The sequence below is a fragment of the Zingiber officinale genome, chromosome 5A, assembly GCF_018446385.1.
Source record: "Zingiber officinale cultivar Zhangliang chromosome 5A, Zo_v1.1, whole genome shotgun sequence".
Classification (NCBI taxonomy): domain Eukaryota; kingdom Viridiplantae; phylum Streptophyta; class Magnoliopsida; order Zingiberales; family Zingiberaceae; genus Zingiber; species Zingiber officinale.
In genome coordinates this window covers 12,407,834-12,479,922 of record NC_055994.1, presented here as the reverse complement: position 1 = coordinate 12,479,922, position 72,089 = coordinate 12,407,834, and the positions used below count along the sequence as shown (strand labels likewise).

Genomic DNA, 72,089 nt, shown 5'->3' with positions numbered 1-72,089 from the left:
GATCAACTCTAGGGATTGCTTCCCTTGTGACCTTCTTAGTGACTTTCTTAGACTTCTTAGAAGTCTTAGTCACATTTGATGTTGCAAAGATACTTCTAGGGATAACTTCCCTTATATCCTTGACTTGACCCTTAGACCTAGAGTTGGTTCCATAGCTATATGGAACCCTATGGTAAGAAGTAGCATCCCTCTTAGTCTTAGGTTTGTATCTCAAACCTCTATGGCCATTGGATGACTTTTGTACTCCTAGACTTAACTTTTGCTCATTTTTTCTTTTTAGGATATTTTCCATCCTTTTTAGAGTCTTTTCTATTTTATTAAGTCTTGACCTCAAGACTTGATTTTCTTTCCAAAAATCCCTAGATTTTGGTTTTTCATTGTGTCCTTAAGTATTTTTATTTTTAGGCTTATAACTAAAATCCTTAGAGTTCTTGCCTAAATTTTATCTACCTTCCTAACCTTAGGTGTGGTAGTTTTAGCATGAAGGGCTACATGTTTTTCCTTAATGCTATCATGCTTTCTATTTTTATGGTAAATGACATTAAAATGATAAAAATTGGAACTAACATGCTTTTTACCATTTTTCAAAGGAATAGGTTCAATAAATGATACCTTGGGTTTTACCTTAGAAGCTCCCCCTTGACTTGTGCTTCCTCCTTTGACTTTGACCGCTTTTTTCCCCTTTAGACATTGACTTCGATAATGTCCTTTTTGATGACACGAGAAGCACACAATGTGCTCCTTGCTCTTCTATGTTGTTGGGACGGTCTCTTTGAGCTTCTTCTTGCCCTTAGGTGTCACTTGACCCTTCTTCTTGGCCAATTTAGGGCACTTACTCTTGTAGTACCCATGTTCCCTACACTCAAAATATATAATATGATTTTTATTTTTAATTGAAATATTTTTACCTTCGCATGTAGGGATGACACTTGATCCTCCATTTGATGCTCTTGATTTTTTGGAGGATGCATCATCTTCTTCTCCGTTTGACCCAGATGTAGAAGCTTCTCCTTCTTCTTGATCCGGTGTCAACGAAGGTCACTCCCTCTCAATCCTAGAGGTGGTGGCTTCTCCATTTTCACTTGTATATGGGACAAGAAGTATGTTCCCTCCTTGCCCTTTTCATTGCATTCCTTTGAAGATGAGGCTTCTCGGACTTCTTCTTTGGAAGTTGAGCATCTCTTAACTTCGGAGTCCTCTTGCTCTTGATCTTGATCCACTGAGTTGCCCTCTTTGGATTTTTATTGATTTGGTACAGTGGAGGGGATCTCATGAATCTTTGCCAATTTACTCCAAAGCTCCTTGGCATCCTTGAATTCTCCAACTTGAGCCAACATATTGCTTGGCAACAAATTGACCAATAGCTTAGTCACTTTGTCATTTGCCTCGCTCCTTTGAATTTGCTCTTGATTTCATTTGCTCTTCTTGAGAATTTTACCCTTTGAATTTGTTATAGCTTCAAAGCCTTCCATTAGAGCAAACCATTGCTCTATCTCCATCATAAGAAAATTTTCGATCCTTGATCTCCAAAGATCGAAGCTTGTGGATACAAATGGTGAAGGCACCCTCGTGTCGAATCCGAATCCATCTCCGAATTCCATTTGAAGTTGAGCTTGATGAAATCTTTGACTTGAAGAATTTTGCTCCAACTTCTTCACCCTCTAGCCTTGTTGCCCCTTTCAGTAATGATTCCGGTGAAGAGCGACCTTGCTTTGATACCACTTGTTAGGGTCTATTTGTAGCTAGAGGGGGGGGGGGTGAATAGCTCGTCACGCGCTTGTAGCTTGCTTCTTGGTGATGATATGCAACGGAAAATACAAGAAACAAAGTTATAATGCTAACACAAAGGATTTACTTGGTATCCACCTCAAGACGAGGTGACTAATCCAAGGATCCACACACACGAGCACTCTCCACTAATAAAAATACTCCTTTACGATAACTACCGAAGGCGGAGAAGCCTTGTACAAACCCACACAACAAATACAACTCACACAAGAAGAAAATACAAAAGATGCAAATAAAAACTCCTTCTTCTTGCTTACTTGTTGCTTGTTGTTGCCTCATGAACCTTGGAAGTGTACCTACACTTGTCTCCAAGAGCCTTCAAGATCTGGCAGTGAGAGTGGAAAAATCGTTGTGGAGCTTGCTGAAGTCGTGTGGAGAAGAAAACCAAAGAAGTGCGCAGAAAATCGCTCGCCAAATGCTATAACCTGTGCAACGGTCGAATCTCAATCGATTGAATGACTCTTAATTGATTGGGGAGGCTTTGAATCGATCGTTCGATCGATTCAGAGTGCTTCTGTGCTCTCTGGAAATCGTCTGAATTGATTGCCCCATTGATTCAACCTCTATCACGCGATTTCCAGCTTCCCAATCGATTGGTTGATCGATTATTGGTTTCAATCAATTCAGAAGCTCACTGTTCACTCAGAAACTCTCCCAATCAATTGACTAATTGATTAGGAAAGTTTTGATCGATTACCCAATCGATCTAGACCTTTTCTACATAAAATTATGTCAACCAATGGATTGACCAATCGATTGAATCCCCCAATCAATTGGCCAATTGATTGTATCCCCCAATTGATTGGTAAGTAGAAAACTGTGTAGAGCTTGAAATTAGCTTCGTTTCACATCTTAGATCACCTCATTCTGATATCTGAGTCAAAAGTTATGGCTTCGGAAGTTTACTACGTCCGAACTTCCTAGTTCCATGCCAACTCTCTGTTGGACTTACGACCGTTATGAGTTTAGACAACTTTTGACCCATCTGGACTTTCTCTTTGCCAACTTCTTATTGAACTTTTGATCACTAAGTGTAGTCCTCCTTGACCCACTTAGATATACCATCTCGTGTCAAGTGTCCGGTCCTCCATGACCCACTTGGACTTCCTTCCACCAGATGTCCAATCACCCTTAACCCATCTGGATTTCCTTGTGCCAAGTATCTGGTCAATCCTTTGACCTACTTGGACTTCTCAATACCAGGTGTCCGGTCAACCTTTGACCCATCTGGATTTCCACGTGCTTGGCTTCACTCACCAGGTCTTTCACCTAGATTCACTCACTAGGTATTCACTTAGATTTTCCCACTGCCCGACTTCACTCATCGGGACTTTCACCTGTCTGGCTTCATTCACCAGGACTTTCACCTAGCTTCACTCACTAGGATTTTCCAACTGCATAGCTTCACTCATTAGGTCTTTCACCTGGCTTCAATCACCAGGATTTTCCCACTGCCCGACTTCACTCACCGGGACTTTCACCTGCCTCGCTTCACTCACCGAGACTTTCACCTAGATTCACTCACTAGGATTTTTCAACTGCCTAGCTTCACTCACTAGATCTTTCACCTGGCTTCACTCACCAGGATTTTCACCTAGCTTCACTTACTAGGATTTTCTAACTACCTAGCTTCACTCACCTAGACTTTCAACTGCCTAACCTCCAGTTAGGACTTTCCCAGTCAAGTATTTGGTTAACCCTTTGACCTACTGATTCTTCATCACATCAACCTGGTCAACCTTGACCAGAGTCTGCAATCTCCATGTATTGTCAAATATCGAAACCCAAACATCGAGACTCAGGCTTAAGCCAACTCAAGCTTAGTCAACCTGGTCAACCTGACCCAGGGGACATTGCACCAACATTAGAGTCTATACATAACATCTACCTCAATATTCTTGAATGTACTTGATTTCCCTTTAAGCTCGGTCCTATCTCGTTTTCTAGTGGTTGGAGAACTTCCGAACTTATTGTTGGTTGCTACTCGGAATATTATACTGGTTCCCCTGTACAAAATTTTGTACAAGTCCTGAACCTTTCCTAACAACCTATTGTGTTCTTTAGAAATTAAATTTAGAATCACAAACAGAACTTAACATTATTGATTCCAAGTTCAACTTATATGTTCTTAGAGGTTTAGACTTGGATCGCAAATGATGCTTAACATTATTAATCCAAATCCACCCATTTTACAAAGTTGATTAAATATTTATTTCAAAGATCGGCTTCCAGGTTAAACATGGCGAGACACTAGGCCTTCTTGGGTATGAGATCATCCACCACTTCCTAGACAAAGTCTTTCAACGAAATTCAATATTTAATCTCCTTATAGTAACCCTAGGTTTAACCACTAAGAACAATCGAATCACAAGATTGAAAAACAAAAGAAACACAAAATCGAAACATAAATTCGATTACCTAGAATCGTTAGTCTCTTGTGTTTGGTATTTCAAAAATCCGAACAAAGAAAACTAGTATGATGCGGAATAAGACAACTAGTTATACCTTTCTTTGTTAACAAAAACCTCTTAATCTTCAATTGTATTCCTCTTCTTCTCTTGGATGTCGTGTGGGCGACGATCTACCAAGAAGAAATCCACCAAAGCCTTCTTCTCTTCCTCCCAGCTCCGGCCACCAAAGGGATCTAGACAAGAGGGTCTCCTTTCTCTTCTTCTTCTCCTCCTAGTAACCGGCCACCAAAGCTCCTAGTAGATATGATGCCGCCGACCATAATGTGGAAAACAAAAGGAGAAGAGAGAAAAGAAGAGGGTCGACCACCAAAGGAAAAGAGAGAGGAACAATAGAATAGAAGTTGTGTCCCATGAAGGCATCCTTTACCTCTCTTTTATAATCCTTGGTGAATCCAAAAAAGGAAAGTTTTATAACAAAAAATAAAACTTCCTTTTCTATTCATGACATGGTCGGTCACCTCTCATCAAACAAATAAGGAAAGATTTTAAACAAAAATTAAAATATCTCTTTTAAAATATCCCTTTTGTGGTTAGATATAAAAGGAATGTTTTATAAATTAAAATATCTCTCTTTTAAATCCTTTTATGGATATCTATAAAAGATAAGATTTTAAAAATAAAACTCCTTTTATATCATAGTTGCAAAAAAGAAAAGTTTTCTTAAAAATTAAAATATTTCTCTTATCATTATAGATATCTACAAATAAGGAAAGATATCTAATCTCTCTTTTAATCCTTTGTAGAAAATCTATAAAAGGAAATATCTTAAAATTAAAAATCATTTTATATCATGGTTACAAAAAAGAAAAATTTTCTTAAAAATTAAAATCTTTCTCTTAACATTATAGATATCTACAAATAAGGAAAGATATCTAATCTCTCTTTTAATCCTTTGTAGAAAATCTATAAAAAGAAAGATTTTAAAATTAAAACTCTTTTTTAAAACCATGTGGATAAAAACATAAAAGGAAAAATTTTATCAAAATTTTATTTTTAATAAAATTTCCTTTTCTTTCCTTGGTCGGCCACTTGCTTGGGCACCAAGCAAGGCTTGGTCGACCCTAGCTTGAGCTCCAAGCTTGGCTTGGCCGACCCCTTGCTTGGGCTCCAAGCAAGGATAGGGGTCGACCCCTAGCATAGGCTAAGAGGCTAAGCTTTGGGTGGATATAAGACTTTATATAAGAGGCTACAATAGGGATCGAGAGGAGGAATTAGTTTGGTCTCCCGATGAGCTTGAGCTTCCCGTGTTTGCGCCGAACACCCAACTCAAGTTCATCAGTAAATACTCATACCACTAAAGAGTTGCTATTGAACTACCGCACCAATCCCAACTTATATTATGGGCTCCTTCTTATTATGAGTGTGTTAATCTCCCTGTTTTAAGATATCGAATGCCCATTAATTAAATGAGTTACTAACACTCACTTAATTAAAATCTAGCTCCAAGAGTAGTACCACTCAACCATATTATCATGTCGGACTAAGTCCACCTACAGGGTTTACATGACAATCCTTATGAGCTCCTCAAGAGGACATCATCAACCTAGATTACTAGGACACAGTTTCCTTCTATAACCAACAACACACTGATAACGAGTCTGCCACACTCGTAAAAAAAATTAATAATGTATATTCCACTGAACCCCTTAACTACACAATTATGTTGTAATAATGAGTCCAGGATCGATCTCTCAAGGAACTAGCGGTCGGATGATAAACTAGGATTGTACATTATTCTCGTTTTTGGGGTTTTTAATATGAAAATGAGGGTTTTAAGCTTTGAATGTAAATCTAACAAATGAAAAGCACAACAATAAGAAATTAATCTATGCATAAATGAAACCTAACTAAGTGCCAACAATTAAACCATAACGCATTATCACTCTATGTTGTGATTAAATCATTAACATACTCAATCTAAAAATGAACAACAAGACATTAATGAATACGATCTAAAGCAAAATTTAAATCTTAACTACAGAAACTAAACTTCTTAACAGTGCTACAAATTAAGCTAAGAAAAATTAAGAACAATTTCAAACTCAATTGAAATTAATTATCCAAAACACTTGAATTAAAAAAATTAAGCTAAAAACTATGATTACTGAATTAAAATAACGTAACTGAAATCTAAATCTATCAACAATAAAGAAAATGCAAAATTAAAATCCTAAACCAATCTTCACACGACTGTTGGTGCAAACTGCACCAGAATCAAACTTGAGTTTTGATGTTGTCAAAGGTTCAAGTTAAGTCTTGTTATGGTCTAACAAGTTGACTGAGTGTGCAGGATATTTACTCAACCGGGAAAGCCCTAGCTGGAGGCTAGGCAGAAAAGTCTTAGCAGATTGTGGAACTCAGGTGCAAATCCAAGCTGGTCAAGGAGACCCAATGCTTGGTGGTATGATCGAGAGGTCTGGAGGGCCGAAGATCGAAGGAAAGTCCTAGGGAGTCAATCATGGATAAGTAAAAAGTCCAAACTAGATCTGGAGGATTAGAGTTTGGCAGGTGGGTTGAGGTAAACAAACTGGAGGAGCGACAGTGAGGTCAAGTTCCCGAAGGGAACAACCTTAGGTCGCTGATCCAACTGAAGAAACCGGGAAGGTTTCCAAGTTAAGATCAAGACAGTTCTACTGTCTATATTACTCATGCATTATATTATTGTGCTAACACTTGTTTTGCAGGAATATGGTTTAAACTCTGTTTTGCAGATTCGGCCTGATCGGTCGACTGAACAGTGTTGGTGCAATATCCTTTAGGTCAAGGTTGACTGAGTTGACCAAACTTGGGTCTTGGTCATAGTTTCGATGTTTGACAATACATGTAGACACATGGACAATGCAGGTGCAGTTGTTCATGTGGGGAGATTCTGATCAGGGATTGATCAGTGTGATTGAAGGAGAGTCAAGTAGGTCAAGAGTGACCGGATACCTGACTAGGAAGTCTTAACTGGTATGTTAGGCAGCAGGCTGAAAGTCCCGGTGAGTGAAGCGGTAGAAGGAAAGCCCTAGTGAGTGAAGCTAGGCATTGAAAACTGTGAAGTGAGGCGGTGAAAGTCCTAGTGAGTGAAGCTAGGAAGGAGAAAATCCAGTGAGTGAGCGGTGAAAGTCCTAGTGAGTGAAGCTAGGCGAAGGAAATCTGGTGAGTGAAGCCGGTGAAAGTCCTAGTGAGTGAAGCTAGGCGTATGGAAATCCTGGTGAGGCAGGTGAAAGTCCCGTGAGTGAAGCCGGGCAGGAAAATCCAGATGGATCAAGGATGATCAGACATCTGGTGGAAGTCCAAGTAGGACAAGAGAGTGACCGGATACTTGGCACGACGAGTAAAGTCCAAGTGGGTCAAAGGGATTGACCAGACACTTGGTGGGAAGTCCTAGCAGGTCAAAGGAGTGACCAGATGCTAGGCATGATGTATCAACAGGTCAAGGTTGACCGGATGTTGGTTTGAGAGGCTTGGGACTTGGTTTTGGGCAAAAACCAAGTGCTGGATCGATCAGTGGATCGATCCAGGAGCTGGATCGATTAGTGGATCGATCCAGGCCTTTCCTAGCGAACAGAGAGCCTCTGGATCGATTCGTGGATCGATCCAGATGTCCAAATCGATCAGTGGATCGATTGGGACGCGGCTGCTTTGCGCGATAAGCGCTGGATCAATCCGTGGATCGATCCAGGCGTTCTCCCAGAGCACAGAGGCGCTCTGGATCGATCCGTGGATCGATCCAAAGCCTCCCCGATCGATTGGGAATATTCGAATCGATCGGGATCCGACCGTTGCGTCGTATTTGAGCTGCAGGCGTGCGTTGGCTGCAGTATCTCTTCTCAGATTCAACTCAGATCTTCACTAGCTCCTCCACAGCTCTCTCCAAGCTTGAGATCACCAGTTCTTGAAGGATCTTGGAAGTTCTCCAAGTCAAGAGGCGGATCTATTGCAAGAGGAAGAAGTTAGGGTTAAGGTTTTTATTGCACATCTTGTAAGCTTTTGCTTATCTTGTATTTCCCTTTCTTCTTCTTGTATTGAGAGGGTTGTAGGGCTTCTCCGCCTTTGGTAGTTACCATAAAGGAGTGTTATTCATAGTGGAGGGTGTGTGTGTTGGTGTGGATCCTTGGATTAGTCACCTCTTGTGAGGTGGATACCAAGTAAACCAACCGTGTTAGCGTTGTGTGATTGTTTCTTTGTATTTCCGCTGCACATCTTTGAAGGAACAAGCACCGCCGAGCACCGAGCGAACGCGACGAGCTATTCACCCCCCCTCTAGCTACTTTTGGTCCTAACAAACAGGAGGATCGGTCGACCGAACCAGCTTAACTCAGACCAGAGATCAGTTCAGATCAAACTGAGTCCAAGTCATATCAAAGCTTTATCGGTCGACCGAACCGTAAGATCGGTCGACCGAACCATGATGACTCAGCCTAGCCACTTCATCAGCACCGATCAGCAGCAAAGGAAAGAAGGGCGGATCGGTCGACCGAAGTCAGGGATAGGTCGACCGATCTAATAAAAATTAATTGCACCATTAATGAAGATTTCTGCAGATTTTGACGAATAGGGAAATTGACTGTTCGGTCAACCGAAAAAGGGGTTCAGTCGACCGAACCATTAAAGATCAGTAAATGTAAAAGATCGAGCCAGCTTCGGATTTCAGCTAGAATGGAAGGGAGCAGGTTCGGTCGACCGAACAGAGGGATCAGTCGACCGAACGTCCAAAATTCTTATAAAACATGCTCGAAGCCAGAAGCGTAAAGTGTAACTTTCTGATAAAAAATTCCTGCTCTGTGAACAACTTGTCTTCATCAGCTCAGCAAGCTACTGTATCCTAAAGTGCCGATCAAAGCTCCATCTACAATTTTGTTATCGGTATATTTTAATTAAAGCTTGCATTGTAATTTCTTTTAAAGCAAGATAGTAGTATGTTACTATCTTGCTCCATTGTACGATTCACTTCTTTCCGAGGACTTCGGAAAGAAGGATTTTAGTGCTTTGCCCATCGATGCGGTCAAGGACCGCGGGCCTTCAAGAAGGAGTCGAGCTTGGCTCCGACCGAAGTAAAATGATAGTGTCTCCTTTCTTATTTTCCGCTGCACGATTCTGACTTAAAAAAGAAAAAGAATAGTTTTAAAATAACGCGATATTCACCCCCCCCCCTCTATCGCGCTACTCGATCCTATCAATTGGTATCAGAGCCAGGTTAGCTCTGAAATTTCTTAACTGATTTTCTAAGCATTTTTTTTAAAACATTTTCTTTTCTTCAATTTTTTTTATTATCTCTATTTGTCACGCCCCAGAGGAGCCCCTGTCCGAAGAAATTTCGGCAGCATCTCCCCTGTACGGTGGACAATCTGAAACTTCTACATAACACATATACCCAAGCTACAGGCGGCTGAAATAATAACAATAAATAAAAATAATCACCACGCAGTTTATATAGATATTCAGCCTCTGGCTGTCACAACCACGCAGTTAATAATAGTAATCACAAACAATAGTACTCTGACTCGAAATCCACCCTACTCAACTACACTCGTAAAGCTCAAATCCGACGAACTCACCTCTTCTGCCGTCCAGGCAGGCATGTAGTAGAAAAAAATCCAAATTATACCAAAAGTCCATCAAACGGAAGGATTCTATACAATATCCATATGTAAAATCCAAAACAAGACTAAAACAAAGTCTGATAGAGAAAAGCTAAAATAAAATATCCAAGTATCAAATCAACCAACTCTAAAACATAGTTAAATGAGAAGCATAAACAAAACCAAAGACAACTATAGCTGGTGACTGCAGGGGACTAGCAACTGGAACTCTCTCTCCTGACAGCATCAACCTGAAATATAACAACAATGGAGGCGGGGTGAGTCCAACACTCAGCAGGTACAATTGATATGCAAAGTAAAGGAATAACACCTAGCACTAATCATGCGTACAGTCTCCTGATAAAAATAAAGATAAATGCAAACTGAAGTAGACAGGAAAGAATCTGTACTAACCAGGACCCGGTATAAGGACAAACAGTCCGAAAGGTATAGAAGACCTGTATGCATGTCAAACATAGGTATCTAAACAATATGCAGCATATAAATGCAACAAACACAATCACAAACAATAAATGCATCATGCATATGATGCCAATGTCATGGTCACCCCTGACGCCAGTCAGCCAACTCATAACAAAAAGTGGGACTGAGTGGGTAGGGTTGTGACGACCGTGCACTCTGCATCACTACCCCTGATGAGTGACCGAGTGGACGGGATGCTGTCGGAGTACACACATACTCCTACCCCAAATCATAAATGGGGGAGCGCAATGCTCTCATCTCCCGGTACACTGTGACGGGGAGGGATCTCTAACATGCTACACGCTGCGTCACACTACCCATGAGCGGACCAACGGAGCACCGGAAGAGCCAAACTGACGTGCTACCACGCTGTGTCACGCTACCCATGAGCGTCACAATGGAGCACCGAACAGTGATGAAAACTGGCAAAGTGCTCGACAATAATGGAGTAATCTCTCACACAGCATGCAATCATGCGAATGGTGCTTGTCACTAAGCATGGTAATATGCTTAATCAATCTCTGGACATATAATAATATGCACCAAAGTAAATAAATCATATCAAGGTATACTGATCAAATAAGGTATCAAACCTAGGTCCTGACATGGTAAAACATGGTTATATCACTACCCATGAGCATGTGAAATCAGATAGGTATCAATACGAGATGCAAACAAACAATCAATCAAGCAGGTAACATGTATCGGGCAGTGATTAACCGAAACAAATAAGAAAACACAATTAATGCAAATTGTTAATTTCATTACTAAGCATATCAAAGACAATAAGTCAAAAGTACCCGCCTCCGAAAATAGAAAAGTCCAATCTGACTCCGAGATACTCGTCTCGCGTCAAAGTCCTGTGTTAAATCTCACAGTTTAGCTAATTTAATTATAAACAAATAGCTAAACTAATTTCCAATCCACTGACCAGTTAGGGTTAGTTTCATTAACCCCAACTACACCGTTATACAACTTCTAAACCTAAATCAATAATTATTGCTAACACAACTAGCAATAATCTAACACAAAGATCAAAACCATAAACCTTACCTCAATTCAACCACTACTGGAAGTCACAAAGTTGTTGCCCAATTAGGATTGTTTATAGCCAGCAAAGATAAATTACTGCTGGAACAAAACGAACAAACCAAAACAGTAATTAATCCACATTCTTAAACATACAGAATTTCCAACCAAACTACACCTCACCGTGGATTTGACCAAGGCAGAGAGCACTAGGGCAGTGGCGTCTGCTGGCACAGAAGTAGTGGCAACCGGAGCTAGGGCAGAAGCGGTCGGGAAACTAGGGCTTGGCTGTACTAGCTTCGTGCGGAAAGTAGGAACTCGGCCGGCGGCAGATTAGGGCAGAGCAGAGTACACTGAGTGAGAACCAAGGGAAGCAACAAACTCGCACTCGGAAGTGGCACACCAAGGAAGAACTCGGCACCTAGGTCTCGTCTAGGGCACAAGCGTTTGGGGGTGAGCTTGGCTCACGCGACGTCGGTGCTTGGAAGAGGAGAAGGGCCGGCGCTAGGGCACAGATGACGTCGGCCGGCGCTGGAGTTTGTCTAGGGCAGAGGAAGGGTGGCCGACACTCACCGTTCGACGGCGGAGAAGCTAGGGCAGAGGAGGAGAGGGGTTCGGCTCGGAAGAGAAGAGAAGGAAAAGATGAAGAAGTGGCCGAGGGGTTTAAGGCTTCGGCGAGGAAGAAACCGCCGGGTCGGCGGTTAGGGCACGCCGGCGGCTCGGGTGCGCGAGGGAAGGAACAGCGCACGGGGAGAAGAGGGCTCGGGCGCAAGGCTTCGACGAGGAGAATAAAAATAAAAGGTAAAGGAAAATAAAAGAAAAAGGAAATGTAATTATAAACATTTCCTCACTTAAATGGGGTAGCCTAAACAGGCTTTTCCGGGCCCCGTTTTTATCCCTGTTAACTTGTCCATACGAGCTCCGAAAAATTCCCGAAAAATTTCCAAAAATTCCGAAAAATTCCCTTATTAATATTCGCCTATTTTCGATATTTTATATTCTCCCCCACTAATAAAAATTTGGTCCCCAAATTTCATTATCTACCATCAGCAAGTACTAACAACAGATATAGAAAGTATAAATGCTGAACGGTAAACTGAATAACATACCTCACGTAAAAAGATGGGGGTATCGAGCTCGGATCGTATCCTCAAGCTCCCAAGTAGCCTCCTCGTCCATATGATGCTGCCATCCGACTTTAACCAGCCGGATAGTCTTGTTCCGCAACTTACGCTCTTTCCAATCCAAAATACGTATCGGAACCTCCTCATAAATAACGTCAGGCTGAACAGGAACTTAAATATCTGTCAGCACATGTGTCGAGTCAGGTATATACCTCCTCAGCATAAACCCATGGAATACGTCATGCACGCCTGACAGGAATGGTAGTAGTGCCAGATAGTAGGCTACCGCTCCAATCCACTCCAAGATCTGGAAATGTCCAACATATCACAGAGCTAGCTTGCATCTGAGGTCAAATATCTTCACCCCTTTCGTGGGTGAAACTCGCAGAAATACATGGTCGCCAACAGAGAACGCTAGGGGTTTACATCTCCGATCAACATAACACTTCTGGCGATCCTGCGCCTCTAACATTCTCCGTCTGATAATATAGACCAACTCTGCATCCTGCTGAGCTCTATGAGGTCCCAACATCTGGGCCTCTCCAACCTCATCCCAGAGGACGGGTGTCCGACAAGACCTACCATACAACGCCTCAACGGTGTCATCTGGATAGCCGAAAGAAAGCTGTTGTTGTAGGCAAACTCTACTAATGGCAAGTGGTCCTCCTAACTGCCTCCGAAATCCATAACATACGACCTCAGCAGGTCCTCTAAAGTCTGAATGGTCTGCTCTGACTGTCCATCTGTCTGCGGATGGAAAGCTGTACTAAATTAGAGCTGCGTGCCCAATGCCTGCTGCAGACTCTGTCAAAAACGAGACGTGAACCGGGGTCTCTATCCGAAATAATAGTCAATGGGACACCACGTGATCTGATGATCTCCCGACAAAACAAATCTACCAATCGATCCAGGAAATTAGTCTTCCGAATCGTGAACGAGTGCGTGGATTTGGTTAATCGATTAACGATTACCCAAATCGCGTCATGGCCTCGTCATGTCCTCGGCAAACCTACCACAAAGTCCATGGTAATATGTTCTCATTTCCACTCAAAAATAGGAATTTGCTGAAGTAAGCCGGCAGATCTCTGGTGCTCGGCCTTCACTTGCTAACAGACAAGACATCTAGCTACAAAATCCGCGATGTCTTCCTTCATGTCGTCCTTCATGTCGTTCCACCAATAGAAACACCTCAAATCTTGGTACATATGGGTACCGCCTAGGTGGACAGCAAATCGAGAGCGATGAGCTTCCTGAAGTAGCTCTTGTAAGACCGGATGAGACTGAGGTACGCACAATCTGCCTCGAAAGTATATAATACTCTCCTCATCTCATGCAAACTCGGTCTGATGCCAGAAGCTATTTGGCTGCAAATGGACCGTAAATACTGATCTCTAACCTAGGCCTTCTGAATCCTCATCCTGATCAAGGATTGAGCAACCATGGTATCCAGAATACCCTGCTCTGTCTATCCCTGCTTCGCAAGGCCTAACCCGGAGAAACCCTGAATCAAATCTGTGACCACAACTCGGTGGCAAGCTAAAGTCTCTCTAGACTTCTAGCTGAGTGCGTCGGTAACCGTATTAGTTTTCCCCGGGTGATAGTCAATCGTACAGTCATAATCCTTCAGGAACTCCATCCATCTCCTCTGTCGGAGATTAAATTCCTTCTGGGTAAAAATATATATTTGAGACTCTTATGATCAGTGAGAATCTCAAATGTAATACCGAACAGATGCTGCTGCCAAATCTTCAAGGAAAAATAATGGCAGCCAGCCACAAGTCATGTACTGAGTAGTTCTCCTCATGCTCCTTCAACTGCCGAGAAGTAGGAGACTACCCTGCCGTGCTGCATCAAAACAGCGCACAAACCCTGTAGAGATGCGTCGGTATAGAGCACGAATCCGTCCTCTTCAAAAGGTTAAAACCAAAATCAGAGTTGACACTAGTCTCCGCTTCAGCTCCTGAAAGCTGATCTCATAATCCTCGGTCCAAGTGAACTTCACGCCTTTCCTGGTCAAGCGTGTAAGTGACATAGCAAACCGAGAGAAACCCTCAACGTATCTCCGGAAATATCGAGCCAAACAAAGGAAATTGCGAGCCTCTTCTATAGACTCCGTCTACTCCCAACGGTAACAACCTCGTTCTCCTGTGGAACCACGGTATACTCCTACTGGTGACCGTGTGTCTCAAACATCTCACAGAAGACAACCAAAATACGCACTACTAATCTTCACATCTAGACGTTTCCACCGAAACATCTCTAGAACTATGCAAAGCTGATGTGCGTGACTCACCGTAAATCCGAAATAGATCACAACATCATCAACAAAGACAATGGAAACCGATCCAAACATCCTGGGATACCAAAATCATCAAGTCTCTGAAAACATCCAAAGCTTCCCAAACCCTAATGGTAAAATCATGACCCATAATGTCCGTATCACAGACATTTCTAACCATAAGATCCCTGACAATAAGTCTGAAATATAATCACCAACAATACAAATCACCAAGAATAGATCCACTCGTGTGAGAGCAACGCTCCATCACAGAAAACACCACATATGTGGGAGCAACGCTTTACCATAAGAAATCCTCAATATGTAGGAATAACACTCCACTACAAATAATCCATAACATGTATCTGCAATAGATATGGGAGCAATGCTCCGCTATAAGCAATCCGAAATATGTATATGTGGGAGCTCCGCTCCACCACAAACGATCCATAAGTGTCCAAGGCACCTAACTATCCAACTAGAGGCTGCACGAGACCACTCAACCACATATCACTGTGGGCAGCCAAAGGTATAAACAACCTAGTAAACAAATCAAATCCATAGTCAACTCTATCATCATCCTAGTGGGTTGGTCACCCACTAATAGGAGAATTAGTTGACAGGGTTATACAACCAATAACATAATGTAGACACTCAGCATTCTACATTCAACATAGGTAGAATCATCATGATACTACCAACAAGACACCTGGCATACGTGCACACACAACACAGGTATGATCGACATAATCATCTAATTAGTACATACCAAACACACTCATAGCACAGGTATAAATCAGTGTGATACTTCCAACAAGACCTACCGAACCCGTGTGCATATATCAACATAGGTATAATCGACAATACCCCTCAAACAACCTCACCTGGCATATATACACCTATGCCAAGAATATAATCAATGTAATACTTCCAACAAAGCCTAATAGACATAAGTGCATCCACAAATCAAATATAATAAACAAGATACCTCAAATATTACACCGAACGCATCTGCACATATCACAACTCAGATTAAATCGATAAAATACATCCAATGAAACACTCAAACATATGTGCACATTCCACAACATAGTTTTTAATTGACAAATACCTCCAATAAACAATCAGACATGTATGCCTATCCACTCGGGTATAATCTACTAAAAACCCACAATAATCATATGTATAATTGTGTACGACCCAAAAGACAAAGTCAGAATTCAAGAACATCAAGACACTCTCATTTTTTTTTCCAAAAATATCAGCCCACATAATATCAGATGAATAAGTTTCTACTCCCCATGAGGGCAAATTAGCATTCAAAACATCAAATCATTATTTATCCACATAGTCCAATATCAGATGAAGCAAATATCAATCAAAATTTTTTTTTTATATCATCCTGTTAACTAATCACAACTAACCAGATTTATTAAAATCTCATAAGCACACTCAACCGTAAACTCTCTAGCACCCAATTTATAATCTGATCACCAACTATAATCATCAAACCTGTGAATATCATACATGACACTTACTATGTCACCATCAAGGATAACTCAAATAATAGATCATCAAAATAGTTATCCACTAATAGGTCATCAAAACAAATATCTAGTAATAGATCATCAGACAACCACGTAACCTTTACTCTCACAATTATTAGAAATCAACACATCACAATATCTGATCTCACAATATTCCTCAACCTCAAATCATTCTCAACAATGATCAAACATGATAACTCCCCAAATGACCAATTTTCATCGAATCGGATACCCTAATATCCAAAAGATATGAGTATAAAAACTCTACTGGCTAAGTCAACAGGAATATGTAGGTATCATCCATTAGCCAGCTAACAATAGCAGAGGCTGGTATGTGCCTCCAACTCCTACTAGTAGTAACAGAAACTAAAACTACTGGTGGTATGATATGAAAAATCACCAGAGACTATAATCCTTGATCTCTATTAAGGTCAACCATGCTCAATGGTTAACCCATCACATGTAATATGTGTTACAACTGTTGATACAATCGACCTAGGAATTAAATAGGTGATCTTTGTTTTTGATGTGTGTGTCAAAAGGTTTAAGTTAGACTTTGCATTGGTTCTAATATGTACTTAAGATTGTGCAGGACTTAGTAGACTGCACAAGCTTGGAAAGTTTCATGGCTCATGTTCTTGAAGATTGGTGAAGGATGGTGCATCCGATGGACTACGGACAAAAAGCAAACGGAGTGAAGGGAAGTGAATCTCAAGGCAATGTGAAGGATGGCACGAAGATTAGCTGCAGGCTTGAGTGCATTTGAGGGACAAAGGCTGAGGAGAAAGACTTCAAGAGCAACTCCGGACACCAGTCGACTGATGCAGTCGACTGTGAGCGAACAGAGACATTCTGTTCGCTCAGTTCACAGTCACCAGTCGACTGATGAAACATGCAGTCGACTGGTGCAGTCGACTGCATGTTTCAGCAGTCGACTGGCAGAATGCCGTTGGAATGGTGACGCACTGGATCTCCGCAGATTTGATTAAAACAGTAGCTGTTGTGTGATACCAGTCGACTACATGTTTCATCAGTCGACTGATGTCGCGAATTTCAGCACGCTGTATATAAAGTTAAGAGCTTGGAAAGAAAAAGGCAACTGATTGAAATTACTGTAAAAAAAACTTTCCAAGTGCTCTCTTAGTCTTACTACTCTTATTCTCTCCTCCCAAAAGCTCATCAAAAATCTTGTAAAAGGAGGAGATCATCTTGTAAAGGTTTCTCCACCATCACTCTTGGATTGAAAAGGAGAAGATCTTAGTGGAGCTTGCTTGGGTGTGTGTGTGCCTTGGATTAGTCACCTCAAGGAGGTGGAGACCAAGTAAATCGAAGAGTTAGCCGTGTTCTCTTATTGTTTTTCATTTGTATGTTCTTTTTGTGCTTCCGCTAACAAAATTGTAGGTGAAAAATCAAGAAAGGCTATTCACCCCCCCTCTAGCCATACTCAAGGTTCTATCAATTGGTATCAGAGCAAGGTTCGCATCGGAAGATCTCACCGTCAACTGAAGCATCAAAATGGCATTTCAAGAGGGATATAGCACCGCAAGGCCACCCTTCTTCGATGGGAACGACTTTGCATATTGGAAAGGTAGAATGGAGTATTATTTAATGAATGACATTGAAAATTGGTTTAGTGTTGTAGATGGATTCGAGATGCCAAAGGATGGGTCGGGAGCTCCTCTTTCAACCAAGGATTGGACAAAGAGATGGCAAAGAAGGCTCAAGCAAATGCAAAGGCTACGACAACCCTACAATGTGGACTCTCAAAGGAGCAACTAAGCAAAGTAGGACCATTCAACTCCGCCAAAGAGCTTTGGGAAAAACTCATTGAGTTGAATGAAGGATCAAGCGAATCAAGGAGAGCCAAGAGAGATCTCTTGTTGGGGCAACTTCAAACTTTCACTATGAAGACAAATGAGACCGTGAGTCAAATGCATGGTAGATTCAAGGAGATAGTGAATGGTCTTCATGTAATAGGTGAGAAAATTGACAACCGAGACTTAGTAAGGTATGTTTTACAATCCTTTCCTAGAACTACCTTATGGGCATCAATGGTTGATGCATATAAGGTTTCTAGAGATCTTTCCTTAGTTAAGCTTGATGAATTATTTTGTGAATTCGAACTTCATGAACAAGCTAATATGGTTTCAAAAGAGAAAGGTATGGCTCTTATTGTAGAAAAGAAGGAAAAGAAAAAGAAGAAAGAAAAGAAGATAGAATCCTCATCATCCGAATCCGAACAAGAGTCATCGGATAGTGATGATGAAATGTCGGCGAGTGAAGTGGCTCACTATGTCAAAAAGATGATGGGAAGATCAAGAAAATTCACAAGAAAGGATGTGAAGAAAATGTTTCAACCCTCAAAAGGTAAAAGTAGTCAAAGTTCAAGTTTTAACACTAATGTGACTTGTTATGGATGTAACAAGAAAGGACACATTAAGCCAAATTGCCCGGAACTAAAGAAGAAAGAAGAAAAGGAGAAGAAGAAAAAGGAGAAAAAGAAGAAGGAAGCCATGGTGGCTCAAGCTACATGGGATACACCAAGCATTGACTCATCGGATGAAGATGAGCTATGCCATGTTACTCGACACATGGCATTTATGGCTTGTGAAGATGATAAAGAAGAGTCAAGTCAAGAAGAAGTGTCAAGTGAAGAGGATTCATCAAATGGAGAGTCATCAAGTGAGGAATCATCATCAAGTGATGATGATGAGGTAAAAGAATCTCCCAAAGTAGAATTTCTCTATAAAACTATTGCTCATCTCAAAAATGCTTTTGTTAAATCACAATCTAAGGTAAAAACCTTGAAGGGAAAGCTTAAGATTATTAAAATTGATGCATGTTCATCTAGTGAGTCAAGCATGCTCAAGGAAGAAAATGAAAAATTGAAGAATGATGTGATTGAGTTAAGAGCATGTCTAGAGAAGTTTACAAATGGATCCAAATACTTAGATATGATCATTAGAGACCAAAGAGCCGTTTACAACAAAGCCGGTATAGGATATAGACCTAAAGAAAAGGAAGTTGCATACATGTCTCTAATTAATGGCACTAGAAGTGATAGAAACAATGTTAAGAAGAATGCTAAAGGAAAGGCAAGACAAGCTTGGGTGCCTAAGAAATATTTGAATGATATTTCCGAATCAAGTGCATGGGTACCAAAGAATTGTGTGTTTTATGTTGTCTAGGTAGAAGAGAAAAAGGATGCAAGTATGTGGATTGTGGATAGCGGTTGCTCAAGACATATGACCGGTGATGTGAGCAAGTTCTCCACAATAAACTATATAAAGAAAGGAACGGTATCATTTGGGAATAGTGGGAAGCTCAAGATTATAGGTAAAGGTACAATTGAGGTATCACCCACAATTATCATTCATAAAGTCTTGTTGGTTAAAAATATGGGATTTAATTTGCTTAGTGTTAGCCAACTATGTGATGCCGGATATAATGTAGAGTTTCACCCAAATAAGTGTATAGTTAAACACAAGAATCTTGAGAATGTGATGCTAGAAGGATTTAGAAAGGCAAATCTCTATTATGTTGATCTTTCATATGCTTCTAACCCCTCTATTAAGTGTTTGATGTCAAAAGAAGAAGAAGGATGGCTATGGCATAGAAGACTTGGACACATCAACATGAAGAACATAGCCAAGGTAGCCAAGATGGAGCTAGTTAAGGGGCTACCAAAAATCAAGTACATCAAGGATAAACTATGTGATGCATGCCAAGAGGGTAGGCAATCAAGGTCATCACATAAAGGTAAAACCTTAACTAGCACTTCATTACCATTAGAATTATTGCATTTGGATCTTTTCGATTGTCATAGAACACCCTCTTTAACGGGTAACAAATATTGTTTGGTAATAGTAGATGACTACTCTAGATATACTTGGGTTCATTTCTTAAAACACAAAGGGGAAACTTTAGAAACTATTATAGGGTTTACCAAGAGGGTAGAAAATGAAAAGAACATCAAAATTGATAGAATTAAGAGTGATCATGGTGGAGAGTTCGAGAATTTGAACTTTTCTAAATTTTGTTTGGATAACGGTTATAAACATGAATTTTCTTGCCCAAGAACACCTCAACAAAATGGTGTAGTGGAGAGGAAAAATAGGGTCTTACAAGAAGCGGCTAGGACCATGCTCAATGCATACTCCCTACCTAGCTATTTGTGGGCCGAAGCGGTTAATACCGCATGTTATATCCAAAATCGTGTTTTGATTCATAAGTTTTTAGGGAAAACACCATTTGAATTATGGAATGGCACAATTCCTACAATTCACTATTTTAAGGTCTTTGGTTGTAAGGTTTATATTCTCAATACCAAAGATGACTTAGGAAAATTTGAGCCCAAGTCTAATGAGGGAATTTTAGTTGGATACTCATCCACTAGTAGAGGATATAGAGTATACAACAAAAAGACTCAAATGGTTGAGGAATCGTCTAATGTTGAGTTTGATGAGTCTACTAGGACTTATCCTAGAAAATCCTCTATTGACAAGGATATAATTGAAAATAATCAAAACATCACTCAAGAAATGCAAAATCTACAATTAGGGGGTATTGATCTAGGGGGAGAAAGAAATGGTTCGGATGATGAAAGAAACAATGATACTTTCAAAAATGATGATTCCATTACCCCAAGGACCTTAAGGCACCATCAAGATCATCCTATTAATCAAGTAGTTGGAGATGTGGCACAAGGGGTAAGGACTAGATCCTACTTTAGGGATCATACTAGTCAAATTGCTCTAATATCACAACTTGAACCAAAAACAATTGATGATGCTTTACTTGATACGGATTGGATTTTAGCAATGCAAGAAGAGTTGAACCAATTTGAAAGGAGTGATGTATGGGAGTTGGTTCCAAGACCTAATGGGAGTACAATCGTCACAACAAAATGGGTTTTTAGAAATAAGTTGGATGATCAAGGAAGAGTCACTAGAAATAAGGCTAGGTTGGTAGCTAGAGGTTTCAATCAAGTGGAAGGACTTGATTATGATGAAACCTATGCTCCGGTAGCTAGGTTAGAGTCCATCCGAATACTATTAGGATATGCCGCTTACATGGGTTTTAAACTCCACCAAATGGATGTAAAATCGGTTTTCTTAAATGGTTTCATTAAGGAAGAGGTTTATGTAGAGCAACCACCCGGATTCGAAAATATAGATTGCCCAAACCATGTTTATAAGCTTAAGAAAGCATTATATGGGTTAAAACAAGCACCTCGGGCTTGGTATGAGAGACTTTCATCCTTCCTAATCTCCAAGGACTTTAGAAGAGGAACAATTGACCCAACATTATTTCTAAAGTCTAAGGATGGGGAAATTTTTGTTGCACAAGTCTATGTTGATGACATCATTTTTGGCTCAACAAATAATGAACTTCTTCATGACTTTATCAAACACATGGAAAGTGAGTTTGAAATGAGTCTTGTTGGAGAATTGAGTTTCTTTTTGGGATTACAAGTCAAGCAAACTAGCGAAGGAACCCATGTTTATCAAACCAAATTTGCTAAAGAACTTATTAAGAAATTTGGGTTGGAAAATGCTAAAGGAGCAACTACCCCTATGGGGACAAACACCAAGATAGATAGTGATCAAGAAGGAAAGTTAGTGGATCCAAAGCAATATAGGAGCATGATTGGTAGTTTGCTATATCTAACCGCTAGTAGACCGGATATATTATTCGCAGTAGGAATGTGTGCAAGATATCAATCATGTGATAAAGAGTCACATTTAGTAGCGGTTAAAAGAATTTTGAGATATATCAAGAACACTCTTAATGTGGGGCTTTGGTACCCTAGAACTAGAAATTTTGACTTAATTGGGTATACCGATTCCGATTATGCGGGTTGCAAATTGGATAGAAAGAGTACTAGCGGTGGATGTCAAATTCTTGGACATTCTCTTGTAAGTTGGAGTAGTCGAAAACAACCTTGTGTGGCATTGTCCACAACCGAGGCCGAGTATGTTGCAATGGGTGGTTGTGTAGCTCAATTGCTTTGGATGATGCATACCTTAGAGGATTATGAGCTCCATTATTCCAAAGTCAAGGTCTTATGTGATAATGTGAGCACCATTAATTTAACCAAAAATCCGGTACATCACTCTAGAACAAAGCACATTGAGGTGAAACACCACTTCATTAGGGATCATGTGGCAAGAGGAGACATTGAACTACTTTATGTTGAATCCAAATCTAATCTTGCCGATATTTTTACCAAACCATTACCCGAAGCGGAGTTTATCTCTATTAGAAGAGAGCTTGGTTTGTGCCTTGTAGAATAATAGATTTAGCCTTTCATGATCACATAAATTCAAAAGCTAAATACATCCTTGAATGCATCTCACAACGACCTAGGATGACTTGAATGTATTTCAACATGATGTGAGATGTTAGGAAGATGCGTTTGGCTCCTCACGTTAGTTATGATGCATCATTGTGAGCCAACATGACATCTAGCGATATCAATCCTTCATTGGACCAATCATTGGGAAGGCTTGTGCACAATCAATGTGCTCTTTGCTCCTAGAATATGATTGGAAATTCTTGAAACAAATATGGCCATGAGGACATCAATTTATAAATTCGTTACAAAATTATCATATAAATGTCTTCTTGAAATATACTCAGATTTGGCTAGGTAAATAATTCTAAAAAAAAAAAAACACTCAAACTAGAACTTTGGCTCAAGGTTCTATCTTTGTAATCTTAATGGTTATCAAGTTTGTATCCATTTTGTAGGAGGGCTTGCATCCAATTGAATACCCATTTTTCCCAAGTAAATATTCACATAACAGATCACTCCACGAATTTTGGGCATTTTTAAAGGTCTAGAGAATATCTAGTGATTTTTCAAAAATCAGGTCTTGATTCTTCCATCTGCGTGCCAGTCCCCTGCCACTGCATCAGTCGACTGGATCAGTCGACTGATGCAGTCGACTGGTAGCATTATTCGACCATACAGAATGGTTCTGTATGGTTTTTATTCTGGGTTGCAGTCGACTGATAAAACATGCAGTCGACTGCATGTTTTATCAGTCGACTGATGCCCTCGATTTTATATAAGCCGCCAGATTTGGGCGGCGGCAGAAACCCTAGCTTTTCGCCGCCGCCCGCTATTTCTCGACTCCTACACCTTCTTCCCGACGTATTCCGCCGGTTTGTGGCTCCACGAACTCTTCCAAACCCTCGGATCTACTCTCCCTCCCGTTCCCTCTCTCATTTGCCGCTTGGAACAAGGTTTAGCCACCCCTTCGAGGTTTGGTTGCGGTTCCTGCAATCTATCTGTCGTTTGACGATTCCCCGGCACAATGGAGCGTCGGTAATACTTTCTTCCTTGTTTGTTCTGTTATTTTAGGGTTGATTCTTACCTAAAGTCTTCTATGTGTTGTTTCCTTGTTGTTTCCCTTCACAATTGACTGGTACTTGGCATGGTTATTGCATATGCATGGTTTAGAGTTAGGCAAAAGCGTCCAAGTGAAGCGGGTACCTCTCGGCAGCCCACTCGGCAGCCCCCTCCGGCGCCTTCTGGAGGGCGGTTTCCCTCTGCGGCTTGCCGTACTCGTTTTGAGAACACCGACTTCAAAATGATGAATTGTCGCTATCTCAATCGTCCATATTTCACTAGACTTGCCCCTGAAATCATTGACATCAATGTGCATTATGGTTTAGAAAAGTTATTTCATTCCACAACTACTGTCAATTTAGACCTATGTAAGGAATTCTATAATAATCTGAGTCCATCTAGTACTGAGGGTCATGCATATGTCACTATGGTAGGCGGGACATCCATTAACTTCACCCCTGAAATATTGAGGTCATTCTTAGGATGTAGGCGGTCTACTAGTCCCTTTACATGCTTTCCTCAGGTTGAGGAGCCTCTATCTGATACACTCTCTCATGTCTCTGTTGATTTGATTCATCAGCATTATTTCCATGTGCCTCGGCCTCCACTTAAATGTATTTTTGATGCCACCCGCATGTCAGCCCCCAGTTACGTTCTGTATAAGGTTGTCATTGCATGTCTCCTGCCCATTGTGACCAAAGGGCAAGCCAAAATCCGTCTTCCTCATCTAATTCTGATGTATGCCCTAGAGCAGCGTCTTGACATTGATATTGCTCTTCAGGTCTATGAGTCTATCATCCACTTTTCTAGACCAGTCCAGGGGAAGCTATACATGCCTTTCTGCCATGTCTTAACATCCTTTTTCGTGCATAAAGGGATAGATGTCACTAGGGGTGCCTTGCATCAGTTGTCTAAGGACTTTGATCAGTTAGGACCTCGCCAGATGTCTTTAGCCCAGATTGAGCCACGTGATGGTGTTATGGTGTGGCGTCGTCGCCCTGGCCCGGATGATTCTGATTCTGATGAGGATGCAGAGGATGCTCCTGTTCCTGCTGCAGAGCCAGCACGTGCCTCACTGCGGGAGCGTGTCTACCACTTGGAGGAGTTTGTTCGGGAGGAGTTTCGGAGCGTTCGCCAGCAGCAGACAGAGATGTTTGATATGATGCGGCGCTGGGATCTTGCCTACCAGGGCCCCCCCTCATCCTCCACCTTCCCATGATGATGCGTCGGCATAGGAGTTTGTTGTGTTGCTATGGTGTCGGGTGACTTTTTGGCTTTGTAATGCCTATCTTTTCTCACCGCGAACACTATTGATGCTGATGTTGTTGGATATTTTTCACTCTCTTTCCTATGTTGCTTGAGAACTTTTATTTTTCTATCTATGCATGCTGGTTAAGTTTCTAGTATTATTGTTAATTTCTGAGTTTGTGTTTTTATTTTGTAACTACTCATGTACACTTATGCTTCGGTTTACTATTGTCATGGTTCGATGAAATTGTTGTGTCTTCTTATTTTTTTTGATGTATGTCAAAGGGGGAGGATACCACAAGTTTAAGTTAAAAATACTCTTGATAGAGCATATGTAAAGGGGAGTTTTAGATTATAATGTTTTAATATAGCATGTGTTAAGGGGGAGTGTGTGCGGATCTCGTTATGCTTTATGGTTCACAATTTAAATCATGCTTACAATCTTCAAAGATATGAGCTTATATTCTTCATGAGTTTATGTTTCATAAAAACAAATATCAAAGTTATGTTTCATGTCTATATTATGATTGTAACTTTCAAAGTTGGTTGTATGTCTAACTTAAACATATTGCCACACATCAAAAAATGGGGAGATTGTTGATACAATCGACCTAGGAATTAAATAGGTGATCTTTGTTTTTGATGTGTGTGTCAAAAGGTTTAAGTTAGACTTTGTATTGGTTCTAATATGTACTTAAGATTGTGCAGGACTTAGTAGACTGCACAAGCTTGGAAAGTTTCATGGCTCATGTTCTTGAAGATTGGTGAAGGATGGTGCATCCGATGGACTACGGACAAAAAGCAAACGGAGTGAAGGGAAGTGAATCTCAAGGCAATGTGAAGGATGGCACGAAGATTAGCTGCAGGCTTGAGTGCATCTGAGGGACAAAGGCTGAGGAGAAAGACTTCAAGAGCAACTCCGGACACCAGTCGACTGGCAGAATGCCGTTGGAATGGTGACGCACTGGATCTCCGCAGATTTGATTAAAACAGTAGCCGTTGTGTGATACCAGTCGACTGCATGTTTCATCAGTCAACTGATGTCGCGAATTTCAGCACGCTGTATATAAAGTTAAGAGCTTGGAAAGAAAAAGGCAACTGATTGAAATTACTGTAAAAAAAACTTTCCAAGTGCTCTCTTAGTCTTACTACTCTTATTCTCTCCTCCCAAAAGCTCATCAAAAATCTTGTAAAAGGAGGAGATCATCTTGTAAAGGTTTCTCCACCATCACTCTTGGATTGAAAAGGAGAAGATCTTAGTGGAGCTTGCTTGGGTGTGTGTGTGTCTTGGATTAGTCACCTCAAGGAGGTGGAGACCAAGTAAATCGAAGAGTTAGCCGTGTTCTCTTATTGTTTTTCATTTGTATGTTCTTTTTGTGCTTCCGCTAACAAAATTGTAGGTGAAAAATCAAGAAAGGCTATTCACCCCCCCTCTAGCCATACTCAAGGTTCTATCAACAACAACCAGACAGGTACTAAATAAAGAATGCTAATACATGTCATAAACTATAAAATAAACATCATACCTATATGCCGTCTGGAGATGTTCCATCACTGTCCAGTCCCTAAATTTGACCTCAATATTTCGAACGAGAAAATCGTCAGAAATCCATATAAATCCGAAACAGAAGTCCGAAGCATAAACATAATGGAAATTCGTAGCTCCGAAATAAATACCCAAGTTTACTAGTAAACTCGGGCTAACTCCAAAAATACAGAAAACCATAAGCAGGTACCATAACCCGCTCTGATACCAATAAATTGGTATCAGATAAATCTCGAAATCCGTAACACGAAAATCAAACAAGTATCGCCAACCTGGCGCTCTAATACCAAATAAATTTGTATCTGGTATATCCCAAATATCCAAAATATGAAAACAAAGATCGTAAAACTGTGCTCTGATACCACTAAAATGTCACACCCCAGAGGAGCCCCTGTCCGAAGAAATTTCGGCAGCATCTCCCCTGTACGGCGGACAATCTAAAACTTCTACATAACACATATACCTCAGCCACAGGCGGCTGAAATAATAACAATAAATAAAAACAATCACCACGCAGTTTATATAGATATTCAGCCTCTGGCTGTCACAACCACGCAGTTAATAATAGTAATCACAAACAATAGTACTCTGACTCGAAATCCACCCTACTCAACTACACTCGTAAAGCTCAAATTCGACGAACTCACCTCTTCTGCCGTCCAGGCAGGCATGTAGTAGAATAAAATCCAAATTATACCAAAAGTCCATCAAACGGAAGGATTCTATACAATATCCATATGTAAAATCCAAAACAAGACTAAAACAAAGTCTGATAGAGAAAAGCTAAAATAAAATATCCAAGTATCAAATTAACCAAGTCTAAAACATAGTTAAATGAGAAGCATAAACAAAACCAAAGATAACTATAGCTGGTGACTGCAGGGGACTAGCAACTGAAACTCTCTCTCCTGACAGCATCAACCTGAAATATAACAACAATGGAGGCGGGGTGAGTCCAACACTCAGCAGGTACAATTGATATGCAAAGTAAAGGAATAACACCTAGCACTAATCATGCGTATAGTCTCCTGATAAAAATAAAGATAAATGCAAACTGAAGTAGACAGGAAAGAATCTGTACTAACCAGGACCCGGTATAAGGACAAACAGTCTAAAAGGTATAGAAGACCTGTATGCATGTCAAACATAGGTATCCAAACAATATGCAGCATATAAATGCAGCAAACACAATCACAAACAATAAATGCATCATGCATATGATGCCAATGTCATGGTCACCCCTTACGCCAGTCAGCCAACTCATAACAAAAGTGGGACCGAGTGGGTAGGGCTGTGACGACCGTGCACTCTGCATCACTACCCCTGATGAGTGACCGAGTGGACGGGATGCTGTCCGAGTACACACATACTACTACCCCAAATCATAAATGGGGGAGCGCAATGCTCTCATCTCCCGGTACACTGTGACGGGGAGGGATCTCTAACGTGCTACACGCTGCGTCACACTACCCATGAGCGGACCAACGGAGCACCGGAAGAGCCAAACTGACGTGCTACCACGTTGTGTCACGCTACCCATGAGCGTCACAACGGAGCACTGAACAGTGATGAAAACTGGCAAAGTGCTCGACAATAATGGAGCAATCTCTCACACAGCATGCAATCATGCGAATGGTGCATGTCACTAAGCATGGTAATATGCTAAATCAATCTATGGACATATAATAATGTGCACCTAAGTAAATAAATCATATCAAGGTATACTGATCAAATAAGGTATCAAACCTAGGTCCTGACATGGTAAAACATGGTTATATCACTACCCATGAGCATGTGAAATCAGATAGGTATCAATACGAGATGCAAACAAACAATCAATCAAGCAGGTAACATGTACCGGGCAGTGATTAACCGAAACAAATAAGAAAACACAATTAATGCAAATTGTTAATTTCATTACTAAGCATATCAAAGACAATAAGTCAAAAGTACCCGCCTTCGAAAATAGAAAAGTCCAATCTGACTCCGAGATACTCGTCTCGCGTCAAAGTCCTGTGTTAAATCGCACAGTTTAGCTAATTTAATTATAAACAAATAGCTAAACTAATTTCTAATCCACTGACCAGTTAGGGTTAGTTTCATTAACCCCAACTACACCGTTATACAACTTCTAAACCTAAATCAATAATTATTGCTAACACAACTAGCAATAATCTAACACAAAGATCAAAACCATAAACCTTACCTCAATTCAACCGCTACTGGAAGTCATAAAGTTGTTGCCCAATTAGGATTGTTTACATCCAGCAAAGGTAAATTACTGCTGGAACAAAATGAACAAACCAAAACAGTAATTAATCCACATTCTTAAACATACAGAATTTCCAACCAAACTACACCTCACCGTGGATTTGACAAAGGCAGAGAGCACTAGGGCAGTGGCGTCTGCTGGCACAGAAGTAGTGGCAACCGGAGCTAGGGCAGAAGCAGTCGGGAAACTAGGGCTTGGCTGTACTAGCTTCGTGCGGAAAGTAGGAACTCGGCCCGCGGCAGATTAGGGCAGAGCGGAGTAAACTGAGTGAGAACCAAGGGAAGCAACAAACTCGCACTAGGAAGTGGCACACCAAGGAAGAACTCGGCACCTAGGTCTCGGCTAGGGCACAAGCGTTTGGGGTTGAGCTTGGCTCACGCGACGCCGGTGCTTGGAAGAGGAGAAGGGCCAGCGCTAGGGCACAGATGACGTCGGCCGGCGCTGGAGTTTGTCTAGGGCAGAGGAAGCGTGGCCGACACTCACTGTTCGACGGCGGCAGACGGCGGAGAAGCTAGGGCAGAGGAGGAGAGGGGTTCGGCTCGGAAGAGAAGAGAAGGAAAAGATGAAGAAGTGGCCGAGGGGTTTAAGGCTTCGGCGAGGAAGAAACCGCCGGGTCGGCGGTTAGGGCACGCCGGCGGCTCGGGTGCGCGAGGGAAGGAACAGCGCACGGGGAGAAGAGGGCTCGGGCGCAAGGCTTTGACGAGGAGAATAAAAATAAAAGATAAAGGAAAATAAAAGAAAAAGGAAATGTAATTATAAACATTTCCTCACTTAAATGGGGTAGCCTAAACAGGCTTTTCCGGGCCCCGTTTTTATCCCTGTTAACTTGTCCATACGAGCTCCGAAAAATTCCCAAAAAATTTCCAAAAATTCTGAAAAATTCCCTTATTAATATTTGCCTATTTTCGGTATTTTACACTATTTTTTTTTCAAGCACTATTAATCCCAAGACAAAAGTCTTGGAAATACTTTTCTTTTAATCTGTGCTTTGCAAGGATGTCGAATTCATATCAAGAAGGCTATAGCACGGTCCGACCTCCACTATTCAAGGGAGAAAATTTCAGTTACTGGAAGAATAGAATGGAGTGTTACTTGAAGTCCGACATCGAGCTCTGGTTCATAGTTTTGAAAGGATATACTCCACCAACGAAAGACGGGACAACAATAGAACCAGAAGAATGGACTCCTCAAATGATCAAGAAAGCACAACAGAACTACAAAGCGATCAACACTATTCAGTGCGGGCTCACAATGGAGGAATTGAATCGAGTTGGTCCCTACGACAGCGCCAAAGAATTGTGGGACTCGCTAATCAAATTACACGAAGGAACGGACGACTCAAAGGTAAACAAACGCGATCTACTTTTGAATAATTTATTAAACATAAAAATGTTTCCCGGAGAGACGGCCTCGCAACTACACGCTCGACTGAAGGACATCTTAAATGACCTCCAATTGATCGGACACAATCTCGAAAATCGCAACACGATAAGGTACGCTCTGAATGCTTTTCCAAGGAATACTTTGTGGGCATCAATTGTAGATGCGTACAAAGTTTCTAAGGATCTTTCAATTCTTAAGTTAGATGATTGTTTTGTGAGTTGGAATTACACGAGCAATCTAACATGAGCCATGTCGAGAAAGGAGTTGCTTTGTATGCAGGTCCAAGCAAGGAAGCAAAATCAAAAATGAAGATCGAGTCTGAAAGTGAGTCAGACTCAGACTCAACAAACGAAGAAGAATTAGTCAACATGGTCCGAAGGTTGTTGACTAAGAAGAAATTTAGAAGAAGCACCAAAAAGACTCCACCAAATCAGATCCAAAACAAATCAGAAATGATTTGTTATGGATGCAACAAGAAGGGGCATTTCAAAAAGGAATGCCCAAATCAGAAAGAAGAAAGACCCAAATCGACAAGATGGAAGAAAGCTCTTCAAGCGACATGGGACGAAACTTCTTCCGACTAATCCGACGCGGAACAAACGAAGCACTCGAGTCACCTTGCATTTATGGCAAGAAACGAAGATTCTGAGTCCGAGTCCGAGATCGACCTCGATTCCGAGAGAAGCCCCGGATCGAAAGATCCGAATATGGTAACGATTTATTCAAAGTCAAATTTACTTAAAGTAGTTAAATGTTTGTTTAAAAAATTAGCAAAATCAAAAAAACAAAATAACTTGTTACTTAAGGAAATAGACCACCTTAAGCAACAAGTTAACTTGAGTGACTCGGCTAACCAAGTTCAAGTCGGAACTTCAACTCAAGTTGAAAAACTTGAGAAAGAAAATTCCGATTTGAAAGGTCAGGTCGAGCAACTCAAGAAAACTTTTGAAAAGTTCGAAATGGGATCCAAGTGTCTAAATATGGTACTTGGATCGCAACGAGCGGTATACAACAAATCAGGGCTTGGCTATAAACCAAACAAAACAAACAAATCATATATGTCCCTAATCAGTCAAAATGTTAGAAGTCAAGTCCAAGCATGGGTTCAAACAAAATAATTAACCAAACAAATTAAACCAAATGTCTACTTGGTTCCCAAGAGTCAAATCCATTACTTAGATAGACCTTATCTAAGCTATGACTCAGGGGGAGCAATAGAAAAATAATACAATCAACTTAATTAACCAAACTCAATACTTAGGACTAGGTTTATTTCTGCTTAGAACGGTTAGAAGAAAAAGGTTTACCAAACCCTAACAACATAGCACCGGAATGGATTGGGATGATAGTACGTCAAGGAAACTTTGTCGAAGGCATGTCTAGGCTGAATATGGAATTCTACCTGGTGCACTAGACTTAGTGGATCTGACCGAAGCTACCCCAGTCAAACATGGGCTAGTTAGACCAAAATTTAGTATTAAGTTTTTTGGGTGGGAACAGTTTGGAAAGCCTTCAGCAAGAGGTCTAATGATATCCAAGTAGGCCGTATGTCTCGCCACTAAACTGAAAGTTTATCCTTATGAAGCCTGCTTGATTAACCCAAAGCTAAGTTTGAATCTAACATGGGTTCAATAACCTTTTTCAAATTCAAACCTAACCAAATTCAATTAATTATCAAACCTAACAAAATTTAATTCAAATCTAATTCAAATCTAACTCAAACCTAAATTAATTAAAATTATTTTAAACTTAATTAAAATTATTTTAAACTTAATTAAAATTATTTCAAACTTAATTAAAATTATTTTAAACTTAATTAAAATTATTTCAAACTTAATTAAAATTATTTCAAACTTAATTAAAATTATTTCAAACTTAATTAAAATTATTTCAAACTTAATTAAAATTATTTCAAACTTAATTAAAATTATTTTAAACTTAATTAAAATTATTTTAAACTTAATTAAAATTATTTTAAACTTAATTAAAATTATTTCAAACTTAATTAAAATTATTTCAAACATAATTAAAATTATTTCAAACTTAATTAAAATTATTTTAAACTTATTAAAAAATTATTAAAATCAAAACTTCTAAAATTACTTAAAACTTAATCACTTTACTTGATTCGAACAATAAATAATACATATTAAATTCATGTAAATCAACTAAAGTTCAAAACTACTTACTTAATCCTTTAACCACACTTTGATCACATCCTACATTTTGTAGGATTCCAAAGCTCTGGATAAATGGATCTTGGAAAGCGGGTGTTCCAGACACATGACTGGGGATCAGCACAAATTTACCAACATTGAATTAAAAAATTTAGGGTCCGTTGCCTTTGAAAACAATGGCAAGTTAAAGGTAATCGATACAGGTGAAATTCAATTACAGTCAAACATTTCAATTAAAAAGGTGTTACTTGTTGAACATTTTAATTATAATTTACTTAGTATAAGTCAACTTTGTGATTCCGATTTTAAGGTTCAATTTTTGTCTTCTAAATGCTTAATAAGTTACAATGACTCAACTAATGTTTTACTGAAAGGTTTTAGAGATAAAAATATATACTCCATTCATCTACCTAAAACAATATCTACATGTCTTCTAGCAAATAATGATGAAACTTGGTTATGGCATAGGAGATTAGCTCATACTCACCTTAAAAATTTATTAAAATTAACAAAAATGGTTTAGTTAAAGGTTTGCCAAAATTAGGAAATCCTTTAAATAAATTTTGTAATTCATGTCAACAAGGTAAACAAATTAAATCAACTCATAGACTTACAAATCAAAATAGAACAAATAAAATACTTGAACTAATACATTTGGATTTATTTGATTCTCATGGAATAAAATATTTTAATGGAAATCTATATTGCTTAGTAATCATTGATGACTACTCTAGATATACTTGGGTAAAATTTTTATCTAATAAAAATGACACCTTTGAAATATTCAAGTATTTTTGTAAACAAGTAGAAAATGATAGAGATATTAAAATAAAAAAGATAAGAAGTGATAATGGAGGAGAATTCATAAATCATAATTTTAATAATTTTTGTTTAGAAAATGGTTATCACCATGAGTTTTTATGCCCTAAAACACCACAACAAAATGGCTTAGTAGAACGTAAGAATAGAACCTTACAAGAAGCTGCCAGAACCATGTTAAATGAATACAATACACCAAAATACTTTTGGGCTGAAGCTGTTAACACAGCTTGTTATGTTCAAAATCGAATCATAATTAACAAAGATCAAAATAAAACATCCTATGAAATTTATTTCAACAAAATTCCTAATATAAAATATTTTAAAGTGTTTGGTTGTAATGTACATATTTTAAATCTTAAAGATCACTTAGGCAAATTCACTTCAAAAACTAACCTAGGAATTTTTCTAGGGTATTCATCTACAAGTAGGGCCTATAGAGTTTATAATAAATCTACTTTGAAAATTGGGAAACGACAAATGTAACATTTAATGAAATTGCTAACGGTTCTACTACTCAACCTCATTCAAATGGTAACCAAGAAGACGATGAAGAATTACCCAACCTTAAAGAATCTGAAAATTCAAAATTATTAAAATCTAACCCTCACCATCCAATCAATCAAATCATAGGAAATCCTGAATTAAGGGTTCAAACAAGATCTACTTTTAGAAATCTAAGTCAAATAGCATTAATATCTAAAATTGAACCTAAAAATATAAATGATGCATTAATAGAACCTGACTGGGTAATTGCAATGCAAGAAGAATTAAACCAATTTGAACGAAATCAGGTTTGGGACTTAGTACCTCCACCAATAAATAAAACAGTAATTGATACTAAATGGGTGTTTAGAAACAAATTAGATGATCAAGGTAATATTTTAAGAAATAAAGCTCGTTTAGTAGCGAAAGGGTTTAGTCAAGTCGAAGGACTAGATTACGATGAGACTTATGCCCCGGTAGCTAGACTTGAATCAATTAGAATGTTGCTAGCCTATGCTGCATTTAAAGGGTTCAAGTTGTACCAAATGGATGTTAAATCCGTTTTTCTAAATGGCGTTATTGAGGAAGTCTACATTAGTCAACCACCCGGTTTTGAAGATCTAGAAAATCCAACCTATGTCTTTAAACTTAAAAAAGCTTTATATGGATTAAAACAAGCACCTAGGGCTTGGTATAAACGTCTATCTAGTTTTCTAAAATCCAAGGGTTTTAAAGAAGGCCAAATTGATCCTACACTTTTTATTAAAACCTTTAACTCAAACATTTTTATAGCCCAGGTTTATGTAGACGATATTGTATTTGGTTCAACCAATTCAAAATTTTTAAAAGAATTTGTAACCTTAATGGAAAATGAATTTGAAATGAGTTTAGTTGGTGAATTAAATTATTTTTTAGGTCTCCAAATTAAACAAACAAAAGATGGTAATTATGTACATCAAACTAAGTATACAAAAGAACTTCTTAAAAAATTTGGTATGGAAAACTGTAAAGGGCTTAAAATACCAATGGCAAGTAACCTAACCCTTGATAATGATGAAAATGGTATACCTGTTGACTTAAAATATTACAGAAGCATGATAGGGAGTTTACTTTATTTAACTGCAAGCCGACCTGACATTTTATTTGCAGTTAGTATGTGTGCCCGATATCAAACTTGTGCAAAAGAAACCCATCTTTCACTGGTTAAAAGAATTATCAAATATTTAAAAGGCACTATTAATGTAGGAATTTGGTACCCAAGAACCTCACGTTTTGACTTAGTCGGATACTCAAATTCGGATTATGTTGGGTGTAAGTTAGATAGGAAGAGTACAAGTGGAGGTTGTCAACTATTGGGTTCATCTTTAGTCAGTTGGTTTAGCCGTAAGCAACAATGTGTTGCCTTATCTACCACTAAAGCCGAATACATAGAAATGGGTGAATGTGTAGCTCAATTGTTGTGGATGACCCATACATTAAGAGATTTTAATCTAGATTATAAAAATGTAAAAAACCTACATTGATAATATAAGTTCTATAAATCTTACTAAAAATCCAGTACATCACTCTAGAACTAAACATATAGAGGTTAAACATCACTTCATTAGAGATCATGTGTATAAAGGGAATATTGAACTTAATTATATTGAATCCAAATCTAACTTGGCAGACATTTTTATTAAACCTTTACCTGAAGCAGAATTTAGTAATCTAAGAATACAATTAGGGTTATGTTTTGTAGAATAGGTTCTTTGATTTTTTTTTAAAAAAATTACTACTTAGTTTATTTTTTCAAATGTATTTTTGTAAAAATCCCCGTTTCAAATTTTTTCAAAATTCTTTGAAATTATTTTTCACTTTCTGGAATAGCCTAGGTCTTACCGTAGAATTGCATGATCCTATAGTTCTAGGAGCTAGCATCTCACAAGCACAGTAGGATCCCTTGTTTGATAACTTAGAATGGGTGAGATGCTTAGGTCCTAGCCCTAGATTTCAGATGCTTATGTCAGTGCATCGCTATAAATCTGGGCTTTAAATAACAAACATTGATCAATTTGAGTTGACTAGTAAGTAAAACCTTGCTAGTTATAAATGCTCAAAATGACCAACCTGAGTTAAATTGCTACTATCTTGTGATAGCTAGCCCTGGACAAGGGTTGGACATTTCATCATAAGGACAAATTTTCCTTAGTTTTTTCTATATCCATGCTTGGACTTTAGGAATTTGTCAAATTTAGGGGGAGCTTCAAAACAAGATTTTTAGGTTTATACTATTTTGATCAAATTTTTTCAAAATTTTATTTTTCAGAAATTCATTCTCTTCAAATTTTTTTTAAAAAGGAATATTTTCAAAAGAAATAAACTTTTAAATATTTTAATTTACTTAAAATTTTATTTATAATTATAGAATTTTTCAAAATATGTCTTGCCTTCGTATATTTTTTTTCAAAGTTCAAAATATAATCTTTTAAAAGGTTGTTAAAATTTTTTTTTTTTAAAAAAATAATAATAATAAAAAATGTTTTAATTCACTTAAAAATTCTTTTCAACATATAAGTTTTGAATTTTTTAAATTATTTCTTGGCTTAGTATATTTTTAGTAATGTTTTTCAAAATATTAGTTTATTCTTTGATTAGTATATTCAACATTTACTTGGTTTTTAGTTCTGCCCCTATTTTTGATGTGTATCAAAGGGGGAGAGATAGTGAATTCAGGGGGAGAGTTAGTTAATTCAAAGGGTGAATTAAAAGTTAAATTACTTGCTTATTTACTTGTTGCATATTTTTATGCTTGTTTATTTACCTGTTGCATATTTTTAAACTTAACTTTGAATCTTGGTTGTCAAACATCAAAAAGGGGGAGATTGTTGGTGCAAGCTACACCAGAATCAAACCTGAGTTTTGATGTTGTCAAAGGTTCAAGTTAAGTCTTGTTATGGTCTAACAAGTTGACTGAGTGTGCAGGATGTTTACTCAACCGGGAAAGCCCTAGCTGGAGGCTAGGCAGAAAAGTCTTAGCAGATTGTGGAACTCAGGTGCAAATCCAAGCAGGTCAAGGAGGCCCAATGCTTGGTGGTATGATCGAGAGGTCTGGAGGGCCGAAGATCGAAGGAAAGTCCTGGGGAGCCAATCATGGCTAAGTAAAAAGTCCAAACTAGATCTGGAGGATCAGAGTTTGGCAGGTGGGTTGAGGTAAACAAACTGGAGGAGCGACAGTGAGGTCGAGTTCCCGAAGGGAACAACCTTAGGTCGCTGATCCAACTGAAGAAACCGGGAAGGTTTCCAAGTTGAGATCAAGACAGTTCTACTGTCTATATTACTCATGCATTATATTACTGTGCTAACACTTGTTTTGCAGGAATATGGTTTAAACTCTGTTTTGCAGATTCGGCCTGATCTGTAATGACCACCCTTCTTACTACTACTACTCTCTAAGGATGACCGTTACTTATCTACTAACTCTACTTAACCAGTACAATTAAAATCCTCGAGGATTTTAATTGTACCGGTTAAGTAGAGTTAGTAGATAAGTAACGGTCATCCTTAGAGAGTAGTAGTAGTAAGAAGGGTGGTCGTTACAATTGGTATCAGAGAAGTTCCCATTCTCCAGCATCACACATCAGCACCATCCTTGTCGTCTTCAAGTAAGAAAGTATTTAATTTTTCTTTTATGCTTATTATTTGCAGTATAGAGTATCTGCTTATATGTGCTTAGGAAAGAAGAAAATTCATGTTTTAATTTTCTATGTTTTGATACATATGCTTAGAAAGAATAGAGACAATTTTAGTTTTGTTTCTCTTATATTCATATATACATAAGTATGTTTAGAAAGGATAGAGAAGATATCAGGTATTATTCTTGGCATAACTAGATGTTAAGATAGAGGACAAGACAGTGGGGAGTCAGAAGCCCCAGTTAAGTAATTAGAACTAGAAGGACAATGATAACAAGAAAGACTCAAGCAGGAAGAAGTTCGGGTAGTCTGCGAATACCTAGAGGTATTTCTAGAAGAGCTACTTGGACTATCTCCCAACAGAGAAGTAGAGTTTGAAATTGAGTTGTTTCCTGATACCAGTTCAATTTCAAAAGCTCTGTATCGAATATTTCTAGCAGAGCTAAGAGAGTTACAAGAACAATTTTAGGAGCTACTTGACAAGGGTTTCATCCGCCCTAGTTATTCACCCCGGAGAGCTCCAGAGTTGTTCGTTAAGGAGAAAGACGGATCTATGTGGATGTGTATAGATTTTAGAGCGCTGAGCAAAGTAGCAGTTAAGGACAAGTACCCTCTTCCCAGAATAGATGATCTATTGGATCAGCTAAAGAGGGCAATAATGTTCTCTAAAACAGACCTGCATTTTGGGGAACCATCAGTTGAAAGTGAAAGGAAGTGATGCACCCAGAACAGTTTCCAGGACCAGAAATGGATATTATGAATTTGTAGTCATGCCATTTGGTGTGACTAATGCACCTATGGTCTTCAGAGACCTTATAATAAGCCTTCCAAGGACCACTAATGGGTACGATTCGATATGAATGATAGAGGACTGAGAAGTTAAGAGACTAAGGAACAAAGAGTACCATTAGTGAAAGTTATTTAGAACCAGAAGCACGAGGAAATTATTTAGGAGCGTAAGGACAGTATGAGACAGAGAGATCTAGAATTATTCTAAGTTCGAGGATGAGTTTTTTATAAGGTATGGGGAATTGTAACGACCCAAATTTCTTCATTTTGAGTCCAAAAAATAATTCAAAAATATTTAAAAATGCTATAGAAAAATTCTAGAGATTTTTAGAGTATTTTTATGCTATTTTTGGAGTTAGTTTGGTATTTTTACCAAGAGGAAGAAGTTTAAAAAAAATAAAAAATAATAATAATAAATATATATGTTAAAGCCGGGTTTTGAACCCAGGACCTCGAACCTGAACCAGGTTTTTATCGAGCTCAGCTGTAACGACCCACCTTTCTACACTACTACTATTCTCTAAAGGTGGACGCTACTTGACTACTAACTCTACTTAACCGGTATGATTAAAAATCACATAGAAACTCTACCGAAAAATTTCGGCAGAGTCTCCCCTGTACCGGTGACCCCAAACTGGGATACATAACATGTATACTCAGCCACAGGCGGCTGGAACATATAATTTCACAACCACGCAGTATAATAGCACAATAAAAATATGAAACTACTCTAGCAATGGCAAACAACCATATCACTCCAACAATAGGAGGTATCAAACTACAATGCGGAAATAAACTCAATTACAATCTCAACTTCATAATAACATAAACTAAAACTCTAAACAGGTAGGTCCTGAAAATTCACTAGCGAACTCTGGATCTCTCCATAGTCCTGGCATCACACACACTGTCACAGCATCTCCTTGTCGCCTTCCTTCTTATACTTTTCCTTTTCCTTTATCTGCAGTAGGAGGAAAATAGTATTTATAAGCTAAAAGCTTAGTGAGCGCTATCCTACTCACAAAATCTCGATATGCATGTATATAAATAAAAACATGCTAGAACTGAATGCTAACATGTAAAGCTACTCATGCTCATAAATAGACAAGAAATCAACTAACTGGAAAACTAACATGTATAGCTACTCATGCTCATGAATAGCAAAGAAATCATATCATGCTAACTGAAATACTAAACATGTATAGCTAATCATGCTCATAAATAGCAAAGGAACTAACTAAAAAGCTAACATGTAAAGCTAATCATGCTCATAAATAGCAAAGAAATCTAACTAACTGAAATACTAAACATGTATAGCTAATCATGGAACTATCATGTGTATCAACAGGAAACTGAACTAATACATAAGCTGAACTAATTAATGCTAAACTGAGTCTAACTTGTATTCACATAACTAATTTGTGAAGTTTTGAAAACTATTTACATAATAGATCAAAATAATAATCATGCTGCTGATGGGCCCGGCAACTGTACTTGCTGTGCGCGCATCCCTAACTAAACCCGGGATTGCAAGTTCTGAGTCTAGTAGGGTTTACTAGGTTATCTAAACCTAGGGACGACTGTGGGAGCCCAACTAAATGGATATCTAATCCAGTACAGTGCCATTGCTGAAAATAAAATACTGATTTCATAGCTAATTTTCTTATCTTGCTTTTACTAGGTTATCTGAACCTAGAACTAGGTTATCTGAACCTAGAGGCGACTGTGGGAGCCCACCCATTGGACCGTAGTCCCATATAAGCTGAAGCAAGACTAAATAAGTTATTTTAAATGCTTCTACTGCATTTACTGAGCTATTAAAATGCCTACTGTAGCATTATATTGAGCTAAGCATCTTATCAAGCACTTGGGGTGCACTAGAACACACTCTACGTACTGAAAATCTGTATACAAAGCTTAACATAAATCTGCGTGTAAAGCTTAATAAAAATCTGCATAATAAGTTTATCAAAATCTGCATACTAAGCTTATCTAAAATCTGCATGCTATAAAAATAGGACTGCTCATGTTATTCCAATAGCAAATAAGAAACTAGAACAACTTAAGCATGCTGTGATTGTAAAACCAATTCAACTACTAGGCACGCAATAGAATCTAGAAAATAAAGGAATCATTGCTGCATGGAATTAACAGTATATCATGCTTCATCAGGAAATACTAAACAGCAATGAAAGGAACTCAACTAAGTTCTGCATTTGCTAATAAAAGCATGCTTATTCATATCCAGCAAATAGCACAAAACAAAACTAATACATGCTGGAATTAAAACCTTTAAAATGCTTGTTTCAATGATATAAATGAAATATCAATCTGCACATGTACAAGACTAAATTCAGGACATGCATGCTATAACAGAACACAAGCATCAAGCAAATAAATACCTTTAAGCATGCTATAACAGAACATAAGCATCAAGCAAATAGGTCCCTAGCTACCCTATTCTATAAAGCATGATCTGGAAGCCATAGGAAAAATCCGAATACAAAGGAAGGAACTAAAACTCAACCTTAAGCTTAAAACTGTTCATGCTCAAAACATTAGTTAGGGCATCCAAAAACCAAACTTAATCATGCATATTCTTCCTTTAAGACTCACGGCAGAAAACTAAAGGAACCAACAATTTAAACTAACTCATAATACACAATGTGCATATATTTGTATATACATCAAAACTGAAGCTAAAATGCCTAATAAACACATGCTGGTCCAGTAAGCTATAAAGGAAATCAAATTGGCATGTCTAATTAAGCTACAAAAGAATAAGTCTACTAAGGAACATAAACAACCTTGAATCCGATCCAAAATTTGCTCACAAGAAACAACAAAGCAGAAAGGGAACACATCTTCAAAGAAAACCTGAACCTGTCCCCAAAACTATAAGTTATCTTGAAGAAATCAAGAATCCGAAATCTCCATACACGGCAGCAAGCTTCTAAAGCAACAAGATCTAAACTCTACCGAATCCAAACTACAATTCGAAACAACACAATCTGTTTCCCTTCTTTGAAATTCTCGACAACAAAGTGAAGTAATTCTGCTTAGTGAAGAAAAACTAGGGTTCACGGCATCAAGATGTGAAACTAGGGTTCACGTGTGCTTCGGAAGAAAAGTGAGAAACTAAAGAAATTCGGAGCTATCCTACTGCAGGTGAGAAGCAACTCACCTTCGTTTCCTTGATTCACAGCCGAAGGAGGAACCTTCTAGTGCTTCTAGGGCTCGGGTGAACTTGAAATCGGGGCCTCTTCCTCGCTCACGGCTTCCTTCTTGACGAGCGACCTCATATCGACGAAGAACTCACGGAAGAAGACGCTCGCCGACCGCCGGAGACGAAGCCCTAGCTTCGTCTCTGTTTTCGCCCGAGAGGAAAAACGCCGTCACGAGAGGAGGAGAAGATTTTGTCACGGGGAAAACCTAAGTTCTCTTCTTATAACTTTAATATTCTGTTAACTAACTATTGCTTAAATACAACTTGATTCGGGTTTTATTAACAAACCCGCGGCTGGTCTGTTGGTGGGCTGCGTTCTGCTTAAAGCCCAACTCGAGGGATCGAATCCCAGCTGCAACCATTTTATTTCCTATTATTTTACTGTTCCTAACTATTACTTAAATATATATCGCTCCATATATAATTAACAAAACGAGCGTAGCTCAGCTGGTTGGGCCAGTTTTGCTTGGGTTAGTCCAACCCGAGGTCGTGGGTTCGAATCTCACCTTCAACGTTTTTTATCAAAACTTCTTTCTTTTTGTAACCCTATTAAACGACCTCCAAAAATTACATAAAAATACTCTAAAAATTCCTAAAAATCTCTAGAATATTTTAAAAGTATTTCCAAATATTTTTATGGACATTTGGAACTCGAAATAAGGAAAATTGGGTCGTTACAATTCTCCCTCCCTTATAAAAAGTTCGTCCTCGAACTTAGAATAATTCTGGATATATTTCTGTCTCATGCTGTCTCCACGCTCCCCTAGTAACTTCCTCATGCTTCTGGTTCTACCAGATGACTTTTTCTAATGACACTTCTCTGTTTCCTAGTATCTTGTCTGCTCTGTCCACTATCTGTGTCTGCTCTCATAGCTAAGATCCTCTTGGATCTACACTGTCTGAGGCTGAATCACTTGGCTAAGGTCGTGAATACACTTCTTTAGCATGGAGACATGAATTACATTGTGTATTGCTGACATATCTTGAGGTAAGTCTAGCTTGTAAGCTACCTTCCCAGTTCTCTCTATGATCGGGGTAGGGTCCTACGTATCGAGGACTTAACTTGCCCTTTTTCTCTTGGGTTCTCCGATGTACTCGAACTGTGCTTCTGCTTCAGGTTGGAATATGACTTTCTGTTTACGGCACTCTATGGAGGCACCGTATCTAATCAGGAAATTCATTCCAAATATGACATCATAGTCAGTCATGTCTAGCACTATCAGATCACAAAAAAGTTCTCTGTCTACTATCATGACGGGCACTGTTCTGAGCCAGTGCGTGGATGCCATAACTTCTCCCGAAGGTAATGTTGTTAGAAACTGACTACTGAGTACCTCTGGGGGTATTGCTAACTTTTCGGCGAATGCCCTGGCTATATAAGAATGGGTTCGAAACTTGGCTGCCCTGGCTGATATGTGGACCATCTAAAGCTGCCTGTATCTGATGGAGCTGTGCTGGCTGACCTCCGTACTGAATCTGCTGTGGCTGAGGGAGACCGGTCTTTTTCGGGCACTGCTTGGCCATGTGCCCTTCTTGTCCACATTCAAAGCATCCTCGTGTGCCCTTGCGACAAACCCCTGGGTGGAATTTCCCACAAGTGGCACACTTGGGATAACTTGGCTGCTTGCTAGCTGGTCCTCCCTTTGGGTAACTCTCTGGTTTGCGCTTGTTGCTGGAGTTCCCTTTCCAGTTAGAGCTGTGGCCGTATCTGAACTTCCTTGGCCTTTGGAATCTGAGGAGACTTGCTTCTGCTGCTTGATGCTGTTCTGATAGTGCTCGGTGATCAGAGCACTACTCACTAGTTCTTCTGTGGTTTGTGGCCTATGTATGCCACCAACCACGTTCATCGCTATTTCCGGCCTCAACATTTGAGCATCAGCCGAACTCGTTCCTTTTCTGTGCTGACTAATTCGGGACATAGACAAGCCAGTCTGTTGAATTTCTTCACGGCTTCCTCAACTGATAGGTTGCCCTGGTGAATTCATCGTAGTGGCGATTTGTGACCGCGTGTGAAAGAACTCCTCGAAGAATTCTTTCTCGAAGTCGGCCCATGTCATCCGGTTCACTGGGCGCTTCGCTCGACTCTCTCCCACCACAGGAGGAGGCACACTTCACCTTCTCTGTTCGGCCAGTCCAGAAGCTCCATCGTGCTTGAACCGGGCTTGAGCATCCCATGGTTCGTGAGAAGTTCTCGGGCTTGATTCCGCCTGGATCGTAAGCTCTCTCTTGGCTTCTTTGGAGCTACCGTCTGGATCGTGGAACCTCTATAAATCGGGTCGCTAGGTTGGGTTCGGGTGTGGGAGTATTGATTAGCCTTTAAGGTGGCTATCTCTTGTTGCTGCTGTAACTGAGCCACTAATGCTGTAAGGTCTGGGGGAGGCACTGAACTGCCTGCCTCTTGCTGGGGCTCAGTAGCTGGTGCCTGCTTAGCTGGGCGTCCTCGTGCCATTTCTAAAGACATAGAGGATGTACATAACTAATCTAATCACGTTTAACTAGCTACTATAAACATGTTAGAGGCTATCACACATAAGCATGCTATAATTATTCCTAAACATGAAAACAAGAAACATAAATAGAGTAAAGGTATTCTTACTTGAAAGACGGCAAGGCTGATGCTGATGTGTGTGATGCTGGAGAATGGGAACTGCTCTGATACCAACTGTAACGACCCACCTTTCTACACTATTACTATTCTCTAAAGGTGGACGCTACTTGACTACTAACTCTACTTAACCGGTATGATTAAAAATCACATAGAAACTCTACCGAAAAATTTCGGCAGAGTCTCCCCTGTACCGGTGACCATATCCGTAAATACATACAGAGTATACTCAGCCACAGGCGGCTGGAACATATAATTTCACAACCACGCAGTATAATAGCACAATAAAAATATGAAACTACTCTAGCAATGACAAACAACCATATCACTCCAACAATAGGAGGTATCAAACTACAATGCGGAAATAAACTCAATTACAATCTCAACTTCATAATAACATAAACTAAAACTCTAAACAGGTAGGTCCTGAAAATTCACTAGCGAACTCTGGATCTCTCCATAGTCCTGGCATCACACACACTGTCACAGCATCTCCTTGTCGCCTTCCTTCTTATACTTTTCCTTTTCCTTTATCTGCAGTAGGAGGAAAATAGTATCTATAAGCTAAAAGCTTAGTGAGCGCTATCCTACTCACAAAATCTCGATATGCATGTATATAAATAAAAATATGCTAGAACTGAATGCTAACATGTAAAGCTACTCATGCTCATAAATAGACAAGAAATCAACTAACTGGAAAACTAACATGTATAGATACTCATGCTCATGAATAGCAAAGAAATCATATCATGCTAACTGAAATACTAAACATGTATAGCTAATCATGCTCATAAATAGCAAAGGAACTAACTAAAAAGCTAACATGTAAAGCTAATCATGCTCATAAATAGCAAAGAAATCTAACTAACTGAAATACTAAACATGTATAGCTAATCATGGAACTATCATGTGTATCAACAGGAAACTGAACTAATACATAAGCTGAACTAATTAATGCTAAACTGAGTCTAACTTGTATTCACATAACTAATTTGTGAAGTTTTGAAAACTATTTACATAATAGATCAAAATAATAATCATGCTGCTGATGGGCCTGTACTTGCTGTGCGCGGATCCCTAACTAAACCCGGGATTGCAAGTTCCGAGTCTAGTAGGGTTTACTAGGTTATCTAAACCTAGGGACGTGTGGGAGCCCAACCCAATGGATATCTAATGCCATTGCTGAAAATAAAATACTGATTTCATAGCTAATTTTCTTATCTTGCTTTTACTAGGTTATCTGAACCTAGAACTAGGTTATCTGAACCTAGAGGCGACTGTGGGAGCCCACCCATTGGACCGTAGTCCCATATAAGCTGAAGCAAGACTAAATAAGTTATTTTAAATGCTTCTACTGCATTTACTGAGCTATTAAAATGCCTACTGTAGCATTATATTGAGCTAAGCATCTTATCAAGCACTTGGGGTGCACTAGAACACACTCTACGTACTGAAAATCTGTATACAAAGCTTAACATAAATCTGCGTGTAAAGCTTAATAAAAATCGGCATAATAAGTTTATCAAAATCTGTATACTAAGCTTATCTAAAATCTGCATGCTATAAAAATAGGACTGCTCATGTTATTCCAATAGCAAATAAGAAACTAGAACAACTTAAGCATGCTGTGATTGTAAAACCAATTCAACTACTAGGCACGCAATAGAATCTAGAAAATAAAGGAATCATTGCTGCATGGAATTAACAGTATATCATGCTTCATCAGGAAATACTAAACAACAATGAAAGGAACTCAACTAAGTTCTGCATTTGCTAATAAAAGCATGCTTATTCATATCCAGCAAATAGCACAAAACAAAACTAATACATGCTGGAATTAAAACCTTTAAAATGCTTGTTTCAATGATATAAATGAAATATCAATCTGCACATGTACAAGACTAAATTCAGGACATGCATGCTATAACAGAACACAAGCATCAAGCAAATAAATACCTTTAAGCATGCTATAACAGAACATAAGCATCAAGCAAATAGGTCCCTAGCTACCCTATTCTATAAAGCATGATCTGGAAGCCATAGGAAAAATCCGAATACAAAGGAAGGAACTAAAACTCAACCTTAAGCTTAAAACTGTTCATGCTCGAAACATTAGTTAGGGCATCCAAAAACCAAACTTAATCATGCATATTCTTCCTTTAAGACTCACGGCAGAAAACTAAAGGAACCAACAATTTAAACTAACTCATAATACACAATGTGCATATATTTGTATATACATCAAAACTGAAGCTAAAATGCCTAATAAACACATGCTAGTCCAGTAAGCTATAAAGGAAATCAAATTGGCATGTCTAATTAAGCTACAAAAGAATAAGTCTACTAAGGAACATAAACAACCTTGAATCCGATCCAAAATTTGCTCACAAGAAACAACAAAGCAGAAAGGGAACACATCTTCAAAGAAAACCTGAACCTGTCCCCAAAACTATAAGTTATCTTGAAGAAATCAAGAATCCGAAATCTCCATACACGGCAGCAAGCTTCTAAAGCAACAAGATCTAAACTCTACCGAATCCAAACTACAATTCGAAACAACACAATCTGTTTCCCTTCTTTGAAATTCTCGACAACAAAGTGAAGTAATTCTGCTTAGTGAAGAAAAACTAGGGTTCACGGCATCAAGATGTGAAACTAGGGTTCAGGTGTGCTTCGGAAGAAAAGTGAGAAACTAAAGAAATTTGGAGCTATCCTACTGCAGGTGAGAAGCAACTCACCTTCGTTTCCTTGATTCACAACCGAAGGAGGAACCTTCTAGTGCTTCTAGGGCTCGGGTGAACTTGAAATCGGGGCCTCTTCCTCGCTCACGGCTTCCTTCTTGACGAGCGACCTCGGATCGACGAAGAACTCACGGAAGAAGACGCTCGCCGACCGCCGGAGACGAAGCCCTAGCTTCGTCTCTGTTTTCGCCCGAGAGGAAAAACGCCGTCACGAGAGGAGGAGAGGAGAAGATTTTTGTCACGGGGAAAACCTAAGTTCTCTTCTTATAACTTTAATATTCTGTTAACTAACTATTGCTTAAATACAACTTGATTCGGGTTTTATTAACAAACCCGCGGCTGGTCTGTTGGTGGGCTGCGTTCTGCTTAAAGCCCAACTCGAGGGATCGAATCCCAGCCGCAACCATTTTATTTCCTATTATTTTACTGTTCCTAACTATTACTTAAATATATATCGCTCCATATATAATTAACAAAACGAGCGTAGCTCAGCTGGTTGGGCCGGTTTTGCTTGGGTCAGTCCAACCCGAGGTCGTGGGTTCGAATCTCACCTTCAACGTTTTTTATCAAAACTTCTTTCTTTTTGTAACCCTATTAAACGACCTCCAAAAATTACATAAAAATACTCTAAAAATTCCTAAAAATCTCTAGAATATTTTAAAAGTATTTCCAAATATTTTTATGGACATTTGGAACTCGAAATAAGGAAAATTGGGTCGTTACATCAGCCAACCAACTGGTCTACGACCTGTTTGTGAACATATATGGAGCGAGATATATATAAGTAGTAGTTAGGAACAGTAAAATTAAATTGGAAATAAAAGTGCACGGCTGAGGAATCGAAGCCGCGACCTGGGATTTGGTTAAAGCCGGGCTGACCAAGTGTGCTAGCGATCATTTGTTATTAAAGAAGGAGAAAAATTCCATTTAAGCTATAGTTGGAAACGAAAATAACCTTGAGTATAAGATTTAAATCCTTTTCCTAAAACCTAAAAATTTCTCTCGAAATTCCTCCTCTCGCGACGGCGCGCGACGTTTCTGTTCAGGCGAAAATGAAGACGACGAAGCCGCAACTAGGGCTCGTCTCCGGCGACCGGCCAAGGACTTAATCCGAGAGGGTTCTCTACCATCGTGATCACCTTGTCGAGGAGAACAAGTGGAGGTGAAGGAGTTGCCGAGAGCTTGAGTCCTCTACAAGCCCTAGAAGTATTGGAAGCCACCTTTTCCGGCTGTAAGTCCAAGAACACGAGGGGTAAGTTGCTACTCACCTGCAGTAGGATAGCTCCGAGATTTTCTTTCCTTGCTGCCGTGATTTGAGGATTTGGTTCATGATTTTTTCTTGTTTTTCCGAAGCAGATTAGAAGATTGAGATCTTAGTTCATGTGTTCTTCTATTGTCTATGATTTTGGGATTGTGACCCGAAACAATGATGCTCTCTTGTGTTGGTTGTGTTTTCCAGGTAGTCCCTTGAACGGATTTAGTGGTCAACAGTTTGAATTTGAGGTTGTTCTTGCTTCCTTATGATGTTTAGAGGTTTTAGAAAGAATTGGTTAGGTTGTTAAATAAGCATGTTCAGATAGTAAGGAAGCTAGCAATCTTTTGTTTTTCTTTCCTTGCCGTGGCACTGATCAGTTAAAGGAGGAAGAGTAGTGGTTCGGTTTGTTTGGAGTTTGTTGCCATGAAAACCTAATCCAGAATAGTAGGTTTGGGATTTTAACATGGAAGGGTATAGTTGTTTGAGAATGTAGCCTTATCGGTTCCTTTTTGTTTTCTTATAGTGGCATTGAACAGGAGTTTTGAGCTTTGAGTTATGTATGCGGAATTCCAATCATTGAGAAGAATTTGTAGATCATAGATGTGATTCTTTCTAGAACCATGTTCTTACTTATTGTAAAAGATTTAGATTCTAAATTCTGGGATGTTGGTGTGGACAAGGATATTAAGGTTTCATGCTACTGTTTAAATACAAGGGATTGGATTTCATAGGAGTACAAATAACAGTATGCACCAATTGTAATTTTCTAGTAGCTCTTTGAGTTTGACTAACAATAAAAGACTCCTGTCTTTCCTTCTAAATTGACAAACATCACAAACAATTCAGCATGTGTAGATCTAGTGAGTACATGTTGGTATTTAGATTCACAGATAAGTTTTCCAGTAGAACAAGTTAGGGATTTAATTAGTTAAGTTTTCTTTTTATTTCTGTTAAGTCTTAGTGCATATTTCTGCTAAGTCTTAGTGCAGATTTTTAATAAGAGTATATTTCATTCAGTGCAGTTATATTCCATTAAGTGCAGATTTAGTTTAGTTCTTTAGCAAATGCAGATTTTAGATAAGCTTAGTATGCAGATTTTGTTAAGCTTAGTATGCAGATTTTAGATAAGCTTAATATGCAGATTTTAGTTAAGCTTAATATGCAGATTTTTGTTTAAGCATTGCAGTGTTAGAATTTGTTTAAACATTTCAGTTTTGTAAGAAGCATTTTTTTTTAAAGAAAAGTATAAGAAAGATAAAGAAAAGAAAAGAAAAGGCCGAGGCCTTAAGTAGATCCCAAAGTCAAGACTTTAGGGATTTTTGGCACACAAGGTGCCTATTAAAATGCCAAGACATTTAAAGAAGAAGTAATTAAGATTATAAGTATTTTACTTTTAAGAAGAGGCTAGTACCCGACTTCCGAGGTTGTCGTTAAACAAATCCAGGTGTCCAATTCCGAGGTCTTGGCCCTGGTAGACCGAGGTATGCTCTTTTAGGATTGGTGGCTCGCTACCCCAACCTATTAGGGAACGCGCATAAGATGGTACTATGCCTGGGCCCAAGAAGAAGTTGATTATTATTTTAAAGTATTATAAGTATAAGTTTTTGAACAAGTAAAACGAGTTTTACATAAACATAAAGTATTAGAGATTAAGTTAGAACAAATGGAATAAGTTTCATATAGTTCTAAAAATCAGTAAGTTTAGCTCTTTATTCTACCAGGTTTATCTAGTGGATGAGTAGTTTTCATGTTTACCTATTAGATGAGTAGCATGATTAGCTATTAGAATTACATGAGTAGATTTCTTAGCTTTTCTTTGCTATTAGTTTGACATGAGCAGTTATGTTTATGCTTTATTTCTTTTTAGAGCATATAGTTTCTAGTTCTTTTCGTATACATGCACATTCGTGATTTTGTGAGTTAGATAGCGCTTACTAAGCAAATTTTGCTTATAGATTGCACTTCCTCTTACTGCAGATATAGGAAAGGAAAAGATATAGCAAGGAAGGCGACAAGGTGGCGCGGATGGTGTGTGATGTTTGGACTATGGAGTAGACTAAGAGATTGAACCAGAATTTATTTAGAATGTTTTGGTTTAAGTGTTTAACGTATTTAGAACTTGTGCATGTTATTATTTGGTTTGTTTTGTCGTGTATTCGTTAGAGTTGATTTTTCCTTGGTATTGTGCTTCTTTTTGATATATAAACTGCGTGGTTGATTGATATGTGTCCCAGCCGCTTGTGGCTGTGTATATTATATCATGTATTGTTGAATAAGGTCACCGGTACAGGGGAGATTCTGCCGGAATTTTTCGGTAGGATTTCCTCGAGGATTTTAATTGTACCGGTTAAGTAGAGTTAGTAGATAAGTAACGGTCATCCTTAGAGAGTAGTAGTAGTAAGAAGGGTGGTCGTTACATGATCGGTCGACCGAACCAGCTTAACTCAGACCAGAGATCAGTTCAGATCAAACTGAGTCCAAGTCAGATCAAAGCTTTATCGGTCGACCGAACCATAAGATCGGTCGACCGAACCATGATGACTCAGCCTAGCCAGTTCATCAGCACCGATCAACAACAAAGGAAAGAAGGGCGGATCAGTCGACCGAAGTCAAGGATAGGTCGACCGATCCAATCAAAATTAATTGCACCATTAATGAAGATTTCTGCAGATTTCGACGAACAGGGAAATTGACTGTTCGGTCGACCGAAAAAGGGGTTCAGTCGACCGAACCATTAAAGATCAGTAAATGAAAAAGATCGAGCTAGCTTCGGACTTCAGCCAGAATGGAAGGGAGCAGGTTCGGTTGACCGAACAGAGGGATCGGTCGACCGAACGTCCAAAATTCTTATAAAATATGCTTGAAGCCAGAAGCGTAAAGTGTAACTTTTTGATAAAAAATTCCTGCTCTGTGAACAACTTGTCTTCATCAGCTCAGCAAGCTACTGCATCCTAAAGTGTCGATCTAAGCTCCATCTACAATTTCGTTATCGGTAAATTTTAATTAAAGCTTGCATTGTAATTTCTTTTAAAGCAAAATAGTAGTGTGTTACTATCTTGCTCCATTGTACGATTCACTTCTTTCCGAGGACTTTGGAAAGAAGGATTTTAGTGCTTTGCCCATCGGTGCGGTCAAGGACCACGGGCCTTCGAGTAGGAGTCGAGCTAGGCTCCGAACGAAGTAAAACGATTTTGTCTCATTTCTTATTTTCCGCTGCACGATTCTGACTTAAAAAAGAAAAAGAACAGTTTTAAAATAATACGATATTCACCCTCCCCTCTATCGCGCTACTCGATCCTATCAACGACAACTTCTCCTTGCCGTCACACAAGGAAACATCCATGAAACCTCACTTAAGCAATCAGGGAAGAAAATCTCAGTAGCTACACTCAGCTCAACCTTTACCAGATTTACCGGACACCTCTCCAAGCGAAGCTGACGAAGATCGGAGCTGCCAACTTCAAGAAATCTGACAATCTGTGAGCTACAACCTCAGATCTGATGTGGAGAAGATGAATGATGGAATGCCGTCGGGAATGGTCCAGTAGCAGTGGAGGAACACCACCAAAGCTCACTAATGGGAAGTGGAACCAACAATCGGAGGAACACCTCCAAATCGGGTGCGGCAGAACAGAGAATCGCAGAGCAGAATTCTCGATGTAGGAACACCTTGGAGCGAGGTTAGATCACCAGAAGCTGGTCGCAAACGTCTGAGAGCATCGTCATCGATGAAATTTGTCGGAAAATGGGTCTAGAAGTCGAGATGGGGTCGGAAATCCCGGAGTAGCTCGCCGCGGGATGAAGCTCAGCGCGAGGAGATCGCCGAAGAGAAAGAACACTGTACCTTCTCTTTTAAATCTGATCCAGATTTGAACAGACGACTGTGAGCGGTTTAGAGCTTGATCAACGGTGAAAAGTCTCTAAAAATCCGATCCGAAGGTGTTGATCTTGATCAAGGGTTTGGATCTACTCTCCCTTCCATCGGATTGACCAGATCTTCACTGGATGGTTCAAGTCTAATCAATCTTTGATGAACGGCCCATAATGCTCCGCAGCTTGATCTTCTCGTTTAAACTCCGATTCGAACACAAATTCGGTTTGAATAGATCCAAATCCAAGATCCTTTGATGCCTACAAAATAAGAATCAAATATTAGCATCAAATAACATGAAAATAAAATAATTTGTAATTAAGTCCAAAATCGATACAATGCATAAAATGTGATGTAACCATGATTTAAACCTATGAAATCAATATCAAACCATGCATATATGAATCAAAATAATACAGTAAAATCATGGTTATCAAATCCCCCACACTTAGCCTTGAACGTCCCGTGCAAGTAAAAAAAATCAAAAATCATCTCCATAAAAAATTCCCTAGCAATACCTAAAAGATAGTGAAAGGAATTTAACTAAGACCATCTAAAGATCACAAACAATCATGAATACAATCCAAGCAATAATCAGTAGGTATGGTAGTTTCAATCCAATTGAAAAATTAAGCAAGTTGTAATCTCACAAGGGATTTACCTAATCTATCTCTCACACTCAAAAATGCATATAAGTGGAGCTCACTCAATGCAACTCACAACATTTCATTACCATAAGCTTGTTTATTTTCTAATTCTCCATCACTATAAAATATAGCATACATGAATCAAAAGGATTTATCATCAAGAATTGAAATGAAAGCAAGAAGAACAATAAAAGTGAATGAAATAGGCAAAAGAAAAGAATTTAGTGAAAAATTGAGGAGATGAGAGAATTGGAGGAATATACTTGATGAGTTGACCAATTTGATGTGTAAAAGATGAATACCATTTGTCATTATCAATACAAAAGATCAAGCTAAACTCCCCTTCAATTTGATGGCTATCCAAAAATTTTGATACTCTATCTACACACTTGATACTCTTTTGTTTTGCCACTGTTTTTCCTTTCTTCTTCACTGTTTTTGCACTTCAATTTCAGTATTTTGAAACTAAAATAATCTCACATCAACTTGCCAAGAAGAGTTCCCTCCCCCACACTTAAAACATTGGCCGTCTCGGGCAATGAAATTCAACATGCTATCCAAATACTTGATAATTTCCTTGCCACTTCCTTTATCTTCTTTTCATTCTGCAGTTTATCTTTTACTTCTATTTCTAGCCTTTTTTAAGAGCACCAAGACTTGGCACAAAATTAGTTTCTTTGTCTTACTTCATCAACATCACCATCATTCAGATTCTTATAGCTCATCCCTTGCATGATTAAAGAAGTAAACAATACTTGATATCATAGCACAACACAATTCTGAATCTGATAGCTGAGTTCTGGTTCCCAATCTCCAAATATACCTTACTTATGCAATAATTATCCAGTTACTACATGTATCTGAATTTCAATTTCAAAATCATGGGATTCATTTCATTCCTTGCACCAGAATTTCAGAAACCATTGACTTGTTAAACTGACATTTTAGAACTTGAGGTCTAAACGAACTCTGAGAATTACAACTCCACAATATAATCTCTACACTAGCTTGTGAATATTCCTTCAACTTGACATATGCAAACCAAAAACAATTTATTTCTGGAATCAGAATCTATTCTCAACAATAACATAATTCAATTCTCTATTTTAAAATAATTTCATCAACTTGATACAGAATTTTTTAGCACTTCAGTAAATTACAGGTATTGAAGAAAAACTGCAAGAACACCAAGCTCGAACTTAAATTCTACATTCTGCAGAATTTTCCCTATATCTTCCTGTATTTCAATTCAGATTTTGATTTCCTTTCCAACAGAAACCTTCTTCTATGCCAAATCCCTAGCTCGAACTCAACAGCCAACATCTAATTCATCCTCAATCCTTTGTAGCAATCAACTAAATCTTGGCATTCTAAAGTGCCATTCGATACTCCACAGAATAACTTTTCGGAATTTAGATTTCAGATCCAGGAATTTGGAGGAGCTAAGGTCCTGTAAGGTTTTGAAGAAAGCAGACTCCACACTTTAAATCAGAGATGTCTAATGTAAAATCAGAAATAATACAAAAGAAGGGACTTAATAAACATATTCACATTGCAGGAGGAAAAGAAAGTATTAAAGGCCACTACTGTTACAAGCCAGTATCAGGAATCAAATACACATCAACTGGGGAGGGAATGTGACCTGGCACCTTCTCACGTAAAGGAAGTACACTAGGTACAAAAGCTACCATGAGTCAACTAGAAAGTCTTTGAGATGGACTTATTTTCTTTTACAATTTCTGAATTTAAACTCCAGGAATCTTACCAACAGAAATTTCAGAATTAAGGTTGCTTTCTAAAATTTTGGTTCAGATCTGAGTTCCCAAACTCAACATCCATCATTTTTGCATTCTCAAATCATGATCAAGTGTTGAACAAGTTGAACAACAAGTGGTACTAGAAAAATCGGTTTGTAATCAAAACTTGGCACACTACAATTATGATCCAGAACTTGAAAGCTGATCTGAGTTGTTTATGGAAATCTGAAGTTAGAATCATGTTGGCTTTTGCAAGAGCTAAGTTAGAAGGAGGAGTTGTTAGCAATACAGAATTTGAATTCTGTAAATATGTGAATGCATAACTGATTTCTTGGAGGTAACTCAAATTGGGATCTGCAAAGACAGCAACCTTGTAGTAAAAAGTTTCAGAATCTATAAGGGAAAGTAATTCAGCTTGTGACCTGGAGATTCCAACATAACAAAGACTTCCATTTATCACTGAAATAATAGGATGTTGAATTCTAACTTCGGCTATTCAGAATCAACACATTACTTGACAATAAACAGGGCTTGGAGCTAAGAACTGCTGCAGTTGATTTCAGAATCATATTCTTAGGTTTAGTTGTGCCATTGCAGAGATTCAGAGTTAGAATTCAAGTTTGATGGAGTTTCAAAAACCTTATAGCAGCCACACCATTCTCTAATTACTGCAGGCCTTCATTTGATACACTTACACCACTCTATTCATCATTCTAGTCCAGATTATGCAACCCTTGGTTTTCCTTCTATTTCTTTTCTTTGAATATAATGATCAGAATTGTAAAAATAGAAAAAAAACATCCAATGATCACAAAAGGCATGTACTTCTTCTGAAGTATCATTAGAATTAAACAACAATAAGGTTTGGCAAACACATGTTCAACTTGATACAATGGTTCCATTTCTGTAGAATCAAGTATTACATAAATTTCAATATGGATTCTGGAAATCAGCAACTTAGAATTCAATACTAGCAGAAACCAGTTACAATAAACGTAGCTCCAAATATTCCAAGCTGTCAACAATAAATGGAAATGCAACTTATTTCTGAAAGTTTCAAATCTGGAATTCTCATATCTACAGAATTCACAAGCTGCAGCCACCAGCTATTCTAATCTCAAGTTTCGGAAATGTGATTCCAAACAATTGCATCCATTAAGTGAGTTAAACAAACACCAGTTTCAGAATTGAAATTTAAAACTTTGAATTGAAAAGAGCTTGGCCTGAGACATGAAGAATTCATGGATAAAATTTTTAGAATAATTTCAGCATTTCAGAATCCATTTCAGATTCCACTTATGCATTTCTGTTTTAAGACTCAGCTCCACACTTTTGTTCACTTACAACATGATATTTAGTGTAGTTAATAAACAGCAAAATTCATCTGCATTCTAATGAGAACCCACAATTTCAGCAACTGCATTTCAGCAGCTTATAGTTTTCAAGTTACTGCCTATTCTTCAATTTGCAGGAGTTATTTCTATCTCAAGTTAGCAATCTTCATTTTATTTGTTACTGCATCTTGTAACACTTCCTTCGAGCTTCTTCCTTCTTTAAAGGCTACTTCAATTTTTAGCACAACATTGATTCTAAGCTCTTCATTTACATATTTCTGCACAATACAATGTCTAGAATTCAGCCATTACAATCTGCACAACTCTTCATTTCCATGTTCCTGAAATCCACCATCAACTTGACTTCCATTCAATTCAGCTCCTAATTTCAATAGATCTCTTTAATTAACATTCACTCAAATTAGCTTGTCTTCAATTCCTTATAATCAGAAGAAAGGATGCTAATACAATTTCTGCACAGAGACAATTCCAGCTTCCACATTTTTCTGTTCTAAGTATCCAATTGCTGCAATTCTCTTCACTTCTTCAGAAATAATGATGCCATGTTCAAGTGCTTCATTGGTGAAATGATACCCACCAATTGAATTCCGAATTATAGTCTATTATGATCAGATTCCAATAGCTACAAAATTCACTATTTCTGCATCTTTGTGTCTTGATAGAGTTTCTGAATTTCATCCTTACTTATTTCGCAGAAGCCATGGAAGGTAAGCATACCATTTGTTTTCAGCATATTTTTAAATTTCAATTAAGCTTCCCCTCATTTGAATATTGCCCCAAAATTTTGATACAAATCTGATACAAAATGCACCTCCACATTCTAGCTCTGCACTTTAATGTCTCTGTAGATTTCTGTGCAATGATCATTGCAACTCATTCTGCATTTCTGTCGTGTATAAAATCCCTAATTCATTCAGCAGCTATACCCATGAGTTTCCCTAGTAGCACTGTCCAGAATTACAAATTTGCAAAATGGTAGCAGAACTTGCATTTAATTGCAGCACATGCAAACTTCAGATGCATTTCTCATCTTTCTGCATATTCTTGTTTGTGTAGCCTACTCTAAATGAGCCTTTTCATTGACACCAGCAATGTACAGATGCAATCATATCTGTAAGGTAATAGGTTGCTAAACACGCAAATGCACAGCAGAAAAACCTATTACCCTAGAAGATCCATGCGAAGGGAAACAAAACTTTATACTATCTAAAACATGATGAAGAATACCTTTGTTGCGTGCTCACGAACTCCCAACAGCTCGGATCTCAGCACGAACACACGCTCGAGCCTTTATGGTATCCACACGAACAAGGGTTCGTTTGTCTCACAAACTCACTAAGTGGAGATGCCTACCACCTAAGGTTATGCTAGCAACCTTAGAAAGAGAATTCGGCCAAGAGGAGAAGAGAGGGAGGAGATAATGAATAATTTTCAAAAATGAGAAGAAAAATGACTTAAGTATTTTCATCCAATGAAAACACTTAATGATCATTAATTCAATTAATGAGCCTTAATGCTCATTCACTCTCCATTAAGGACCACATTTGAAAACTCCTCATTTTCAAATCAATTTCAAAAATTGAATTGAATGAAAATGATTCATTGAATTCAAAATTCAATGAATACCTCCATTAAGTCTCACTTGAGTCTAACTCAAGTCTAATCCATTTGAGTCTAACTCAAATCTAATTCAATTGAGTCTTACTCAATTAATCCTCATACAATTCAAATTCAATGAATCACTATTTCATTAATTTGAATTAACTTTCTCTAGTCTAGTTTGAATTGGATTTAATCAAATAATTAGATTTAATTGAGTCTAACTCAATAAGTCTAATTCGGATTAGACTTAATCCAATTATTCATCATATGAATATATCTCCAAATCTACTTATTCTTTGTGTGTGGCCCAATAGTCTCTCGTAACATTAGCAATGTATCCAAATCAACATTTAGATACATAAGCAATGAGTGACATCTAGCAAGGCATCATTGCTATCCAAGTGATGAGAAGGTTAAGATCCAACCTAACCTGTCCGTGGCTATTATCTTGTATGACTTGGTCCCTCTATCCTTGATATCTAGGTTGATCAATGAGGCATAGATCGTGTCATCCTCTTATCAACTTTTATGTTTCTTGATCTCTAAGTAGACACATTCAATCAAATAAGCTCAATATCTCATATTGACTCGTTTGAGCATGATCATGCTTTTCTTGTGTCCTACTAATCAAGGGTCCCACAGATATCGCTTCCGTCATATGGAAGGGATAGATCCCATCTACATCACTCACATACCTCCACATAATTCATTGCATACCCAGTGATCGACTTTATTGTCCACCTTGTTACAGGTGACGTTTACTGATACCAAAGTACACAACTCCTTATGTAGGGAACCGTAGTGACTTCAGGTCCAAGGACTATTCATACCAATAGTCACATGAGAATGTTTATGACACTTATATAACGATCCATGAAACATTCTCATGGCGGGTCATTCAGTATATATTCTCTAATATATACCCATGTGTCAACCTGATATCTCATATCCGTGACTTGTGAGATCAAGTCATCCGTTGACCTACATGTTAGTCTCAACGCATTAATATTGTCCTTGTATATTAATGCTTGACTAGGAATAGTTAAGAGTAGTGTTTTCTACAATATCTCACTATCAATTCAATCAATTGATATATTGTAGATAAGAACCTACTACCCAAGGGCATTATTATACTTATTCAATTGGCACTGAACTGAAATAAATATAATAACCAACTTTGCCTTTTATTAATAATGATATATGATACAATAATGTGCCCTTTACAATCATCTCATAATTGGTACTAGGGCTAATACTAACAGATACTTGGATTAGTCACCTCTTCTAAAGGTGGATACTAACAGATGCTTTGAGTTCTCTACGCTACACATCAACAATACCGAAGTAAGCCAACGAAGTGCAATGAGCTATTCATCCCTCCCCCCTCTCTAGCTACAAATAGACTTTAACAGTTGATGGCGGTGTCGAGCTGAAAGTTGAAATCACAGGATTGAAGGTAGGCTAGCTTCTTGGCCTGGAAATGCTTGTCCTCCCCTGTCCAGTAGCTTTCTAGTTCCACCCGAGAGACCACCAACTCAGCAGAAGTCCCCACCAACTCTGATTTGGAGCCAGCTAGTTTGGACTACGTAGCCTCCAATTTTGCCTGCAAAGACTCTAGCTCTGATCTTTGAATGTCCAGGCTTTTCTACTGCTCGGACATCAGTAGGGTTTTAACTGTCAACTCAGCTTCTTTAGCATTCAAGTCAGAGGCATGAGTGGTCTTCAACTCCTCTAGCTGGGTAGAGAGGCTCTGGGCTTCAACAATTTGCTCATCCAAATAAACTACCACCCACTACAACAAAAACCCTCATAGACATCGGTTTTCCATCGGTGTCTATTTCATTTTCGATCGATGTCTATGAAGCCGATGTAAAAAGTCTGCCAGTTTAGACATCGGGTTAAAACCGGTGTCGTATCACTTAACGACACCGGTCTTCGAATCGGTTATTAACCGGTGTAGTATCACTTAACGACACCGTTTCATCAACGGTGTAAAATCGATGTAATATTGTATGTTAATAACACCAGTTTTGGCAGCGGTAAATGACCGTTGTAATATTAATTAATAACACCGGTTTTGCAGCGGTGGAAAACTGATGTAATATCAGTATTTTTTAATAGCACAAATTTGATTTCTAAAACAATGAAAAATCGATAGTAACAAAAAAATACACAAATATTCATAAATTACACAAATATTCTTCATTCAACAGTATCCATAAAATATACAAATATTCACAAATTACATAAATAATCTTCTTACAACAGTATCCATAAATAATCTTCATGTGGTTTTTTTATGTATTTAAAATACATAAATAATCTACTCAAATGTAATCTCGCATGCATTCAATCCACTAGAACCGCACTTCATCAATTTTAACTCTGGAGTACTTGAGATTTGTAAACTGTAAAAACACATAAATAATATATTAGTAAACCAAGACTAAAAATCATAGTTGAAAAAGTAGTAAGAGCACCAAGTAACAATATGACTAATTGGAATGCTTAAAAAAAAAAATATTCATCATTTATCTCAACCACATCATATAGTGATAGATCTATCATTCCTGGGAACTTAATATAATCCAAACCAAAAATTTTAATCTAACTACATAAACAACAATTTAATCTTTCAAATTCAATTCATTAGTAGTCGACCCAAATGGCATAACTGTTTACCACTAAGAGTACATGGAAAGTAAATAAATTCACTTTTAGTTTGCAAATAATAAATTCACTTTTATCACTAAGAGTACATGGAAAGTAAATAAATTCCTCAGCAGCAATAAAGATGAGTAACATCAATTCATTTATATGATTTCCAATGAGATATATATATGCACCTTAGATGATAATTTATGTTTCAGAAGTGAAGCAACAGAGCATAAAGCAACAATAGTCAATAACCACACCTCATCGCCAATGTAATTCATGTAAAGATTCAGCCATAGCAAGGACTTAGTTTTCTTAACAAACTCAACGATGCTAAAGGCGCCTTTGGGACCAATCTCATTGTTGCCAATATCTAGAAGTGTTATTTTTCCTAAACAAGAAGAAATATAGTTTTACATAATTGCTGAGAAGTAGTACAATCAATAAATACTGGAAAGCCAACAGATCTGATGAAGAAATTAAATCTGCAAGAAAGAACTGCATGGATAGAAAATCTAAGTGTGTGTAAGTCTTATTTTCTTGAGATGTATAGATCGAATTGCCTTATTCTCAACTAGTGCTCCAGCAAGACTTACAAAACCCTATAAAATTTCACATGGAAATAAGGTGTAAGGAGTAAGGACACCAGAAACAAAGTGTAAAAGATCTAGGAATTTCATAAAAAACATGAAAGATTGCCCAAGAATAAGGTCATACAGAATATTCAATCATATTATTGTTAAGTTCCAGTACACGTAAAGTTTGATTTTCTTTCAGCATATCTGCAATAACCCTTGCACCCTACATAACATATTTAGCATTGAGACTTTACCAGAATCAAGAATCATTTTCTTCCTCAAGAAACAAATAACCGGAACTTGCAACAAGTAAAATTAAACAACCTCATCTCCAATACCTGAACTGTTTAGCTGGAGTTTCTGAATACATCCATTCACCTTCAAAATATCTGAAAGACACTGCATAGGAAATTTTCACAATCTCAACATCTAATGAAAAGAAATAGGAATAATGTAAAGTAAAATAACATGTCCAAAAACTTCTTGGTCAATGAGAAAAATTATTAAGAAATAAGCACATAAAGAAAACAAAATCAATACCCAAAAAATGTTAAATTACTCATTTTGACAAAAGTTATAAAAACAAAAAATATGCTGGTAATAGATGACAAAGAAGAAATAAATGTTACTTGAAAAGTATAATTCTCTTAATCTTAACAAAGTGACTAATACTAAGTGATAATTCTGGGACAGTGAGATTCAACAATAAACAATGTAGCCATGCATTGAATTTCATGAGTATTAAAGAACTAGCAATTTGTATCCTATCCTGATTCAAATTCACCAAAAGAAATAAGAAACTAAATATCAAAATTCTGTGCCTCAGTCCAACACCTAAACTGGTAAACAAATCCAAAAAAATAAACAAGGTAACTTGATGCAAATTTCATAAGAAATGAAAACTAAATTACAATCATCTTTTCGTGCTAAATTACAATTTTATTTGCTGTGCGTTAATACCAAACAATTTTAAGGAATCACCGAGTGTAGATAATTGGCTGAAGAACCAGTTACCATAAATATATTTGATCCACTGCTAGTTCAAGCGCTTTCAAAAACCATGGATGCATTCCTGAAACATGAAAGTTACATTTGGAGAAGAGAAGGTAAAATATACATCTGAACATTTAAACTGTAGGACATTGTTTAAATTTGTTGGTACCAAGATCTTTGCGGCGGCTAACACTTGGGCATATTGACAAGCAAGGTTCTGTGAGGGCTTTGTCACTGGCTGCCGGTGGAGGAAGAAGCCCAAAGTTGAACTGCAAAAAGAATGTGATCAGAATTAGTATTCTAATTTGCTTTCCTTTCCCCAAAAACAAAAGGGAAAACTGTGGGCATGTGAAAGAGTCTTGATTATCTCACAGAAACTACAGTTTTAAGCATGGTATTCGTCTGAAGAACACCATCAAGTGCCTTTAGGCCAACTGCTGTAATCCCATTGCCAGAAAAATCAACTTCCTCTGTTGCCTGAGACTTGGAAAAAAAACTGATGAGATGCTAAACGACACTAAAAAAAGTTATGCTTAAATGTCTTGCTTTAGTAATGTCATACCTTTAAGAGTCTAGTTCAGTAATAGTTTACAAGTAGGAACAAGAAAAAAAGTAAGGTTATGGAAAAGGAAGGAAAAGAACTAACCTGTTGTAACCAAGGCTTTCAGCAAGAAAAACAGACCATCATCACCAAAGTTACGACCTAATAGAATCATGAATTTGTTAAATATCTACAAGTATTCCATTACCTTGGTAAAGTAAATGTAAGTTTAATCCCCTAAAAAAGTTATCTCAGCATATTCATTACCAGATATTAGATTTAGAAATAATCAGTTATAGAGTGAACAACTGTAATCACTTGCTGTAGATACATTCTAACAAGTTTAGTGTGCTAACCTGACAAGTCAACAATTCTGAATGTTCTAAGTTCCTTGGAAAACTCATTTAGTTTTTGCCTAGACTCTTTTTCAAGTTTTGCAGCACCACCTGATAGCAGGTTAGTCCCAGGAGAAAAGGACCACTTAAGTCCAGATGACGGAGCTTTTTTAATCTCAGATGTTAAGCCCTTTGGTTTTGGCATGATTAGTTTTCCAGCCACCTTCCATAAAACTGTGTGCTGAAGGAGTAAATTAGCTATACCATCTGAATAACTAAAGCATGATGAAGCAAAATGGAGTTCAGCAAAGCTATATTCTTTTAGCATTATTACCAAGACAGTCAAATTTTGGCATCACAGAGTAAGCATTCATATACATCTGACTTGAAGATGAACCAAGAGGCTAGCATGAATACCAAAGGATGTCAAAAGACTAGCAATGACAACAAAGGCTTGTAGAGTAACCCAACAGATTTGTCTTTGTAAAGAGCATCTCTACCTGCATGGATGTTGTATGTCATGAATAGCATGGCCATTTGCAAAACTCAAACTTTTGTCTAGATATGGAACTTCTTCAAGCTTGACAAATACAACCCGGTATTCAAGAATGGCAGCTGTATAAGGAGTAGATGCACCTGTCTCATTTTCATCCTGAAGTAACTTATCCAACTCCGGCCAAAGAAGCTCCCTCCTGAAAGTACAGTTGATATTTCATATTCCACAAAGGAGTAATGAGATAATGATGGGCAAAAGAGAAAAAAAATAGAAAACTAAAAAATAGCAGTAGCCAACATTGAAATTTGGATGGCATGCATAAAAGTTTGTTGATACTACATACCATGCAGAGAAATCATCCTCAATAGCCTGATCATCATCTCCCAACCCCACTTGGACAATGTGCTTGGAGCCTATGCAGAGGAAAAAAAATATAGAAGAATATCCAAGTACAAATGATGCTTAAATTCATTAAACACATCTACAAACTTGCACATGACTACTACATTACAGTTGTATGTATGAAACTCACAGATAACATGACTACTCAACTGTTTCTTAGTAACTCCTCATACCATGTTGACTTTACAAGTTTTTAGAGTAACAATTAGTCTACAAAACAAGTTAAATTCTCTAGAAAAATGAAATGCATGAACTTTGAGCTTGCAACTGAAGAAAGGATTTAAAATCAGCTTTAGGAGTATATGTGACTTAGTCAAATCACAAACTAAATAAATCAACTATATACCTTGCTCATGAAGCAGTTCATCAACTACCACAGCAACCTTTGCAAGGACACAATACATAAATATATCAGCCAAGTAATTCCCACAAAAAGAATACTGACAATTTCATCATGCCAAACCTTATTAAAATGTTCATATTGCTGATTGCCCAAACTAAACACACCAAATTGAAGATTTTCCAACCAGGTTCCTCTCTCTTTCCCCTATAAAAACTAATAATCAACAATCGATCAAGGCAAAAGGATTATTGGTAGAATAGATTAACTAAATGTGCATGTTTCCAGAACCTATGTAAACCATTTGTAGAACCAGGCAGCATTATCAGTAGGCTCGCCATCTCCATATCTAAAGAAAACAAAGGGATCAGCTCGAACTTTGAGGAAACTGATCGTGCGTCCCGTGCTTTTGCCTCCTCAGCCAGCGCCTAGAAGGGGGGGAAATCTAAGATCATGGGAGAAAAATTCAAAAAATGAACTACTCGGATAAAAATCCTAACCTTCGCGAACCCCTCAGCGTCCTAGTCTGCGTCTCGAAGAAGACGGTGACCTTCTTCTTCCCTTGGTCCTCCTCTGTATCCATCTGGGTCTTCACCACTAGCGGCTTCGACGGCTCGGCGGGCTTCCTTCCGCTCAATCGCCAGACGAAGAAGATTGCCACGCAACCGACAAGCACGACGATGACGATGATCAGGACGACGATCAGCAGCCGGTTCTCCACGAACGCATCCCCGGTGCCGGAATCGAGCCCATATCCGTCGGAGAGGGAGGCGACGACGACCGACAAGAGATCGAGGGACGACGCCTTCTCGGAAACTATCTGCATCTTGGCGGATCGAGCGGTGAATCGGAAGCACAGATCTCCGATCTCTGGTTCTGTCTGCTTCGAATTGGAAGAATGAAGGAGGTCGACATTGGGTCGGCGATGGGAGGGGAGGAGAAGATAGAGGCGGATAAGGTGAGTCGCCCGAAGACGGCTCTCTCTCTCTCTCCCTCCCGTGGACGGCGTCATATAGGTTTAGGTTAGAGGGAAGAGTTGAAAATTTTAGCTAAGTATTGATGGGAAAATTAAATTATTTTATTTTGGTTCATTAACATCACTTTTAACAACAGTTTTTTACTATCCGATTTCGTAGATAGAACAAGAAAATTATCATAGACACCGGTTTTAAAAACCGCTGTTAAAACCGGTGTCTATTAATAAAAAATGGGTGCTCATAGACATCGGCTAAAAAAACCGATGTCTATGAGCGAAAATCTGCGCTCATAGACACCGATTTATGGAAAAATCGATGTAAAATACTCAAAGACATCGATTTTTGCTTAAAATCGTTGTTGTTCCACTGATGTCTATGAGTGTTTTTGTTGTAGTGACCGTAGTTCTCCTGGTCGTTTCAGACCAGAGCTTGTCTTCAGTTGTCTTCAGGGTGCCCTCTAATTTTTATGCTTTCTCTACCTCAGCCCTCGACAATTCCTGAGCTTCCTCGAGTTGTCTTTGTAGCTTGCTTAGCTAGTCAATTTGGGTCTGAGCTTATAGTGATGACAAGGCAGGGGCAAGAAAAGATTCAGCTTCTAATAGTCGCCCCTGAAAAATCTCTTTCTCCTTGGCCAAGTCTATCAGGGATCGGGTTATATTCATCTAACTCCCTAAAACTGTATTCGAATCAACATCAGAAGTATACTGGATAAGAAAGGATTGACATTTCCCGATCCTTGGTGGACTGTTAACTTCATAGAAATAGTTAAAAATACAAAAAATTATCAAAAAATAAAAATAAAAATTATTAAAATAATAATAATAATAATTTTTGAATCCTCCAATATTAATTATTTATAAATTTAAATTTAGCAATGTAAATTGAGAATAGTTAATCTTTTAAATGAGTAGCTTAAAAAAATTGAATGCCTCAAAAAAGGAAAGGATATAACAGAAATATGATACATATTTTAGAATTATAAAAGTTAATACATGAAATAGATAATAATGAAACTTCCTTACTGATGTTGTTCAATAAAATATAGTAAGAAATAATGAAGTCATCAAATAATGAAATCGAAAATTTTTCTTCATCAGCAATTTCTGCTTACACGTGAATTTTAAAGTTTATCGTCGGCCACGCGCGATCGCAACGGCAGAAGCCGGTACGAATAAGGCAGCGAGGTTGACTTTGACATGAGCGAAAGAATGGACTTGACTTTAAGCCTCCCCTCAGATTCAGCCACTAATGATGAAATTTAATTAATGTTACATGTGGCAAAAGGAAATAAGTAAGTCAGGAGGGAGATTATGCTCGATCAAATTTCGATCTGTAATAACATTCTATGTCTTAATCATCGCACCATTTCAAAGAGACTTAATTAATGTTACATAGCTTCAGGGATGACTTGTTCAACGGATCAATACTTTGGTTATTGACGAGTTGATCAAAGGCTCGGCCATCAATTTTGGAACGTTGACTTAGCTGCTATATAGCTCCCATTTTGCTGTCCCAGTTAGCAAACACAAGCTGCGAGGGTCAAGATGGAGTTACAGCTACAGGTCCCTTCCCTTCCCGTCTTGCTCTCCATCTTCTTGGTTCTTCTGATCATCGTCAGGAGGGTCTTCAGCTCCAAGCCTAAGCACGTAGGGCCGGAGTTTCCCACCCCCTCAAGGCTTCCCTTCATCGGCAGCATTCATCTTCTCATTGGCAAGTTGCCCCACCATGCGCTCCGCGACCTGGCTCGCAAGCATGGGAATGTCATGAAACTCCGCCTCGGCCAAGTCGACCAAATCATACTCAGCTCGCGGGAGGGCGCGCAGCAGGTGCTCAAGGCGCAGGACGCCAACTTCGCCTTTCGCCCTGAGTTCACCGCCGCCAAGATCATTGCGTACGGCCAGAGCGACATCGCCTTCTCCAACGGCGAGTACTGGCGCCAGCTGCGCAAGATCTGCGTCATGGAGCTGCTCGGCGCGAAGCGTGTCAAGTCGTTTGTGTCTTTGAGGAAAGAGCAGGTCGGTCGTCTCATGAGCGACGTCAGCAACGCTGCTGCCATCGGGAAGCCAGTCAACCTGGGGGAGAGGCTGAACGAGTTAACCAACTCCATCGTGGTCCAAGCTTCGTTTGGGAGAAGGTGCCAGCAACAGAAGAAGTTCATGGAGACCATCAAGGAAGTCATCAAACTGGCTAGCGGATTTAGCGTTGGTGATCTCTTTCCGTCTCTCCAGGTTGTTGATATCCTCACTGGATTTAGCACTCAGTTAAAGAAATATCACAAGAAACTAGATGTGATCCTGGATGCGACAATCAAGGAGCATCAGATGAACCGCGATGCAGGTGAAGAGGAGGATCTTATTGATGTTTTACTCAGGCTCAAAGACGAAGGCAATCTAGAAGTGCCAATCTCATTTGACAACATCAAGGCTGTTGTGATTGTGAGTATACATATATGTGCCTATATATATTTCATATAGCTAGCGACAGATTAATCAAATTTATTTATAATTAATTAATTAATGATTTCTTCATTGGTTGATTTGAGCAGGATATGTTTGCTGGAGGAACGGAGACAACCGCAAACACCATTGAATGGGCTATGTCTGAGCTCATGTTGCGCCCTTCCACATTACAGAGAGCTCAAAAAGAGGTCAGAGAAGCTATGAAGGATAAAGGTTACATCGAGGAGACCGATGTTCCACAATTTAACTATCTCCATGAAGTGGTCAAAGAAACTTTAAGGTTGCATCCGCCATTCCCCCTCTTGTTTCCACGAGTGGCTCAAGAGACTACTGAAGTTCTCGGCTACACACTTCCTGCTGGAACAAGAGTCCTCGTCAATGTCTGGGCACTAGGAAGGGATCCAAGATACTGGAAGGATGCCGAGATCTTTAAGCCCGAGAGATTCGAAGAAGGTGTCGACAAAGAATTCAAAGGCAATGACTTTGAGTTCTTGCCATTCGGTGCCGGTAGAAGGATGTGTGCAGGCATGACCTTTGGATTAACCACTTTGGAGCTGGCATTGTCTCAGCTTCTGTTCCACTTCGATTGGGCATTTCCAAAAGGAGTGAAAGCAGAGGACATTGACATGTCTGAATCTTTCGGAGCAAGCGCTTCAAGGAAGGTTAATCTTCTCTTAGTTCCTTCACCTCGCTACCCCTTGCGGGCCTCCGAGTAAATTAATTAAAAGAGAAGAGTTACGCATCGAAGCATTGCCTTTCACGGGCAGTAGTTAAAACAGAAGAGTTACACATTGAAGCATTACCTTTTACATCACTAGCTCTGTCTCCGATAATGAATTAGAGTAATTCATAGCATGTGTTTATGATGTGTTTTGTAATTTTTATAAAGTGAATATGTTTAAATATTTCTTCAAAACATTTAGTTTTTCCATTTAGCCCAGAATAGTTTTTTTTCAGTGTGAACAATATAATGAAACACCATCACCTTCGAAGGAGGCTAAATCCACCTAGTAGGTTGCTATGCCAATCTTTAACAAAATCTAAGAGATAAGAAAAAACACTTCATTAAATGCATTAGGCGTTGAGATTTCCCCCATATCTGTTCAAAGAATACTATATTTCCTCAACAGAGAAGTCCCACTATGATGTTTTTTTCCCATGGGAAAATTCCCGCTATCCATCCAATAAAACCTACCTAGCTTCCGATTTCACTTCAATCTTGTCTGACTGAAGTCATTAAGTTGCACAAAGTAATTATCTTCTTTGACTTTCACCTTCCTGCACTGGCAATACCACTTGGTAATCCTATACAATTATCCTAGCAACCTTTGATAACATCCTTTATGTACTCATTTTCGTCTCATCCGGACGATCTAATAGTTAACACATACGATATTATCAATTTAAGGTCTGAGATTCGAATCTCGGTGAATCCAAGATAAATAAATCCCTCATCTATTAGTCACTATTCCAAGACTAATAGTCATCTGTAATTTACCTCCTTCGTATTAATCTTGGGATGGATTGCCTGAGACGATGGGGGCAAGCGCAATTGTCTTTTGCCAACTTTATGCACTCATATTCCTTCCAGTTAAAATCAAGCACAAAATACTTATGATACCATGAATAATGACGAACCCTTTATACACTCATATTCCTTTCAGTTAAAATTAAGCACAAACTACTTATGATACGGTGAATAATGAGGAGCACCAGGATGGAGTCCGAATTCAGATTAGGTGGCAGTCAAAGTCTAATAGAAGTCAACCTGAGTAACCTACCCAATCAGCCCCCTCAATGTCGATCAAATAGAGTCGATCGAACATCCCAAGGGCCCAACTCCACAATCAAATACCATCGGGGCTCATCTCTTTGCTCAGCTAATTATGAGGTTTTGCTACACATCACATTCCGATCAAATAACCCAAGGGCCCAGCTCCCCACTCGATTAGCTCAGCTACTTATGGAGCTCTACTCGCTATCACATTCCAATAGGCTATTGCCAATCAAATGTTTCAAGGGCCTAGCTCCCTATCTGATACCGTGGGGGCCTAGCTCCCCGCTAAGCCACTTACATGGCTCTACCACCCCCCCAAATCACATTACTATTGGTTATTGCCGATCAGACAACCCAGGGACCCAACTCCCCACACGGTCACCATTGGGGCCCAACTCCCTGACTCAGCTACTTACAGGGCCTAACTCCCCATCACACTCTGATCGGCTAATGTTGATCAGACCTCCCAGCAGCCCAGCTCCCCATTTAGTCACTTACGAGCCTAGTCACCCCCAATCAAAAATTGGACTCCTTATCCTCGACCCATCTCCCTACTAATGGGGCAGACGACCAACAGTCCACTTAGCTTTCTGACCCATGAACCCACTTTGGCATTAATACTTCACGTGGGTTTGTTAGAGAGTTAGAGAGACCATATCCTTGTTGGTGCAATTTCCCTTGGGTCAAGATTAACCAAGTTAACTAAGCTTGAGTTGGCTCAAGGGTGAGTCTTGATGTTTAAATTGATGTTTGACAATATATGAAGATTGTAGGTATAATTGTCTATATGGGATATTAACGGCCAAAGGTTGACCAAATGAGTTAAGTACGTCAAGGTTGACCGGATACTTGATTGGAAATTCCTAATTTGAAGTTAGACAAGGGCAAGACCAATGGGAATGTTGGAAGAATAAAATCCAAGTGGGTCAGTGTTGACTAGATATTTGGTGTGAAAATCATGGTGAGTGAAACCAGGCAACTAAAAGTCCTGATGAGTAAAGACAGACAGTTGAAAAGCCCTAGTGAGTAAAGCTAGGCAGATGAAAAATCCTGGTGAGTGAAACTAGGTGATTGAAAATCCTAGTAAGTGAAGCCAGATAATTGGGAAATCCTAATAAGTAAAGTCAGGTGAAAGCCCTAATGAGTGAAACTAGTCAGATGAAAAATCTTGGTGAGTGAAACTAGGTGAAAAGCCCTAGTGATTGAAGCTAGGTAGTGAAGAAGTCCTGGTGAGTGAAGCTAGGCAGTTGAAAATTCAGGTGGGTCAAAAGTTGAATGGACACCTAGTGATTGGAAGTCCATGTGGGTCAAGGTTGATCGAACACTTGGCATGAGGAGGAAAGTTCAAATAGGTAAAGGATTGACCGAACACTTGGTGACGAAGTCCTACTAGGTCAAGGTTGACTGGATGCTAGGCATGAGGAAGTCCCAACAGGTCACGATTGACCAGATATTGGGCAAGAGAACCCTAGACTTGAGTTAGGTTTGAACCCAATCAATTAGTTGATTGATTGGGAGTGTCATCACGAAGAGGGAATGTGAATTGATCAATGGATCAATTCAGCCAGAGCTCAATTGATCAGTTGATCAATTGAGGCACTTCACAAGAGAGCACAGTGTGCTCCCTAATCGATTGGGATACTCCAATCGATCATCCAATCGATTTGGGAAGGTATTCTCAAGATATTGCGAGGATCCGAAATCGATTCCAGGGCTTTTCGTGATAACATAAGATCATCTAATCGATCCAGATGTTCCAATCGATCAACCAATCAATTAGGATATAACCATTGGAGCAGGTCGCAGGTAAAAGCACTTCAATGACTTCAAACGAGTAGCTTCTTCTCCTCACATCTACTTCACTGATTCTCTCCACCAGTGTTCTTGAAGACTTGAGGGAAGTGTTTTTGCATTTACAAGTTGATCCCATTCTACAAACGATTTGTAAAGGGTACTGATGTAGATGATTTCTCTCCTCTTACAGTACCTTCTAAGTCAGTACCATCTATGTCAAATTTGATCCCATATAGAAGCAGCAAAAAAGGACTACCATTGTGATGGCTGGAATGTTGAATGGAAGAAGACTTCTAGCTGGGAATTCTTGCAAGCACAAGTAGAGGGAAAAAGAAGAGGATCGTCAGGAAGTAGGCCAAGAGGGGGTCCTTGGCATGGCTACTCCGACTATCAAGTCAATACGGAAGGAAGAAGAAGAACGGTGGAATAAGAAGTAAGCTTGTGGACTAGAGTACCTATGCCAATGGGGAAGGACTCCTTTTATAATGTCCTTGTAATCCCCCACATTAATGGGACATCATGTAACGCCCAAATATTCTCAAAATAATTATTAGAAATATCCTAGTATTTTTCAGGAATTTTAGGATATTTTTACAAAATTTTTAGACTAGCTGAGGTAGCAAAAATAAATGGAATCGTAAAATCCCCCACATTAATGGGACATCATGTAACGCCCAAATATTCTCAAAATAATTATTAGAAATATCCTAGTATTTTTCAGGAATTTTAGGATATTTTTACAAAATTTTTAGACTAGCTGAGGTAGCAAAAATAAATGGAATCGTAAAATAGCCTACGCGGGAATTGAACCCGAGACTTATTGGATCCTACGACTTATAGCGGACTCCAGTAACCAAGTGAACCCAGCAGGGCCGTGCTGAAAGAAAAGGGAGGCAATTAAATTTATATTAGAGTTGGGCGAAATTAACCACTTAATATAAATAGGGAATTAATAAGTGAAGAGTTATTTTTAACGTAACTTTTCCTCACCCTCACCCTAGCCACGCCGCCCCCTTCTCCTCTTCTTCTCTCGGCGCCAACCACAAGCACACCTAGGGTTCCGTCTCTAGGGCCATAGGGGTACTTTCCGGCGATGACTCCGACACGAGGACGCTCCCCTCCGCGAGAGGAACGCATAGACGCGAGAAGATCGTCGAAGAGATCTCTCCTCCGGAAAACCTAGCGATTAGATTTGTAAGAAAATTCGAATAGGAGGTAAGAAACCCCTCACCTGCAGTATAAGTAGCTCTCGTGTGATTGCATGCTTTAGTTTAGTAGTATATGGATTTTTGGGCACATAGGGTGTGCAACAGTGCACGCCAAGTGTTCGATAGTATGTGCAGCGCAATTAAAATGCGACTTAGGCATTTTAATAATTTAGCTAAATGCAATAGAAGCATCTAATTAGTATATGCAATTTTACTACAGCTTATATGGGACTACGGTCCAATAGGTGGGCTCCCACAGTCGCCTCTAGGTTCAGATAACCTAGCTCTGGGTTCAGATAACCTAGAAATAGCAAGAACAACAAAATTCAGTTATAACCAGTATTTTATTTTATCAGTGGCACTGTACTGGATTAGATATCCATTGGGTTGGGCTCCCATAGTCGTCCCTAGGTTCAGATAACCTAGTAACCCTACTA

At 38.8% G+C, this 72,089-nt stretch overlaps 1 protein-coding gene and 1 long non-coding RNA gene across 4 annotated transcripts; one reads left to right on the top strand and one right to left on the bottom strand.

The window, feature by feature from the left end:
• Positions 1 to 59,353: 59,353 nt before the first annotated feature.
• Positions 59,354 to 64,456, bottom strand: LOC121982630. 3 transcript variants are annotated; one of them, XR_006112158.1, is made up of 14 exons: positions 63,938 to 64,456; positions 63,729 to 63,865; positions 63,561 to 63,644; positions 63,444 to 63,480; positions 63,039 to 63,108; positions 62,700 to 62,891; positions 62,221 to 62,603; positions 61,970 to 62,026; positions 61,696 to 61,800; positions 61,493 to 61,592; positions 61,345 to 61,402; positions 60,669 to 60,729; positions 60,013 to 60,143; positions 59,354 to 59,505 (listed from the first exon to the last, which is right to left on the bottom strand). It is a non-coding gene; the product is annotated as an uncharacterized LOC121982630 (long non-coding RNA). The 3 variants fall into 3 exon arrangements; XR_006112156.1 differs by having other exon boundaries at positions 60,013 to 60,553; positions 60,655 to 61,402; positions 62,221 to 62,440; positions 62,534 to 62,603; XR_006112157.1 differs by lacking the exon at positions 60,013 to 60,143.
• A 1,496-nt stretch (positions 64,457 to 65,952) lies between these two features.
• Positions 65,953 to 67,590, top strand: LOC121980226 (premnaspirodiene oxygenase-like). Its single transcript, XM_042532197.1, has 2 exons — positions 65,953 to 66,849; positions 66,960 to 67,590. The coding sequence occupies exons 1-2, from the start codon at positions 65,959 to 65,961 to the stop codon at positions 67,587 to 67,589; spliced, it is 1,521 nt and encodes a 506-aa protein (XP_042388131.1). The 5' UTR covers positions 65,953 to 65,958; the 3' UTR covers position 67,590.
• Positions 67,591 to 72,089: the final 4,499 nt, after the last annotated feature.

Coding starts and splice junctions, on each gene's coding strand:
- LOC121980226 (XM_042532197.1), top strand. CDS start 65,959: ATGGAGTTACAGCTACAGGTCCCTTCCCTTCCCGTCTTGCTCTCCATC. Junction 66,850..66,959: donor ACATCAAGGCTGTTGTGATT/GTGAGTATACAT, acceptor TGATTTGAGCAG/GATATGTTTGCTGGAGGAAC.